The following is a 72,089-nucleotide window of genomic DNA, read 5'->3' as shown; positions in this document are numbered from 1 at the left end:
CCCTTATAGCCAAAGAACCATGGTGAAAATATCAAATACGAGTGCGTCAAAATCCAAATCCATCTAAAACTCTTCAGAACCTCACCAAACTAGTAGACAAGTCCAAAATCATCATACAAACTTGTTAGAACTTTCAAAATGTTGACACAGGGTCATCTTAGCCCGATGTTGACCATGGTCAGCTCTATCTCTTTAACTTAACTAGTTCCTCCACCAATGACTCACATCACACTCTAACCTTTCAGAAACGAAACCAATGACTTCACTAATCACAAATCATACTAACTGGACTTGAGGAAGGGTCAACAAGGTTAAATGGGTCAAAAACACTAAAACGACCAGACGGGTAGTTACATCAGATACCAATTTACCAATCGTTTGTCCTCGAATGAAGAAGGGGAGTATGAAGGCTGACAGTAACCAAAGAATCTTAATATAACAACACGGAAGCCTCTACGGCACGAAGTATGCAAAAAGCGCTGCTCGTCCACCTTATCACTCAAACTTCTTTTATTCAGCTCAAGGATCCAATTTCCCATATTCCCCACACATCGAATTTTCTCACAACTGATCTCCGAATAGAAGAATTATTTCTACTAGAATTCTCTGATTCGATATAACCATACCTCTGATACTGCTAACCCTTCTTTCACCCCTAGAGTCGTTCTTCACACCACGATTTCTTAGAAACACATAAACACGCACCACAAGCCCTAACCATGACTTACTCTTGCCAGAAAAGAATCCTTGCTCTATTTGAGAGCTCTACGCAATTCAATCAAAACTGATCCTACTCATAGCCAACTTGGCTAGTTCCAAGTCTTCTTAAACATTCAAATCACAATACAGGAAAATACCACTAAATTCCTCGCCGAGCCAAGGATGTAGGAACCCATCTGATCACTCTAAATACCTGTCGTGACAATAGAACCTCCCCAAATCATTACCAAGTACCGACGTAACCCATTACATCTGTCCAAGTAGCTACTCTCGGTGAAATGTCATCAAGTCCACTCGAAAACCAGATAAAACTCGGTAACCCTGTCATATCTCAAATCTAAACTTTAACCCATTGAATTCGTGAAGGTGATTTGCTGGGAACCCATAAGTACATTCGAAAAATCTATACATAGTCTAACAGGCTTAATTCGAAAAATTCTAACCCTGAATGAATACACAACCATTGAATACTACCAATAATCACTCGGACCGACTCCAAACTTTCCGAAACCAATCATAGTCCTATCACCCATTCGGGGCGACTAATTCTATCCTTTAATATGCTGAAAATGCTCACTCAAGCCATCCGATTTAGTAATACCCACAACATAACATACTACCTGGAATACTATCTCATCTCAAAGATACAACTGTAACCTTCACGTTATAGGGATTTCCAGAAACTCTCTCCTTTAACCCACACTAACTCATCCACTGTAGAGTGTTACGAAAATCTCCAACTGCGAACCACACAAGCCACTTTCCATAAGCCTTAACATGTTGGTTACATGAGTTTTGCTCCTCGCTAGTTGCTGATCACGAAACCTCACGAAACCTTATCATATCACTTATACAGTCCTACTAATGCTCTGACTTATATCAACCAAGATGCCTTTGCTCAAATTCTCTTAATTCAAATTCTGAAACATTCTCCATAACTGTAATTTATTCAGACCTTAGTGTTTATTTATCACTTCGAACGTCCCAATTGTTGAACCAGAACACCTCTAACTATTCACGTGATTATTCATTTCATTCGATTAAATCAACTGAGTAGTAACACCAGTCGTAGGTAGTCAAACTTACACAATAGGTACAAGGCTCTCAGAATCTCCCAAGTATGCTTAGAGAATAATGAAGGGAAGTGACAAAGTTTTAAGGGTTTTAGCTTAGAAAGTACGAAGAAAACTGCCCGCTGTCCGTTGCAGCGGTCAGACCTCTGCCACTGCTGGTCCGCTACCGCGGTCCTGGTGCCGCTGTGGCGGGCACCAAATATAAGACACCATAATGTTTCCTGGTTTTTGACATGCCTTAACCCGAAATCCAAATATCACTCAATAGTTCCTTGAGTACTAAAAACTTTATACTTGACCATCACTAAGTCATTTAATTAATCAATCACCGGCTCACAACATAAAGCTACCCTGGATGACCTTAACATAAATCTTAAATCAACTAGCTATCGATATAATGATACCATTATCATTCCTCCAAACACAAAGAGACGATGAACATACCCTTTATTGAGGGACTAGTACCACAGCTGCCCAACATCTTTAGTCTCCATTCGTCCATTCGTCACCACCTTCCTGAAAGAACCTACAAACCACTACAATATAGTCATGTCGAGACCCAACTTAACTTTTTTCACAACCTAATACACAATCCACTCTCGTACAACTTGGAGCCTTAATCTAACGAACATATCAGATACCAATTGTTGCCTTCCTAATAGCAGAGATTAATCTATCAAAATCCTCTTTCTTACGCCTCCGCCCCATTAACACGAAAGTACTCATACCAAAATACCTTAGGAGATCTTACTTTGTGTTACATCTTGTACTTTTGTACGTTGAGTTTCATCGTGAGTTAGTTGTTATAGATTTGGAGAGTGGGATTCTCTTCGAGGTTTTATGGGATTAGACACGTTCATCTTGCACGTACGATGACTTAAGTTCATGTTTAGTATGTGTTGAAAGGATTAGAACTAAAACGAATTGAAGAGAATTAGTTTTGTCGAAGTTTGACCTTTTTGGAATGAAATACGGGCCAAGCTATAATAGTTCTTATTTTTGGATCAGGAATTGGACAATCCAACATGAACAAATTATGCGAACCCACAAGAATAAGAACATACACAGGTATGTAGATCAAGAGCTAAATGTATAAAAGGATGAAGTCCCAAAACAATATGTTGTGTATGCCAATGGAGGCTACGGACTAGTCATATATCACATGATTGTGATAATTAGTATATGAAGTGTGTTAAAAAGGATTAATATTTAAATGAATTGAGATCAAGAATTAATTATGGGCATATTTGGATAATGTGTAGTCGAGTGGACATAGGAAATTATTTTTCAGACAGTAGAAAATTGTTGGTTAAGCATTTACGTGGACATTGTAGGGAAGACAAATTAGTGACTACTCATTCTTATATGGTTGGTGGAAAATTGAAAATTAACTACATAAAGTAATGGAAAGGCAAGTGGACCCCACAGTCCACTAAGTAAGTACTACATATGAAGAAGTCTTATTTTGCTCATTTATTTCCCATAACAAAAACGTATTCAACATCTTTGAGAGCTTGACTTGACTTAGGAATTTTGTTATGAAATTATGAAGTTACAATAGCTTACCTTATGGGAATTCATTTTGAAAGAAGTAAATGAACGTTTCAGCCATACCTTTGAAGAGTAACGTAACCAGCAACATAAAACTTCAACTTGCTTTCTATGTACAAAAAAGTTTGGTTGACATATTAAGAAGGAATTTTAGCTATTCTTCAAGGATTTAAAAAAAAGAGCAAAGATTGTTCTTGGCAAGTGCAAGTGAAATGGGTGGTTGATAGATTCATCAGTTAAGGTATGGTCTATTTCTCTATAGTTGTAAGATGAAATCGTATAAGCAACGTTAATATGTTTCCCAATTAGAAGTTACGAGACGGTGATCGGAAGCCGTGAATCCGGTTGTTGGGGTTATTATAGGTTGAATATGGGTTGTTCTTGATGTGTTAGTGTTATATCCTGTATATTCGAACGTCGAATTATTTGTAAGTTGAGGTGGGGCCCACATGTCAAGATTTTGTTTTTGGGACATGTGACAAGTTATATGAATCGCATATGTAAAGTTAAACACAACTCGTGAAGGGCCCTGGGCCAAATCAAAGTGAAAGCCCTCCAAACGGATATTTTTAAGAAGACGTTTTCGGATGACCTGACTTAGAGGGGAAAATTCGGCATTATAAGTTTGGAATTTGGGAAAACGCCCAAAAATAAAAGTTGTATATAATTGAAATAGCTTTCCAACGGTAGGTCGTGGGCCTATAGGTGACATCGGTACAAGGAGATATGAACGTTTTAAGGTCGAAAGGTCAGTGGGCTAGGCCAAACTCGTGACCAACCGGGTTGGCCCAAAAAAAAAGGAAAGAAAACAAATGAGGCCCAAATTTTTTTTGAGGGGTGGCCGGCCATGTAGAGCCAAGAGCCCAAGCCCATGTTTAATTAAAAATCATGGGATATTAAATAAAGGGGCCAACTTGTTCATTTCTAGAGAATTCAAGAAACAAAAAAAAAAAAAAAAAAAAAGAGAATTGAGAGCAAGGCAAGGGTTTCGGCCAAGAACAAAAAAGGGGAGAAAAAAAATTAGTTCATCAATCTTTGGTCCAAAAATCTTGTTCTTCTTGTATTTATAGTAAGCGCAAGATGCTCTCTGACGTGATATAATTGGTTTAGCGAGAGAGCGACGTTTGTGGAAGATTGAAGTTGGAAGAAAGGTAAGAAATCTACTCTTTTATGTTATAGAATAAGTATGTATGTTGTAATGATTGGAATTTGATGAGAATTGTGGAGTTGTGATATGTGTGTGAAGCCATGTGTGTGTGTGTGGTGGTGGTGCAGGGCCGTGTGCCATGGTGGTGGTAGAAAGTGCTGGATAAAATTTCATTTAGTTGGTTAGTTATGTCGTTGTGGCCTTTGTGATGTAAATAAAGGTTTAATAAGCTAGGTTGGTGTTAAAAATGGTTGTATGTTATTATGGGAAATTATGTGATTTTTGTATGATTTTTATGTAATTATGGAAGTAAGATTTTAGATATGGATAATGGTTGTCGTTAATGAATTTGGAAGAAAACAATGTAAGTTGGTAATGTTGTTGCATTTGTTGAAGTTCGGATGGAATATGGAATTAGTGGAAATACTTGAATTCGTGAATATTGTTCGGAATGTTATTGGAATACGTTTGAATAATCTCGAGTTAGTGAATGAATATGAGAATAATGATATTAGCTTGATATGATGATGTTGGAATGGAAAGTGTTGTTTTATGTAAAGAGAGGACTATTTGTGATAAAGTGCGTTTTATGATAATTGTTGATGTTGTTGGATTGTTGGGTTGTTGTTGTTGTTATATTAGGCCGAGCTAAGTCTCGGGGACGTTATATGTTTATGGGAAATGCTGCCGAAATTTCGGTAGATAAATATGCCCTTAAGTTGAACTCTTAGAAACTATAACTTACAATTGGTAAAAATGACCATTTGTAGATTTTGGGCGAAACGGGAATTAAATTTGAGCGAGCATAAGGCGCAGCCAAGGTATGTAAAGTCTTCCCGTTCATTCTTTGGCATGTTCTAAGTATGATAGGCTCGAACGGGAGTCTTAAATACGACTCTGTCCTTCGAAATCCGAGATTGAAATTGGCTCCATTTCGTTCAGTAAGATTAAACTAGTTTCTTGCAATTTGTCGTTAAAGTAACTAATATGTATGCAACTTTCACAAACGAAGTCGGAATGCCCTAAAACTCTCATGGGTGACTCCATAAGACCTATAATCCATAATTTACGTACGCCACCTCAGTTCGGCCAAGGTGGGCCCACAAAAATTCTGACACTCTCTGTACGACTCAAAATAGCTCATTTCTGTCCGGAAATCTCAGGCAATTTTTGATTGTTAGTCTGTCTGCCATATGACTAGTGTTATGCCTATAGTTATGAGTCTTATAATATATTTTGACGTCTGGAGCAGTTCTGGACATTTTATTCCGATATAGTCTGTCGTGCCATCCCAAATGACATATATGCGTATTTTATGAACATTGTCCGATTACTCTGATTTGACCTACCGTTTGGTTCACTTCCGTTTCATTGAGTCTGTATAACGATCTGTATGTATATGGTTTCTCATTAATATGTTCGTGGATATCTCAATGCTTCCTTCACTGCGTCCGGGCCAGGTTCTGTTATTCGTGCATATTCCACTGCATTGTTCATCGCGTCCCTCGGTGTGCGGGCCGGGTTCTGTTTACATCTGTATATGATTTGAGGATGTGATAGTATGGGGATGGCGGCCAGGATGGCATATGATCTGATCTGTCTGTCCACCACGTCCCGTACTAAGAGGGCCGGGTTCTGTTACCGCGTCCCTCGTTAGAGGGCCGGGATCTAATATATATGCTATTTGTATCTGTATATTCTTATGACTCTGCATGCATGATTCTGTCTGGTACACATCTGTATATCTGATCTGGACTATGACTCTGTCTGTTGCACTTCTGAAAGTCTGATTCAGATACTGATTCTGTCTGCTTTACTATTGTACGTCTGCTTCGGGTTATGACTTAGTCAGTCACGCTTTGTTCTTCTGACTCAGATTACGACCTTGTCAGCCATACTCTGTACTCCTAATCCGTGTTACGATCCGGTCAGCCATACTCTGTACCTCTGATTCAGATTACGGCTCTGTCTGTTATACCCGGTACTCTGTATATATTTATACTCTGTATTTCTGATTCGGATTCGGGTTCGACTCTATCCACTATATTTTGTATCTCGGGTTTGGATTATGATTACATTTGTTACATTTCCGCTTTACATACTCGGTACATTTTTCGTACTGACCCCCTGTTCTTCGGGGGCTGCACTACATGCCCGCAGGTACAGACGCACCTTTTGATACGCCGCCAGCTTAGGATACCTGTTCCGCTACTTGGGAATTGCTCCCCTTGATCCGGAGCTTATACTTTTGGTATATATCTTTTGCTGTTGTATATTCTGTACATATGTTTATCTGGGGTACGGCGGGGCCCTGTCCCGTCATATGATTCTGTCGGTCTGTTTAGAGGTCTGTGGACATGTTTGTGGGTTGGGGTCTTTCTGTATGAATATGTGTATATGTTGTGTGTGGGCGATCCCATTCGCCGCGGCGGCCGGTCCGCATTTGTTTAAATGTTGCCTTGTTGGCCCTGTGTGGCCCCTGTTGGTATTTTCTGTGTGCAGGGTTATATTGAATAGTCCGTAAAACAAAGGAAACTCTGCCGAAATCTTTCTGGAAATTATCAAAAATTGAAATATAGCCTTGTCGGCTTCTGCTACATACTTGAATGCGTTTAATAAAAATTTGAGATAACATTTGATAGGTGTGCTTGGGTGCCCAGATCGGGCACTAGTCACGGCCTACGGGGTTGGGTCGTGACAGAAGTGGTATCAGAGCGGTCCGTCCTCGGAGTGTCCACAGACCGTGTCTAGTAGAGTCTTGTTTATCGGTGTGTTGTGCACCACATCTATAAACAGGAGGCTACAGGGCATTTAGGATGTTAACCTTTCTTTGGATCTTAGATCGTGCGATAGAGCTGTGCTATTAGGATAACTCTTTTCTGATCGGTTGTTGTATTTTTCAGCGATGCCTCCAAAGAAGGAAACGGCCGCCCAGAAGGGCAAGTCTACAGTGGCAGGTGAGACCAGCCGAGCTCAGGTGTTTACTAGGGCTCGTGCCCAGATTGAGCCAAATGTTGTGCCTTCGACGGCCAGTTCTGTTATGCCACCAGTATCGGAGGGATTTGGAGCAGCCACGGCTGTAGCACAAGGGGCGGCTCCACCGCCAGCTCCAGCAGCACCAGTACCTGTACCTCCAGCCCCCCAGCCAGGGGCGGATGATGGGACCCTGCGAGAGGCAGTCCAGTTATTGACTCAATTGGTAGCAGGGCAGGTTTACAGACAGGGAGCAGGGGATGATCGCGTAGACAGGCGCGATAGCCAGAGGGCCCGTGATTTTCTGCTTTGTCGCCCACCAGAGTTTTCCGGGTCAAAGCCCGCAGAAGACCCTCAGGAGTTCATCCGACAAGTGCAGCGTACCCTGCGATTGATTAGTGCCTCCGAGACAGAGTCGGTTGAGTTGGCGTCATACCGGTTGCACGATGTAGCAGCAAATTGGTACGAGTCTTGGATGTTGTCCAGAGGCGAAGGTGCCCCTCCAGCCGTATGGGGAGAGTTTACAGAGGCCTTCCTGGCCCACTTTTTGCCTCCGGAGGTGAGGCAGGCCAGAGTAGACAGATTTCTGCTATTGAGACAAAGGGGCAGGAGCGTCAGAGAGTATAGCCTGGAGTTTGATTCGCTGGCCAGATATGCGCCCGCTTATGTCGCTGATATGACTGATCGGGTGCACTGGTATGTGATAGGGCTAGATGATTATTTGGTTGACAGCTGCACGGTGATGGCGGCCCAGACAGGGATGGACATTGCCCGTATACAGGCCCCCGCCCAGAGCATGGAGGACCGGCGCAGAGGACGCCAGCCGGATAGTGATCATGATAGGAGACGGCCCAAAAGGGCCAGATTCGCGGGATATTCCGGAGATTCCCGAGGCGGATGGCCTCAGCAGCAGCAGTCCGGTAGATCCCTCCCTCCGTCAGGCCGTGGTACGCAATCCTCCGGTAGACGTTTCGATGGCGCAGGTCCGTCTGGGGCCGGCCAGACTTCTAGAGTGCCAGGCTCGCAGATGAGTAGGGGTTCTGAGCAGTCTAGGCCACCTATGCCCCGATGTACTTATTGTGGGAGGTCTCATCCGGGAGAGTGTTATCGCGCTACGGGCGCCTGCTATCATTGTGGCAGTCAAGATCATATGGTGAGAGAGTGCCCGTATAAGGGTGGTTCAGGTTCAGCCCAGCCTACTGGGTCAGTTGCTGGCTCATCTTCTCCTTCAGTAGCCATGCCCCACGGGGCGAGATATGCAGGCACCAGTGAGTCGTGGCAGAGGTTGCGGCGGAGCTTCCAGTTCTGGCGGTCCCTTGAACCGTGTATATGCTTTGACCAGCCGGCAGGACCCTGGAGCGTCACCAAGTGCAGACCCATGTATATTATTACTCTTTCCTTGAGATATATGTATATGGATAAATCTATACTCTGTTATATTACGTGATCTCCTTCTTTTGGGTATTAGTAAAAATAAGGTGATTTTCAACCAAATAGAACCATTTGAGACAGCTATAAACATACAGATGGGAATGGACATTGAGGATTCAGAAGGGCAAAATGATAATTGTATGGTTTAAACCAGGGTGGGACCCGCTACGAAATCTTTTCGAAAATTTACTAAGACCCCGATCGGCCATAAATTACGTGACAAAGGTCGTGTGGGGCGATCGACACAATTATATTAGCATTAACGCATCAAAACGCATGAAAGTTTCGAGGTTAAGCGTGCTGGGGCCAGAGCAATTCTGGGATGGGTGACCCCCTGGGAAGGATACAAAAATTTTCACAAGTGTAAGTATAAGATATAAATGGAAATATAGGGTAACCCCAAGGAAATTAGAATACGTAGAAGGGGTCTGATCCTAGTCATAATTCTATCTATTATGCGTTTGCGCCTCTAACTTTGATGAGGCTCTGTCTATTATGCCTCTGTACTTCTGAATCTGATTACGTTTCTGTCTGATATGTCTCTGTACGTTCGACTCTGATTACGAATCTATACGTCTAACTCTGACTACGGATCTGTCCGACATAGTTCAGTACATCTGACTCTGATTACGGATTTGTCTGATATGCTTCTGTGCGTCTAGCTCTAGTTATGGATATGTTTGATATGATGTGGGAGTATGATAACGTTGTAAGGAACCGAGAAGTGTGACAAGAAGTGAAAGGTGTGATGGCTAGACCGAAAAAGAAAGGACAATAGCATTGTTGAATATAGAAGCGAAAGATATGTTAGAAAAGAAAAAGCAGGAGTCGGGAAATGAATACCCCCATAAGTGAACTGTTTAAATACAAGTACATAGTTGGTAAGAGGACCTCCCCGAAATATGATGAAACTTCATAAGGACAGTCGAACATTCGAGGACGAATGTTTTAAAGGGGGGGAGGATGTTATATCCTGTATTTTCGAACGTCGGATTATTTGTAAGTTGAGGTGGGGCCCACACGTCAAGATTTTTTTTTGGGACATGTGACAAGTTATATGAATCGCATATGTAAAGTTAAACACAACTCGTGAAGGGCCCTGGGGCCAAATCAAAGTGAAAGCCCTCCAAACGGATATTTTTAAGAAGACGTTTTCGGATGACCTGACTTGGAGGGGACAAATCGGCATTATAAGTTTGGAATTTAGGAAAACGCCCAGAAACAAAAGTTGTAGATAATTGAAATATCTTTCCAACGGTAGGTCGTGGGCCTATAGGTGACATCGGTACAAGGAGATATGAATGTCGTAAGGTCGAAAGGTCAGTGGGCTAGGCCAAACTCGTGACCAACCGGGTTGGCCCAAACAAAAAATGGAAAGAAAACAAATGAGGCCCAAATTTTTTTTGAGGGGTGGCCGGCCATGTAGAGCCAAGAGCCCAAGCCCATGTTTAATTAAAAATCATGGGATATTAAATAAAGGGGCCAACTTGTTCATTTCTAGAGAATTCAAGAAACAAAAAAAAAAAAAAAAAAAGAATTGAGAGCAAGGCAAGGGTTTCGGCCAAGAACAAAAAAGGGGAGAAAACAAATTAGTTCATCAATCTTTGGTCCAAAAATCTTGTTCTTCTTGTATTTATAGTAAGCTCAAGACGCTCTCCGACGTGATATAATTGGTTTAGCGAGAGAGCGACGTTTGTGGAAGATTGAAGTTGGAAGAAAGGTAAGAAATCTACTCTTTTATGTTATAGAATAAGTATGTATGTTGTAATGATTGGAATTTGATGAGAATTGTGGAGTTGTGATATTTGTGTGAAGCCGTGTGTGTGTGTGTGGTGGTGGTGCAGGGCCGTGTGCCATGGTGGTGGTAGAAAGTGCTGGATAAAATTTCATTTAGTTGGTTAGTTATGTCGTTGTGGCCTTTGTGATGTAAATAAAGGTTTAATAAGCTAGGTTGGTGTTAGAAATGGTTGTATGTTATTATGGGAAATTATGTGATTTTTGTATGATTTTTATGTAATTATGGAAGTAAGATATTATGAGGCAATGTGACAGGCGGAGACGTAATGATGAAATGATAAAAGGTATAGGTCGTAGGACGAAAGAGGGGCGGAAAGTCCCTAGGTAGCAGTTTGGAAAATAAGGTAGATTGCGGAACAGAGTTGAAGGATAGGAATATGATAGAAGAGAGGTATTAATCTCAACATGATGATAGATGTGGTATAGGGAAGGTTACCTATATAAGTGTTAACTCGGGATGTGGTACAAGTATTTACCTCAGAGGATGCTCTCAAGAGATTCATTAGGGGACATGATTAACATACGATTTAAAACCCCTTTAAGATGACAGATCATGTGATTATTGTGGCTTTTGTTCAAGCATACGATAAGTAAGAATAGGCACCCGAAGAGGATTCTGAGGATAAGAAGAAGTTCCTTAACTATTACATACCTTCAAAAGGCTAAATGATGAAACGATATTGATACGTAACAAAAGATTTACATGGGTGATTTGGTAAGCGGGTACAGAGGCGATTACTATAAGATTATGGGAAGAAGTAATTGATGAGGATAAAAGGTATCTAGAGTAAGTTAGCGTGGAAAACGACCGACGAGTTCAAATGTCAAGAAGAATTATACCAGGATGGTGATTCAGTTTTACTTCTTGAAACAATTCTCAAGAGATGCCAAGGGAGTGACTAACGAAAGTAATTAATATACTGTAGACTTCCACAGATTCAGAGTAGATATGGATTTCAAATAATGACTCATGAGAAACGCGTGTTACTAAATAAATTCTATGAAGAGTGTAAAAGAAATATATTGCGCAGGTAGGAAAAAGGGAAGGAAGTGGACAATGAATGAGTAACTAAGGAGAATCAGGGATCGTGAGAATGGAATTAAGCCGAGAAGGGGAAGTTAGCCAAGTTACACCAGTTGACTACTTAGGAGTCCGATTGTTGAAATCAGAATATGGCAAGTGTTGTTGTTTAGAAATACGACACTATCATTTGTAAAAGAGGGGGGCAACTGTCATTAGTCAAGTGTTCTCTTGATTTGTGAGTTAAAGAAAGAAGTATGATGGAATGAGGCAACTGTCACGACAAAACCCCGTAGGCCGCGACTAGTGTCCGAGCTGGGCACCCGTACGCACCCAATAACCCAAACCAGCATATAAACGAATTATACGGATATAAGGGGCAAGTGGCGTTTCAAACTATCGCACATAAATGGATGTGGCGCAAGGCTTTCACGGATTATACCATACCCAAAATACATACACTACCCACATGTATGTCTACAGACCTCTACGAGTAGCAACAGAATCAAAAGACGGGACAGGGCCCCGTCGTACCCCAGAATAAACATGTACATATACAACAGAATATTCTGTACCAAAATGTACGCTCCGGACAAAGGAGCACTCCAAGACAGCAGAGTAGATGTCCTAAGCGGGCGGATCAACTAAAACGAGCGTCTGTACCTGCGGGCATGAAACGCAGCCCCCGAAGAAAGGGGTTCAGTACGGAATATGTACTAAATATGTAAAGCATGTAATACAGTAAACAAATCATAACCGGAACAAAAGGGTACAGAAAGTGAGTGCAATATCCAGGATATTAAATACTTATTTATAAAACATAAATAATGCATGCTAAAACATATGCCAAATCCGGCCCCAATATGGGACTCGATGAACAGAACATGGTCGTCACCCCGTCACTGGCGCCATAACACATCATACTCCAGAGTAGAGAATAACTCCATAATATATCATAGCATATCAGATGGCCATATCATATCATAACATCATATATCAGAATGTATGTACATAGCATATCATACTCCAGAACCTATGTACATGTCATACCGACCCCCTCACATCTAGACACGGTGAACAATGCAGTGAAATACGCGTGATAACATATCCTGGCCCGGGCTCAGTGAAGGAAGTATTGAGGCATCCACGAGTAGAGTAGTGAGAAACTAAATGCAATGTAAAATATAAAACATTTAAAAAGACTCGATCGAACAATCCAAACGACAGATCATTTAGAAGGAATCGAATGATAATCTTAGTACATACCTTTCAGATGTCGCGGTGGATTATACTAATACGGAACTTCTGGGATCGTTTTTACATAACAAAATGTGACATAGGCTTCAAGGGAGTAATCGAAACAATTGTCATTTAGGAGTCGGAACAATAACCAACCTAGATTTCCTTCGAATGCCGCTCGGAAACGAGTTACACAAAATGATATAAAAAGGTCTCGGGATTTGTGGGCCCACCTCTGATCAACCGAGGGGGGGGGGGCGTACGAGAAATATGAACTTTAGTCCTTATGAAGTCATCTACGAACGTTTCGAAGCAAACGGGTTCTGTTTGCAAAAGTCACGGACGTTTTACGGTGCAAGACTCTTTTAGGAGTAAAAACTGTTTAAGCTGTTTTTCTATCATAGCATATCAAGGCATAAGGTCCATAATTCAATTACATTGAAATGAATAAGGGTCCTAACCATGCTCGGATTTTTTTAGGAATGGAGTTTTCCCCGAGGCTCGTATCATAGCCTATTATAACTAGGACATGCCAAAAGAAAGAAAGGTAGAGCTTTACATACCTCGTTCGCTTCTTAAGCTAATCCAAACTCAAGTTCCGGACTTCCCAAGATCTACAATATGTCAATGAATACCAAACATTAACTATAGGCATTTAGGAATTCAACCTCAAGTTATCACTTGTCTACAAAAATTTGGGCAGCATCTCCTCTATAAATTCAACATCCCCGAGGATTTAACGCGGCCAAAACATCAACAACCATACCAACAACTGTACTAACAACATCAACAATCAATCCAAATTGTATTCTAACATTAGTAACCTTCTTCTCTACATAGTTTATCAACATTCAATTCAACTAAGTACATTCAAGCCGATATCAACGCTCACATATTCGTTACTAATCCAAGATCATTCAAACACAATTCAAGAACATTTCAAACAATCTACACAATATTCAAACAATTCCACCAACTCACCATGCTCCACCCGAAAATTCCAATTCCAACAAGGACAATAACAACAAATTTCTATCTTTCAAATTCATGAACTACACTTAACAATTCACATGTTAGCAATGTTATTCCCGCAAATACAAGAACTACCTTAATGACCACGGTGGCTTCCAAAACAGCCCACAATCATCACAACTTCAACTTGAATCATCAAATTCTCATTTTCATCATAGAATGCATATCAACAACAACCAAATTACTACATAAAAATTTGTTCATTTTTCCTACACCACACACACATACACGGCCAACCCTCCAACATGCATAGCTTCATAATTTTTATCCATTTCTACATACTACAACATATATAAACCATTTATAACATATAAAAGTGGATTAAATCTTACCTTTTCTTCTCAACTTCTCAACTTGGCTAGGGTTGTGATTTTGCAACAAAGAGCGGTTTTCTTGTTTCAACAATTATACCACGTTGAAGAGGACCCTTGAATTAGTAGGAATACTAGAAGAAATAAATTTTTTGAACAAGATTTCAAGGAGCAAATTTTTTTCCTCCATGGCCGAACCCCTCCCCTCTTTCTCCTTCTTCTTTCTTTTTCTTGAAAGTTCTAAATGATGACAAATAATAGGCCCTCTCTTTTATATACTTGTATTTAATTTTACATAGGCCTTGGGCCAATTCTCTATGGCCGGCCACCTCTTGGGCTTTTTCTCTTTTTTTTCCAAGCCCAATTACTTCATGTCTATTTCTTGTAATTCATGGAACTATTTTTTCCAAATTTCCAATCTTGCTCTCAACCTCCAGCAATGGTCTTGAATTATCCGAATGCACAAAATGCGGGATATAACATCCTCCCCCCTTTAAAACATTCGTCCTCGAATGTTGAACCGGTCTTCTGGTGTATTATAGTACTTCGGGGAGGTCTCCTCTATACTTGTCACATATGATCATTTAACATTTCCGTTTTAGAAGCTTAGATTGCTTGTGGCGCAGAAACGATTAGGGACACTTCCTCTTCATTTTTCCTTTCGGCCTCCCAAATCGTCTTTTCTTTATTATTGTTTGGCTACAATACTTTAACCCAAACTACGTCTTTGACATATAACTTCCTCGCCTGACCGTCCGTTATAGACACAGACTATTCCTTATATGGTAGCTTCTCTGTCACTTAGATATCATTTTTATGAAACACTTGGGCAAGGGCCACCAACACATTTGCGAAGCATAAGCACGTGGAAGACTGGATGTACCGCTTCTAATTTGGTGATAACTCTGATTCATGGGTGACTTTACTAACACTATGGATAGTTTGATAAAGTCTACTATATCTCAAATTGGGCTTTCCCTTCCTGCCGAGTCTTATTATACCTCCCATAGGTGACGTCCTCGGGAATAGCCTTTCGCCAATTTGGAACTTTAGGTGTCGACGTCGATTTCTGACGTATGATTCCCGTCGACTCAGGGCTGCCAGCAACCGTCTCTAAATGGATCCTTCTTCATCGACTGCCTGCTAGATTATATCCGGGTCGATTAACTTAGTTCCGTCGACATCAAACTAACTGATCAGAAATTTGCACTTCTTGCCATACCAAATCTCACGTGGTGTTATTTCGGGTTGTCCCTTTTTATATTTGTTGACCTCTCCAGGTGCCTTCCAGATTCTCTCCCTATATCTATCTCATGGCACACTTTATTGTTAATTCATTTTCACATCTTTTCGTAATCTCCACGATATGCCAACATATCCTGAACTGTGGCCCTGAGCTAATAAGTTTCCTTTCCTGGGGCTTGATTTGTCATAGTTCATTTTAGGTCTAGTATGTTCTCCCCCCCCCCCCCCCCCCTTTATTAAGAGGGTCTGTATACGTCTATGCCCTTTAAGCCACCATCTCTTTCCGCGATCTTCTTACAATTGTAGCTCCTCCCTTGCGGAGTCTATCATGCCTATTTCCTTACTAATTACATTCTTGTATTTAGTTTAATCGATGTACTTATAAGGACATCAATTTCCTACGCTTATTCATTTTGACATACCTCGGTCCTTTACGTTTAATAATGTCATTAGCCCTTCGGTGCATAACCATTTCCAGTTACTTCCTTCTCTTGTTGTTGCAGCATCAGCTCTGAAGTTTGCAGGATATCCTTTTATACGCGCATATCGGTTCCACTCTCAAGTCACCCTCCAAAAGGCTTCTCTATGTTCAAAACAACTATACCAACACGGCTGCGGAATTATCCTTTTGTGATTATATCCTCCCACAATAGTGGAGTCGGCCAAGCTGTCTTTTCCTTCAAGCCCGTTTCTTACCCTTCGTCCTGCTTTCTTTGTATAATTGAACCTCTCGACCTTCACATGAATTCTCATTCCATGTCATGGGTTTCCTTATCAACTGCGTCAACCCATTATCCTAGTCCTTCCTTGGCAAGTAATCGGCTTACTATCACCACTTATCTAAGTATCCTCTGTACTCCCATACGTTTGTCTTATTTCCGTTAACCTTCCTCAGGTTTGTTGCTCTTTTGTCTTATACCATCACATTCTCGCTCGTTTATAGACTTGTTCTTCAAATTTCTATGCAAATAGTTTCATCCTTCGCCTGTCGGCTCTTTTGAAGGCTTTGCTTAATCATGTTTCTTACTTTTCACCCTTTCCGACATTTTGATCTCCTTGCCTCCCATTTACTCACTCACTTCCCTTTCCAAATATCGTCATGTTAGAATCTTCCGACCTTAACTTGTAGTAAAATCAGTGTTCGTTTATTTCATAACATTTGTACCCTACCTTTCGCTTTGTCTCTTGAATTTTGTTTAGTTAATGTCATCCGTCTATCGCAATACTAGTTGCTGGAACTCACCTCTCGATCAGTACAGTCACCAGTGGAAGGTCATACACATACATATACATTTACTACCATTTCGCTTACAAACATTTCCAACCGCTATTCAAATTTACCCTGATTCCCGAGCTATGTTGCGCTTTCTTCTTTTTCACCAATCTAGTCCGCCTCAGCCTACGCGACCTCTATAAGTGTTTCTAGCCACTCCACATATTCTAATTTCCTTTAGGTTACCCCAAATTCCCATTTGTCTCTTATACCTACAGTTGTGGAAAATTTAGTATACTTCCCAGGGGGTCACCCATCCCAGAATTGCTCTGGCCCTAGCACGCTTAACCTCGAAAATTTAGTGCATTTCAACACGTTAGTTATGATATAATTGCACCCACTTCCCCACATGACCTTTTTCACACAGTCTAGGGCAAGCCGGGGTCTTAACAATTTCCGGAAAGTTCTCGTAGCGGGTCCCACTCCGATCTAGAGAGGGTCTTTCATTTTTCTGATTATGCATTTACCGTATTAGCCTTCTAAATCTTCAATATTCACCTTTCATTATATGTATAGCTACCTCAACGGTTTCATCAATTCTGTTATGTCCCGTATTTTCATACGTCGGGACGTTTTAAAATAAGCGCGACGAGTTAAAGGCAAGACTATCTTAAGATATGAAGTAGAGATTTTAACTTCCGGTTTCGTGTCGAGTCACAATTTATCCACAACTTTCGTGTGGCATTAAACGAGTAATGGAAAATTGGGATTAAACTAACCATAATTGGATTAAAAAGTGGGATTGGAAAGACAAAAAAAAATCAGTCCACTTTATGCCTTGTTTGGCCGTGCCATGTAAGGCTTTGGTCAAAGAATCTTGACCCAATTTAGTGTAATCCACATGGCCAACTCAATGAGGGGAACATATTGACACAAAGTCTGATCACTCCACACCTTCACAACATAACTTTCATCACCACAAGTCAAGAAACATTTAGAGATAGAAAGAGTAGAGAGAGGTGCTCTCGGCTAAGAGCTAGCCGAGAGGGTGGGGTGATATTGTGCCCAGAAATTCCAGTTTTTCTCCATCAAAACTATCCCTCATCTAGTGTGTAAGAAAGTGTATTAGTTGTTGAAGAGAAACAAGAAAGTGAAGCACTCAATAGAGTTGAAAATTCGGCCAAGTGAAGCACAAGATTGAAAGGTAAGAATGTTTGTTGTTTCTTGTGTTGCATGATGATTTGAATGTATAGTTCATGCATGTTGTTGTTGGATTGTGGTTGTAGTTGAAGTAGAGAGTGAGCCGTGTGTGAGGTGAGTTTATGACTGATTTCATTGTGCATGTATTGTTAGTGAATTGAATATGTATCAACATATGTAAATGAACAAAGATTGTGGGAGTTTGGTTGTGATGTTGCATGTTGGCTATTGGACTGTTTTTGCTCGAATTTAAAATGAATCATGTGTTGAAGATTCTGATGAAGTCATGCTTAATCTTGTTGAACATGTATTGGAAATGAATTGAATGCATTGTAGTTGGATAAACGAATCAAAATCATGAAGTTGGAGTAGTTGTGATGAAACCGGGTAGGGGGCTGTTTTGGACGAATTCATGGACTGTTTTGGGCTATAATTTGATTGTTGTTGTTGTGGACATTGTAGTGTATTGTATGCATGTTGAATATGTAAATTAAGGTGTTCAAGAAACTAATTATGTTGAGGGGTAGGGGCAGTCCAAAAACCGTGGACAGTTTTAGGGATTAGAAGTGAAATTGTGTGTGTTGAATGTTGGTTTTTGTTGCAAACGTGTAGTGAATGTAAAATGCCACGATTCAAGTTAAAACTGAACTGATTGTGGGATGTTGTAAGAGTGAAGATGATGCTAAAACAGTTCCAAGATTTCATGAAAGTAAAGTCATGAAAAGTGTTGTGTTGTTGCAAGTTAAAACTGGAAAATTGCTAAGTAAGAATGGAAATGATGTGTGTGTTGGGTTGCCGTGTGTATGAGACTATTTTGGGTGGTGTAGGGACTGCCCAAGTTCCCTAAGTCATGCTTAAACAAGTTTTGATCAATATATGAAAGAACGACTAGCCATGTTAGCTTGTAACGCTAGTTGGGTTAAATGCGAACGAAACGTCGTTTAATTGTTAGAAAGGAGTTGTGAATGTCACAATACGTGTTGAATACCCTTGTAGACTAATTGTAGTTCTTCACATCTTGATATAGGATAAGTATTGTTGAGCAGCAAGTACAAGTTAGAATACAACTAAACGCAAAAGGTATGTAAAGCCTATTCCTTCTTTCTTTTGGCATGTCCTAGACGTAAGAATGAAACGATATGAATTTTGGGGTAATCTCTAGTTCATGTATGGCTTATGAATCTATATTTCACTAATGTTATTGTCATGTACCTACAGTATGAGTGACTAATTAACGATGCATGAAAGTTCCTATACTTAAAGAATTGCACAACTAAAGACATACTTGACTTCCAAAAGCTATACCATATTAAAGTGACATATGTACATGAAGTCTAAAACGTTTCTTGTAATAGTTTGTTATGAGACTTGAAATGAACTGAAGGTGAACATTATTTTGACACTTAGAGCGGGTTAGTTGCTTATCCCTTGAGTCTAAAAAGATGATTTGCATATATGTGGTTGCTTATTATTCTGCTCGTGCTTACCGCTATATCCTTCACTGAGTCCCGGGCCAGGGTACGTTTTCGTGCGCACATTTATTATATTAATCACCGAGCCCCTCAGTAGAGGGCCGGGACACGTTATGTATATATATATGATGATGATATGATGATATGATGATGTGATGATGTGATGATATGATGATATGATGATATGGAGATGATGGTGGCCAGGAGGGCATATTCCTTATTACCGAGTCCCTCAGGAAAGGGCCGGGACACGTCTATGTTTATGTTATGATGCTATGATTTTAAATTACCGAGTCCCTCATAAAATGGGCAGGGACACGTCATGTATGTTTTATACAGAATTATTATGCAGCTTTGACTACAAAACTCTATAATAGCAATGATATGAGAATGATACAGATGAAATATGTTCAAAGGCAAGTTTTATGAAATTCTGTTGTTGCAATGCATCCTATGTACCGTGTCTCAATATAAGTCTATACTATGTTTCAAGCTTTACATATTCAGTACATATTCCGTACTGACCCCCTTCCTTCGGGGGGCTGCGTTCATGCCCGCAGGTACAGACGCTCGCTTTGGAGATCCGCCAGCTTAGATCATCCTTCAGCTATTTTGGACTGCTCTTTTGTTCCGGAGCTAGCTTGTGGTATAACCTCCTTATGTTGTGTCCGTATGTGTTTATTTGGGTACGGCGGGGCCCTGTCCCGCCACATAATACGGTCGTTACTCTTAGAAGTCTGTGGACATCGGTGTGGGTCTGTTTACAGTTGTTGATGCCTTTTATGTTTTGACTTAAGTTTGGGGTGTACCCAGTCGTAATGGCAGCCTTGTCGGCTTGCATATGTGTGTATGTTTGGTATTTTGTATATCGTGGCAGCCTTGTCGGCTTGCTTAGGAATATATATAAATGTTGTTGTTTGATAAGTGCAACTCCTTGGGAGATGGATGACTAAGGCATACAGAACTTGACAAATCTAAATAACTCACTATCTTCTTACATACAAATGAGATCATGACATGCTAATTATAAATTATTAGAGTTAACAGATAAATATGAGTGTCCAATTCGGGCACAAGTCACGGCCTACGGGGTTGGGTCGTGACAAATTCGGGTTTTGTCCCAATTCTATTAGTAACTAGGAGGGGAAAATATACCACAAAACATAGCCTAGACCTGTCAATGCACATACATTTCGGGAAAAGAACAATAATATACCTGTATCCGCGTTTGGTGGCGCCTCCGGGTCCTGTTGACTAGTTAAGGTATAGATGCGGTTCGAAGGACCGCTAGAACTGGAAACTCCGCCGCGGCCTCTACTGCGGCCTGCTTGTGCTGGCACGCCCTGCCCCGTAGGGCGCATAGCTACGGAAGGAGACGATGAACCAACAACTGACCTAGTAGGCTGAGCTGCACCACCTGAACTGCCCCTGTATGGACACTCTCTCACAGTATGGCCTTGACGGCCGCAAGAAAAACAGGCACCTGTAGCACAATAGCACTCTCCAGGGTGGTGCCTCCCACAATAAGAACACTGAGGTCTGGGTGGCCTCGTCTGACCGCAACCTCTGTCCGCCTGTGAACCCGAAACCCTGGAGCTCTGGCCTACTCTTGAATACCCTGCATTATCTGGTCTCCGGCCCGAGAACTGTGGGGTCATGCTCCGTGCTGGCTGGGAAGAATACGTGCTATCCTGCTGCTGAGACGGCCTACTCCGAAACTCCCTAGAATACCCAACTGATCTGGCCTTCTTAGGCTGGCTCCTGTCATGATCTCCGTCGGGCAGACGCCCCCTATGTCGGTCCTCCATACCCTGGGCGTATGCCTGTACCCGGGCAATATCCATCCCTGGCTGGGAAGCCATCGCCAGGCAGCTATCAATCAAATAACGATCTAGCCCCATCACATACCGGTGTACCCTGTCATCCATATCAGCTACTATAACGGGTGCATATCTGGCCAGTGAGTCGAACTCTAGGCTATACTCTCGGACGCTCCTGCCCCTCTGCCTCAGCTGTAAGAATCTGTCAACCCTAGCTCGCCGCAGCTCCGGAGGCAGAAAGTGGCCAACAAAGGCCTCAGTAAACTCGTCCCACACTGCTGGGGGAGCGTCGTCACCCCTGGACAACTCCCAGGACTCATACCAGTTAGGGGCTACCTCGTGCAACCGATATGAAGCCAACTCGACGGACTCGGTCGCAGAAGCCTTAATCAACCGTAACGTGCGCTGCATCTGTCTGATAAACTCCTGGGGATCCTCCTCAGGTTTTGTTCCGAAGAACTCTGGAGGATTATACGTCAAGAACTCACGGGCCCTCGAACTATCATGTCTGTGCGCTTGATCACCCCCTAATCCGTACCTTTGCCCCTGCTCCGCCACCAGTCTGGTCAGCAACTAGACCGCATGTCGCATAGCCCTATCCTCTGCTCCTAGATGTGGAGCTGGAGGCTCGGGTACCAGAGCTCTGGGGGCTGGCGGTGAAGCCGCCCTCTGGTCTTTAGCTGGTGCTGCTCTAATCCCCTCTGATGCTGGCGGCTGTAGCAGAACTAGCTTGTAACTCTCTGGGCCTGGCTAGCCTCTCCTGCCACTGCTTTGCCCTTCTGGGCAGCCGTCGCCTTCTTCGGAGGCATCGCTGTAAACATAACAATCGGTCAGAAAGAAGTCATCCTAATAGCACAGCTCTATCGCACGATCTAAGATAAGAAGGAAAGGTAACATCCTAAATGTCCTGTAGCCTCCTGTTTATAGATGTGGTGCACAACATACCGATAAACAAGACTCTACTAGACACGGTCTGTAGACACTCCGAGGACGAACAACTCTGATACCACTTTTTTCACGACCCAACCCCGTAGGCCGCGACTAGTGTCCGAGCTGGGCACCCGTATGCACCCAATAACCCAAACCAGCATATAAACGAATTATACGGATATAAGGAGCAAATGGCGTTTCAAACTATCACACATAAATGGATGTGGCGCACGGAAGCCGATAAGGCTGTCACGGATTATACCATACCCAAAATACATACACAACCCACATGTATGTCTACAGACCTCTACGAGTAGCAACAGAATCATAAGACGGGATAGGGCCCCATCGTACCCCTGAATAAACATGTACATATACAACAGAAAAGTCGGTACCAAAATGTAGGCTCCGGACAAAGGAGCACTCCAAGACAGCAAAGTAGATGTCCTAAGTGGGCGGATCAGCAAAACGAGCGTCTGTACCTCCGGGCATGAAACGCATCCCCCGAAGAAAGGGTGTCAGTACGGAATATGTACTGAATATGTAAAGCATGGAATACAGTAAACAAATCATAACCGGAACAAAAGGGTACAGAAACTGAGTGCAATATCCAGGATATCAAATACTTATTTATAAAACATAAATAATGCATGCTAAAACAAATGCCAAATATGACCCCAATGTGGGACTCGGTGAACAGAACATGGTCGCCACCCCGTCAGTGGCACCATAACACATCATACTCCAGAGTAGAGAATAACTCCATAACATATCATAGCATATCAGATGGCCATATCATATCATAACATCATATATCAGAATGTATGTACATAGCACATCATACTCCAGAACCTATGTATGTGTCATACCGGCCCCCTCACATCGAGACACGGCGAACAATGCAGTGAAATACGCGTGATAACATATCCTGGTCCGGGCTCAGTGAAGGAAGTATTGAGGCATCCACGAGTAGAGTAGTGAGAAACTAAATGCAATGTAAAATATAAAACATTTAAAAATACTCGATCGAACAATCCAAACGACAGATCATTTAGAAGGAATGAGACGATAATCTTAGTACATACCTTTCAGATTTCGCGGTGGATTATACTAACACGGAACTTCTGGGATCGTTTTTACATAACAAAATGTGACATAGGCTTCAAGGGAGTAATTGAAACAATTGTCATTTAGGAGTCGGAACAATAACCAACCTAGATTTCCTTCGAATGCCGCTCGGAAACGAGTTACACAAAACGATATAAAAAGGTCTCGGGATTTGTAGGCCCACCTCGGATCAACCGAAGGGGGGGGGGGGGGGGCGTACGAGAAATATGAACTTTAGTCCTTATGAAGTCATCTACGAACGTTTCGAAGCAATCGGGTTCTGTTTGCAAAAGTCACAGACGTTTTACGGTGCAAGACTCTTTTAGGAGTAAAAACTGTTAAAGCTGTTTTTCTATCAAAGCATATCAAGGCATAAAGTCCATAATTCAATTACATTGAAATGAATAAGGGTCCTAACCATGCTCGGATTTCTTTAGGAATGGAGTTTTCCCCGAGGCTCGTATCATAGCCTATTATAACTAGGACATGCCAAAAGAAAGAAAGGTAGAGCTTTACATACCGCGTTCGCTTCTTAAGCTAATCCAAACTCATGTTCCGGACTTCCCAATATCTACAATATGTCAATGAATAGCAAACATTAACTATAGGCATTTAGGAATTCAACCTCAAGTTAACACTTGTCTACAAAAATTTGGGCAGCATCTCCCCTATAAATTCAACATCCCCGAGGATTTAACTCGGCCAAAACATCAACAACCATACCAACAACCGTACTAACAACATCAACAATCAATCCAAATGGCATTCTAACATTAGTAACCTTCTTCTCTACATAGTTTATCAACATTCAATTCAACTACGTACATTCAAGCCGATATCAACGCTCACATATTCGTTACTAATCTAAGATCATTCAAACACAATTCAAGAACATTTCAAACAATCTACACAATATTCAAACAATTCCACCAACTCACCATGCTCCACCCGAAAATTCCAATTCCAACAAGGACAATAACAACACATTTCTATCTTTCAAATTCATGAACTACACTTAACAATTCACATGTTAGCAATGTTATTCCCGCAAATACAAGAACTACCTTAATGACCACGGTGGCTTCCAAAACAGCCCACAATTATCCCAACTTCAACTTGAATCATCAAATTCTCATTTTCATCATAGAATACATATCAACAACAACCAAATTACTACATAAAAATTTGTTCATTTTTCCTACACCACACACACATACACGGCCAACCCTCCAACATGCATAGCTTCATAATTTTTATCCATTTCTACATACTACAACATATATAAACCATTTATAACATATAAAAGAGGATTAAATCTTACCTTTTCTTCTCAACTTCTCAACTTGGCTAGGGTTGTGATTTTGCAACAAAGAGCGGTTTTCTTGTTTCAACAATTATACCACGTTGAAGAGGACCCTTGAATTAGTAGGAATACTAGAAGAAATAATTTTTTTGAACAAGATTTCAAGGAGCTAATTGTTTTCCTCCATGGCCGAACCCCTCCCCTCTTTCTCCTTCTTTTTCTTTTTCTTGAAAGTTCTAAATGATGACAAATAATAGGTCCTCTCTTTTATATACTTGGATTTAATTTTACATGGGCCTTGGGCGAATTCTCTATGGCCGGCCACCTCTTGGGCTTTTTCTCTTTTTTTTCCCAAGCCCAATTACTTCATGTCTATTTCTTGTAATTCATGGAACTACTTTTTCCAAATTTCCAATTTTGCCCTTAGCCTTCCTCAATATTTCCGCATCCATAACTCTTATAAACAACTTGTGTGCTAAACAAGATTAAAAATATAGGCTTGCTCTCAACCTCCTGCAATTGTCTTGAATTATCCGAATGCACAAAATGCAGGATATAACAGCAACGCCATGTGAGATGGAGAAAAAAAGATGAGGTTCTGAGATGCCAAGCCAATTATAAGATATAGATGTAGTGGGACGACGACATTAAATCATGGTAGGGATACACTACTGTCATTATCCTAGTCACCCAGGGTCAACTGTGGTATACTATGATGTTAAGAGAATAAATCATATGGATGGTCTTCGGATGGGAAAATAACCCCTCCTTAAGATGAATTATATAGATGGTATTATTGTTAATGAAAAATTAGAATATAAGAAAAACCAATCATATGGTTAGATTCGATTGCGGCCTGGTTTAACGGATACGTTCCAGAGTCTTGTTGCTGAATTGGAGATCGTTACTTAAGGTAAATCATAATGACAACATTAGGCAATCATTATGGATCTATAGTTCTCAACTTACAGTGAAACATGTTGGTGGAATTCAAATTATCATTAATGGGTTGTAGAATGTCCGTAAATACGAATCTTATCGACATAGACGAACATAGTCTTCCTATAGAGTAGACGAATGTCAGATAAATAGAGTACAAGTTGGAAAGTACCAAATGAAGATCCTAGAATAGTATGTGCAAACATCTCCATGTGTGAAAATTGACAGGCCACAAAGTGAGGCCAAAGAGGTTATATGTCCTTTCTTAAGTGATCACATTTAGTACAACTTTCATCCATGGACAGATGTTCTAACGGAAGGTCTTGCGATGTTTACATTTGATGTATGCTGACTGTTACCAGTTACTATTGTGGGTCGTGTAAAGCCATCGTTATTATCGAGTGTTGTAGCCCTGTGTAGCATTGTATTGTGTTATTGGGCTGTGTGGCAGGTTGGTAGTAGTGTGATTACAGAGGAGACTCGGCCGAAATTCCTATAGACTTCTGAGAGTTTAACATTTGAGGATGAATGTTTTTTAGGGAGGAAGGATGTTACTGTTACACCTTGGAAAAAATTCCAGTTAATGTACAATGAATAGACTAACGAAAAACATGAGTGTACAATATTTTAATAAGAAAGGAATGACGTATGACGACCCTAATTAAGATTTCAAGGACATTTAAGTTATGGGAAAAAGCTGTTGAGGAATGTAGGATATATGTTGTGTGTGTTGGGAAAGAATGTCGAGTATCGAATTAGTGAGAGTTTAAAGACGTTTTGGAGAAGAGTTATAACGACCCTTAGATTGTTAATGAAGTGCTAAACAAGTGTTAAGAAGGTTCCCTACGGATTGAAGATCAAACGAAGTGACAAGAAAATGATCAGTTAAAAGATGGGTTATACGGTCGATTATACGGACCGTATAATGTTATACGACCCGTATAATGGACTGTAGAAGTGTCACAGAAGGAAGTTGTTGAGAGGTTGATTTCACGGTCACTTATACGGACCGTATAAAATTATACGGCCCGTATAATGTGCCGTCCAATTGACACAGAAAAGGGTGGCCACTGGAGCAGTTTTACGGTAGATTATATGGACCGTATAAATTTATACGGAACGTATAATGGACCGTATAATGGCGTCGGGACAGATTTCAAGTTTTAAATAAGAGACCCAAGTTCATTTATTTCATTTCCATTTTCCATTCTCCACAACTCAAGACTTCTCTAGAAGCTTCCACACATTTCATATACAAGAACTCATGTAAAATTGATGATCAACTTCATCAAATCAACAAAACTAAGTGTGTGAAACACATCAAAGTTCATCCAAGTCAAGAAATTCCATGGAAAAGGAAACTAGGGTTTTGTTCAAGTATAGTATTTTCACCCAAAGCTTATTCCTACACCATTCTAGGTAAGTTTTATGGTATTTACATGTTATTTGAGGTACTTGAAAGGTTGGAACACATGGATTGTAGAAGATAGAGGAAATGGGTCACGAATGAGTGAATAGTGACAATTGTGAATAGTGGGTTAATATGAATCATGAATCTTGACATGTTGCGATTGTAAGGAGATTACAAATGACATTTAGAACACGGAATGAGTGTTATACGTGAAAGAACGTAATAGTGAATTATGACCATGATTGTGGGGAAATTGAAGTGAAATTATGAAATGTGGATAATGTAGATAAATGACTATTGTTGTCTACTATATTGTAAACGTTGTTATGAATGTTTGGGAGTTGATATAGAATATGGGAAAAGTTTTATAAACGAAGGAAATGTCGTCCAATTTTCTCTAGCTTTAGCAAGCACGTTCTTGTAACCGTTTAGCTAATGTCGATACGAATTCTCTTGAAGGTAGAACGAGTGCATTAAAGGAGAATGAGCAAGCAATAAAATATTTAAGCGACAAAGGTATGTGAGGCTAGTCCTTTCTTTCTATGGCATGAATCCAATGGTATGATTCTCCTTTCTCTCCATAAATTCTATGTATATATATATCCCGGAAAGTGAAGAGTCTATGATCATGAATAGCTATATGAGATAAGAGGTATGTTATGAGTCCAATGATGTTGATAATAAGCTTGAGTCTAAAGATTCTAGAGTTTATGATATGACGTCCCTATAACGCTAACGATGTCGTATACACTCACCTCCTACATTATTCCCTTCGAGGTGAGGCAGAATACCGTTAAGTTAAATATGCCATGTATTGTATACACTCACCTTATGTATTGTCCCTTCAAGGTGAGGCAGAGTACCATTAAGGCGATGATGTTATGCATTGTACACACTCACCTTATATACTACTTCCTTCAAGGTGAGGCAGAATGCTTGCGAATGTTCCATAATGAAATCGGGGGATCACGACCTTACGTCACCCCGATAAAGTATAGTTGTCCTTGAATCTTCATGCATGTATTATGATGAGCATACTATGATGAGCATACTATGATAAGCATACTATGATGATCATATTATGATGATGATATTACACCGTACCTATATGGTCGGGAAGATATACACACTACTATAGTGGGTAGCTTATAACCCGGACGCGGGAGGCCTGGACGCAGGCTAATGCTATTGATTATCACACCGATCCGATATGGATGGGTAGCTTATACATTTATGCATATATGATATGATGATGAGTATGAGTAAGTCAGCATATGTTATTTCTCTTATGAGTCGTAGTCAGTTACAGATTGCCTTTCATTTGATGCCTCCTTATTTCATTGATGTTTCATTATTGTTTATGCCTCTCATACTCAGTACAATGTTCGTACTGACGTCCGTTTTCTTTGGACGCTGTGTTCATGCCCACAGGTAGACAGGGAGGTGAGCTTGATCCGGACTCGTTGGAGCCAGTAGCTGATTAGAGAGCACTCCTTTGTTCTGGAGGTGCTTATGATTATTCTTTTGTGTATATTCATATATATGTATTTTGGGCATGACGGGGTCTTGTCCCGTCCTTATGTCTAGCACTCCAATAGAGGCTCGTAGATACGCAGTGTGGGTTATATGGTCTCACGAGATTACTATCATGTATATATATTATTTTAATGGCCGAAAGGCTTATGTATATGAAAGTATTTATGTTTTCAAACGAAAGATGATTTTCTTATGAATTGAGTATAAATTTGGTAAAAGAGCATTTAATGAGTATGATGAGTAGTAGAACGAGCGGTGCTCGGTAGGTAGCCCCGAGTACCCGTCGCGGCCCCTAGTCGGGTCGTGACAGTTACATCTTGTACTTTCATATGTTGAGTTTCATCATGAGTTAGTCATTATAGATTTGGAGAGTGGGATTATCTTCGAGGTTTAATGGGATTAGACATGTTCATCTTGCGCATACGACGGCTTAAGTTCATGTTTAGTATGTGTTGAAAGGATTAGAACTTAAACGAATTGAAAAGAATTAGTTTTGTCGAAGTTTGATCTTTTTGGCATGAAATACGGTCCAAGCTATAATACCTCTTATTTTTGGATTAGGAATTGGACCATCCAAAATGAGCAAATTACGCGAACCCACAAGAATAAGAACATACACAGGTATGTAGATCAAGAGTTAAATGTATAAAAGGATGAAGTCCCAAAACAGTATATTGTGTATCCAAAGGAGACTACGGACTAGTCATATATCACATGATTGTGATAATTAGTATATGAAGTGTGTTAAAAAGGATTAATATTTAAGTGAATTGAGATCAAGAATTAATTATGGGTATATTTGGTTAATGTGCAGTGGAGTGGAGATAGGAAATTATTTTTAAGACGATGGATAATTTTTGGTTAAGAATTTACATGTAGATATTGTAGGGAAGTCAAATTAGTAACTACTCATTCTTATATGGTTGGTGGCACTTTGAAAATTAACTACTTAAAGTAATGGAAAGGCAAGTGGATGCCACGGTCCACTAAGTAAGTTGTCACGACCCAACCCCGTGGGCCGCGACTGGTACCCTAACTGGGTACCCGTATATACCTACCTGACCGAATTTCGTATCATACAGATTTTTTTTTTTTTTAAAACAGATGTTACAGAAGTAGGCCGATACAGATACGGCACGCGCGCAAACATATATATGTATATACCTGAACATGCAGACATTTACAGATAAGCCGATAAGGCTAACAGACAGACGAAACCCGTAACCCACACATCTATCTACAGGCCTCTACAGACATACAGAATCATATGACGGGACAGGGCCCCGCCGTACCCCAAAATACCATACATACAGAGTCTACAGATAACAGAAGATATATACCAAAAGTATTTGCTCCGGATCGAAGGAGCTCTTCAGAATAGCAGAATCCGAGCCCTAGACTGGCGGCGTATCACCAAGTGCGCCTGTACCTGCGGGCATGTAACGCAGCCCCCGAAGAACCGGGGGTCAGTACGAAAAATGTACCGAGTATGCAAAGCAGAAATATATCAAACATAATCATGATCTGGACCGAAAGCACAGAAATATACTAGACAGGCTTATAAGCCGGACGGACAGAGTCATAGTCCCGACAAACGGACAGAATCATAGTCCAGACAGACAGAATCAGAATTCATACGGACGTACAGAATCGGAACCCGTCGGCCAGATAATCCAGACGGACAGACGGAATCGAAACCGGTTGGACAGATAATCTGGACGGACATACAGAAGCATAACCAGTCGGACAGATAATCCGGACGGACATACAAAATCATAACCAGTCGGACAGATAATCCAGACGGACATACAGAAGCATAAGTCATACAGACAGAAAGAATCACACGTAGGGTGCAGGAACGTGGTCGCCACTCCTGCCATTGGCACCACAACACGTCAGATAACAGAAATTCTTCTCCGATCTCCATCACACATCATAACATAACCACGACACCCGGGGGCGGACAGATAACACAGCACCCCGAGCCCGGACTCATCATACTTCGTAATATATCCTCGGTAACCGGGGACGGACATATAACACGGTACCCCGAAACCGGACACATCATACTTCAGAATTCACATATGGGGCTCGGCGGCCCACCGCACGATATACGTACCGGCCCGGGATCCGGTGAAAGGAATCATAGCATGTGCACGAACTGATTAATGAGGAACCACATACATACAGATCGTCATACAGACTCAACAGAACAGAAGTAGGCCAACTGGCCGATCGAACCAAGTATTCGGATAGTTTTCAAGGTACGTGCCTACACATCACTTGGGGAGGCACGACAGATTATAACCAGAACCAGATATCCAAATGTCAAAAACTATTTTGTAAGATTTGTATAAAAACAGTCGTATCGTGATCAGAATAGTAGTCCAGGTGTTTTCTGAGAAAATCGGGCAAAACTAAAGTAATTAAGGTCATACAGAAGGTATCGGGCCTCGTGGGCCTGCCTCGGATCAACTCGAGGCAACATAGGTAAATTACCGATAGTAGACCTTATAAGGTCATCCAAAATCATCTGGAAGTGTTCTGACTCCGTTTAGGGAAGTTTTGTACAAAAATTCACTTTAAAGGCAATTTGTAAGAAAATAGCTTCAATTGGATTGAAGGAATTGGAGCGGTTTTCCGTCTCGAATTCCGGGGGACGGAGTCGTACTTAAGGCTCGCGGCCGAGCCTATCACATCCAGAACATGCCTAGGAACAAAGGGAAATGCTTCACATACCTCGATAGCGCCTTACGCTCGCTTGGCGTCAATCCAAATTTCGTCCAAAATCTGGAAATGGTGAAGTTTACCATTTGTTAGTTTCAAACTTTCAATATTCCAACTTAACACATACTTGCCTACCGAAATTTCGGCAGCATTTCCTCTGTATATACGACATCCCCGAGACTTAGCTCGGCTCAATTCATCAACACAACAACCCAGAATAACATCAAAACAACAATAGACATTAAAACATACACTATGGCATCACTAGCCATCTTTCGACATAACGAAACATCTTTCGTTTCAAACTTACATTTCCAAACCAAACTTATCATTTTCATATTCATCAACCATCAAAATCATTACAACATACGTCGAAGGCATATCATACCATTTTCACACAATATACATAAGATATGCAAACATTCAAACTCTCCATTAAGCCACTACTTTTCCAATATTTCCTAACCTTCAACATACAAGTTCATTATACATTTCCATCTTCCAAATACATCAACAATAATCATAATTTGCCTTTTGATACATTCATTTCCATTTTTACATAAATCATAACAAAGTTACATACTTTCCTACAACAACTTGATAACCATTTTTCCAAGACAATAAAGATTGTTGTCTTTCCATTCACTTCACCATAACATACTTAACATACAAACAAGATCAAATTCATGCTCCATCAACACATAACAATACCACACGGCCACCTCCTACATTCTTCAATTTTCACTAATTCATTCCACTTCCATTTCTAATACAATTTCCACCATACTACAACTAAATTACAACATGAATTCAAATCATCCAAGACATGTAATACATGTACATGTATTCGGCCAACAAGCATATTTTTCAACACACAAAATTTCCATGTTTTTCATTCATTCACACATACTACAACATACATATACCTTCCATAACATATCAAAAGCATAAAATCCTTACCTTTCTTCAAGTTCTTCACTTGGCACTAAACTTGTCCTCTTGCCAAACTAATTGTACCAAGTTGTAGAGGACTTTGCACTTAGTAGTATTCCCACAAGAATTGAATTTTAAACTCAAGGATTAGGCTCCAAAATTTTTCTTTCTTTTCTTTCTTTTTCTCCTCTCAAACCCGAAATGGTCTTGTTCCTTTTTCTTGATTTTTTTCTTGCTTTCTTGAACCTTCTATGGATATGTATAACCATATATAATATTACCTAATTAAATCATGGACTTGGGCCCTTCTTTTTACATAGCATGAGTGGTTGGGCCTCCCCTTTTGGGCCTTGTTTTATTATTTTTTTTTAAGTCCAACTTGTTGGCTACACATTGCAATCCATAAGGCAAATTTCCAAAATTCCAAATTTTGCCCTTGGCCACCTTTCGTAATTCCACACCATTGTATTCATTACCTACACATTCATGCCAAGTAAGGTCCAATTGTGGCCTTATTCATTGCAAGTCAATTTACCTTGAATTTTCGAATAAGCAAAAATGTCGGATGTAACATCCTCCCCCCCTTTAAAAACATTCGTCCTCGAATGTTAAATCGACCTTATGGGGCGTCATACTACTTCGGGAGGATTCTCTTTATAGTTGTCCTTTGTTGACCTTCCGACATGGCTTCTTCACCAATATTATGGGGTAAGTTTTCACATCACTGATTCAAATGCCTTCATAATATATTTTCTCATACCCCACATAATCATCGAACTATAAGCTATATTCTTGTAATAGACGAACGCTTTCCAGACATCATAGTCAATATCATTTCTTGTTACACTGCTGAGTTCCCTACCACATTATCGTAATCCCTCTTCATACCAGACACTTCATACCAGTAGATTCAGAATTAGGACCGGACGCGTAGAAGAATATCAGACAGATTCGTAATCGGAGGCAGACGTACTAAACCATGGCAGACAGATTCGTAGTCGAAGTTAGATGTACAGAAGTATGTCAAACCAATCTGAGATCGGAGTCAGACGTACAGAGAGGCATCAGACAGATTCAAAATCAGAATCAGACGTACAGAGGCATATCAGACGGATTCATATCCAGAGTCAGACATACAGAGGCGTGTCAGACAGATTCGCAATCAGAGTTAATCATACAAAGGTATGTCAAACAGAAATGTATTCAGAATCAGACGGACAGAGGTATGACAAACGAAATTTTGATCAGAATCGGACCACTCTTGTTGAGGCTCCTGTGGTTTATGAAAATTTCCTCTATCGATATCTCGTCATTAATCCCGACGATTATACCACAGGTTTTTTTTTTTTTTTTTTTTTTTTTTTCTGCATCCTTCCCAGGGGGGTCACCCATCCCAGAATTACTCTAGCCTTAGCACGCTTAACCTCGAAATTTTCATGCGTTTTGATACGTTACGGCTAGTATAATTTCGTCGACCGCCCCGCACGACCTTGTCACGTGATTTAGGGCAAATCGGGATCTTGGTACATTTTCGGAAAATTCTCGTAGTGGGTCCCACCCCGGGCTAAACCGTACAATTATCATATCGCCCTTCCGAACTCTCGGTGTCTATCGAGTTAGACATTACCTTAACCCTACTAGTACCCAGAAGAAGGAAGTCATATGACGTAATGAGATACATGCTTGTTCATACACACATCCCTCAAAAGAGATTAGTAGCATACCTGGGTGTGCACTGGAAGACGCTCCTGGGTCCTGCCAGCCGGTCAAAGCAAATACGCGGTTCGAAGGACCGCTGTAACCCGAAACTGCACCGCGACCCCTGCCACGACTCGCCGGCGCTGGTGCTGGTGCTGGGGCCTCTCGCCCCGTGGGGCGTATGGCTGCCAAAGGAGGGGATGAGCCAGCAACTGACCCGGTAAGCTGGGTTGAACCACCTGGACCACCTCTATATGGACACTCTCTCATCGTATGGGCTTGTTGGCCACAAGAATAGGAGGCACCAGTGGCACGATAACACTCGCCGGGGTGGCGCCTCCTGCAATGAGGACATCGAGGTATGGATGGCCCCATCTGACTGAAATTCCCATCTACTCGCGAACTCGAAGCCAGGGAGTTTTGTCCCGAAAACTGTGGGGGCGTACTGTGTGCTGGCTGGGACGGATACCTGTTACCCTGCCACTGAACAAACTCACCTTGGAATCCCCCTGAATATCCGGTCGATCTGGCTCTCTTAAGCCGGCCCCTATCGGGACCCCTATCAGGCCGACGCTCCCTACGCCGGTCCTCCATGCCCTGGGCATATGCCTGTACTCGGGCAACATGCATTCCTGGCTGGGAAGCCATCGCCAGGCAACCATCAATCAAATAGGGGTCTAGCCCCATCACATACCGGTGCACCCTGTCGGCCATCTCTGCTACAATAGCGGGTGCATACCTAGCCAATGAGTCGAACTCCAGGCTATACTCTCGAACACTCCTACTGTTCTGCTTTAGATGCAAGAATCGATCAACCCTGGCTCTCCGTAGCTCTGGAGGCAGAAAATGCTCAAGGAAGGCCTTAGTAAACTCGGCCCATACTGCTGGGGGAGCTCCGTCACCCCTGGAGAGCTGCCAAGACTCATACCAATTTGCCGCCACCTCATATAGTCGATACGAAGCCAACTCCACAGACTCAATCGGCGAGGCCTTAATCAATCGTATTGTGCTCTCCATCTTTCTAATGAACTCCTGGGGGTCCTCCTCAGGTTTTGTCCCGGAGAAATCTGGAGGATTACACGTCAAAAACTCACGAGCCCTGGAGCTCTCATACCTGTCCGTACGACCACCCCAAAATCCATGCCTGCGAACCTGCTCCGCCATCAGTGTCGTCAATAGCTGAACCGCATCTCGCATGGCCCTACCCTCCGCCCCTGCCTGTGGAGCTGGAGGCTCGGGCACTGGAACCTCAGGAGCTTGCGGTGGAGCCGTCTCCCGATTAGCAGCTGCTGCTGCTCTGATATCCTCCGGCAAGGGGGGTGTAACAGATCCAGACGACGGGGGCACATCCCCAAGTGCAGGCTGCACACTGGCCCTGGTAACCCTCGGGGCCCGGCTGGTCTCTCCTGCCTCAATCCTCGCCTTGCCCTTCTGGGCAGCTGTTGCCTTCTTCGGAGGCATCACTGAAACATAGCAGATCATTAGGAGAGGATCATTCTACTAATACAGTTCCATCGCACGATCTAAGAATCCAAAGAAGGGTAACATCCTAAATGCCCTGTAGCTTCCTGTTTATAGATGTGGTGCACAACACATCGATAAACAAGTCTCTACTAGACACGACCTGTAGACATTCCGAGGACTAACCGCTTTGATACCACTTCTGTCACGACCCAACCCCGTGGGCCGCGACTGGTACCCTAACTGGGTACCCGTACATACTTACCTGACCGAATTTCGTATCATACAGATTTTTTTTTTAAACAGATGTTACAGAAGTAGGCCGATACAGATACGGCACGCGCGCAAACATATATATGTATATACCTGAACATGCAGACATTTACAGTTAAGCCGATAAGGCTAACAGACAGACGAAACCCGTAACCCACACATCTATCTACAGGCCTCTACAGACATACAGAATCATATGACGGGACAGGGCCCCGCCGTACCCCAAAATACCATACATACAGAGTCTACAGATAACAGAAGATATATACCAAAAGTATTTGCTCCGGATCGAAGGAGCTCTTCAGAATAGCAGAATCCGAGCCCTAGACTGGCGGCGTATCACCAAGTGCGCCTGTACCTGCGGGCATGTAACGCAGCCCCCGAAGAACCGGGGGTCAGTACGAAAAATGTACCGAGTATGCAAAGCAGAAATATATCAAACATAATCATGATCTGGACCGGAAGCACAGAAATATACTAGACAGGCTCATAAGCCGGACGGACAGAGTCATAGTCCCGACAAACGGACAGAATCATAGTCCAGACAGACAGAATCAGAATTCATACGGACGTACAGAATCGGAACCCGTCGGCCAGATAATCCAGACGGACAGACGGAATCGTAACCGGTTGGACAGATAATCTGGACGGACATACAGAAGCATAACCAGTCGGACAGATAATCCGGACGGACATACAGAATCATAACCAGTCGGACAGATAATCCAGACGGACATACAGAAGCATAAGTCATACAGACAGAAAGAATCACACGTAGGGTGCAGGAACGTGGTCGCCACTCCTGCCATTGGCACCACAACACGTCAGATAACAGAAATTCTTCTCCGATCTCCATCACACATCATAACATAACCACGACACCCGGGGGCGGACAGATAACACAGCACCCCGAGCCCGGACTCATCATACTTCATAATATATCCTCGGTAACCGGGGACGGACATATAACACGGTACCCCGAAACCGGACACATCATACTTCAGAATTCACATATGGGGCTCGGCGGCCCACCGCACGATATACGTACCGGCCCGGGATCCGGTGAAAGGAATCATAGCATGTGCACGAACTGATTAATGAGGAACCACATACATACAGATCGTCATACAGACTCAACAGAACAGAAGTAGGCCAACTGGCCGATCGAACCAAGTATTCGGATAGTTTTCAAGGTACGTGCCTACACATCACTTGGGGAGGCACGACAGATTATAACCAGAACCAGATATCCAAATGTCAAAAACTATTTTGTAAGATTTGTATAAAAACAGTCGTATCGTGATCAGAATAGTAGTCCAGGTGTTTTCTGAGAAAATCGGGCAAAACTAAAGTAATTAAGGTCATACAGAAGGTATCGGGCCTCGTGGGCCTGCCTCGGATCAACTCGAGGCAACATAGGTAAATTACCGATAGTAGACCTTATAAGGTCATCCAAAATCATCTGGAAGTGTTCTGACTCCGTTTAGGGAAGTTTTGTACAAAAATTCACTTTAAAGGCAATTTGTAAGAAAATAGCTTCAATTGGATTGAAGGAATTGGAGCGGTTTTCCGTCTCAAATTCCGGGGGACGGAGTCGTACTTAAGGCTCGCGGCCGAGCCTATCACATCCAGAACATGCCTAGGAACAAAGGGAAATGCTTCACATACCTCGATAGCGCCTTACGCTCGCTTGGCGTCAATCCAAATTTCGTCCAAAATCTGGAAATGGTCAAGTTTACCATTTGTTAGTTTCAAACTTTCAATATTCCAACTTAACACATACTTGCCTACCGAAATTTCGGCAGCATTTCCTCTGTATATACGACATCCCCGAGACTTAGCTCAGCTCAATTCATCAACACAACAACCCAGAATAACATCAAAACAACAATAGACATTAAAACATACACTATGGCATCACTAGCCATCTTTCGACATAACGAAACATCTTTCGTTTCAAACTTACATTTCCAAACCAAACTTATCATTTTCATATTCATCAACCATCAAAATCATTACAACATACGTCGAAGGCATATCATACCATTTTCACACAATATACATAAGATATGCAAACATTCAAACTCTCCATTAAGCCACTACTTTTCCAATATTTCCTAACCTTCAACATACAAGTTCATTATACATTTCCATCTTCCAAATACATCAACAATAATCATAATTTGCCTTTTGATACATTCATTTCCATTTTTACATAAATCATAACAAAGTTACATACTTTCCTACAACAACTTGATAACCATTTTTCCAAGACAATAAAGATTGTTGTCTTTCCATTCACTTCACCATAACATACTTAACATACAAACAAGATCAAATTCATGCTCCATCAACACATAACAATACCACACGGCCACCTCCTACATTCTTCAATTTTCACTAATTCATTCCACTTCCATTTCTAATACAATTTCCACCATACTACAACTAAATTACAACATGAATTCAAATCATCCAAGACATGTAATACATGTACATGTATTCGGCCAACAAGCATATTTTTCAACACACAAAATTTCCATGTTTTTCATTCATTCACACATACTACAACATACATATACCTTCCATAACATATCAAAAGCATAAAATCCTTACCTTTCTTCAAGTTCTTCACTTGGCACTAAACTTGTCCTCTTGCCAAACTAATTATACCAAGTTGTAGAGGACTTTGCACTTAGTAGTATTCCCACAAGAATTGAATTTTAAACTCAAGGATTAGGCTCTAAAATTTTTCTTTCTTTTCTTTCTTTTTCTCCTCTCAAACCCGAAATGGTCTTGTTCCTTTTTCTTGATTTTTTTCTTGCTTTCTTGAACCTTCTATGGATATGTATAACCATATATAATATTACCTAATTAAATCATGGACTTGGGCCCTTCTTTTTACATAGCATGAGTGGTTGGGCCTCCCCTTTTGGGCCTTGTTTCATTATTTTTTTTAAGTCCAACTTGTTGGCTACATATTGCAATCCATAAGGCAAATTTCCAAAATTCCAAATTTTGCCCTTGGCCACCTTTCGTAATTCCACACCATTGTATTCATTACCTACACATTCATGCCAAGTAAGGTCCAATTGTGGCCTTATTCATTGCAAGTCAATTTACCTTGAATTTTCGAATAAGCAAAAATGTCGGATGTAACATAAGTACTACATATGAATAAGTCTTATTTTGCTCATTCATTTCCCTTAACAAAAACGTATTCAACATCTTTGAGAGTTTGACTTGGCCTAGGAATTTTGTTATGAAATTGTGAAGTTACAATAGCTTACCTTATGGTAATTCATTTTGAAAGAAGTAAATGAAAATTTCAGCCATACCTTTGAAGAGCAACGTAACCAGCAACATAAAACTTAAACTTGCTTTCTATGTACAACAAAGTTTGGTTGACATATTAAGAAGGAATTTTAGCTCTTCTTCAAGGATTTAAAAAAAAGCAAAAATTGTTCTTGGCAAGTTCAAGTGAAAAGGGTGGTTGATAGATTCATCCGTTAAGGTATGGTGTCTTTCCCTGTAGTTGTAAGATGAAATCGTATAAGCGACGTTCATATGTTTCCCAATTAGAAGTTACGAGATGGTGATCGGAAGCCGTGAATCCGGTTGTTGGAGTTATTATAGGTTGAATATAGGTTGTTCTTGATGTGTTAGAATTTTGGACACGTTAGTAAAATTATGGTTATGTTAATGTTGTTGTTATGGATTTGAGGAGGTGAAGAATACTAGGGAGATGCTGCCGATTTGTTATAAAACGAGCTTGCCTCTCTATACGCCGTTATAGTAAGTTGTCTTAGTTAACATTTGTAATCTTACTATTATTGTATATTGACGAGTTGGGAAGATTGAGTTCATTATTATCGTCGCTTAAATTGACACGAACGGTATGTTAAGGCTATCCCTTTCTTTCTTTTTAGCATGACCCATATGATATGAACGAAACAAGTGAACGAACGATATCCATAATAAATTCATTCTTAGAACTGCTAGGGAGCTTATGTTATTGATCTCCTTATGATATTATTGATCTTTTCTTATGAATATTGATCTGATCCTATGGTCATTGATCCATTAAGGTAAGATATGTGGATGATATTAGCTCCATAAGTGGTAATCGGAGGTATACGACCTTATGTCACTCCGATGGAGTCGTAATGTTTCCTTGTACTCTCATTCATGCATTATATATATATATATATATATGTAACTATTTATGACACCGAGCCACGCTATAGTCGGTCGGTATGGCACCTATTGTGCACACCACCGCAGTTGGCTGCGGATAACAACGAGCCTATCATGGCCGGGTATGGATAACACCGAGCCTATACCATATGGACGGGTACGGTATTATGATATATGTATATGATTTTTAAAAGAGATCATGCATATCATACACCCTCAGAGGCACTTTTAGTTATACAGACACTTTCAGGCCTACAGGCATACAGATACATTTAGATGCACATATTGATTATCACGTCTCACGTTCCTTTTATGATTCTTATGTATATACTACTTCCATGCCTTACATACTCAGTACATTATTCGTACTGACACCTTATTGCTTGGGGGGCTGCGTTTCATGCCCGCAGGTCCTGGGATACAGGTTGGTGATCCATCTATTAGGATGTCAGCTCAGGAGATGAGGTTGATGCACTCCATTTGTACCGGAGATGCCAGGAGTCAGCATGGTCTTATCTATATTTAAGTATGCATATTTGTATGGGTATGGAGGGGACCTATCCCAGCCACGTTATAGTAGTAGAGGCTTGTAGACAATTATGTACAGTCAGATGATGTCCAGACATGAGAGTTCCTATGTTGTCACAAGTGGTTATGATAGCCATATCGGCTCATAATGTATGTCCAGCATATTGATACAGATGAGTCTTTTAGATTATTCGATGCAGGCATGCTTTCCTTATGAGTCTATTGAGAGTTGTATGATGGCCCTATCGGCCTACCTATGTTTATGTTCATATCACAGATGTATGTTGGATGGTACATGACTTGTACGGTCAGGTGCCTATCATGGCCCTCCAGTTTGGGTCGTGACACTTTGCTACATGTTTCCCACAAAAGTCGTCCTTCATTTTCTTATTCTCGACTTCTCCTCTTTATTACACGCGGTCACTATACCTTTGTCAAAACCAGCAATCTTTTTTGAGAATTTGTTTCCATATAGTGACATCTATACTGCCATTGTCGAACCATCTACTTGCGGTAGATATGCTAGTGCCACACAAACCATCATAATGCACTTGATGATGCAAAAACTTTCCCAAACCAACGACACCTCGAGCAAATAATTCTTGTTAACAAATGAATGCACTTCTGCAACTTCCGAGTAACTAATCACCGAAAACATGGGGATCACGCGGTCCCCTACATTATCACTTCCATCTTTCCAAGAATATGGCAAAATATCCGAGTCTAAATCACGACCCACACAATTGAAACTTCAAGTCATAACTGGAAACTGAACTTAGTCACGCGTTTGAATCAAGAAGACACATCTCGTACCATACCAAGCCATGTCACAACACAAACCGCTCGCATAAGAGTTTAGGGAATGAGTTTCCACCATTCATGGAAAAATAAGTCAAGGAAGTGCAGATGCCAATTGGAGTCGACTAGATACTAATATGAATGAAGTAGCCCTAAATAATGAAAGAATTGCAAATTTTCTAAATATCCTATAGCCTCTCGCAGATAGATACGAAGCTCATCGTATTGATCCGCATGACTCTACTAGACATGCTTTTGTACAGGTAAGGCCGGTAACCTAGGGCTCTGATACCAACTTTTCACGACCCAGTTCGTGAATTGTGATGGCACCTACACTGTCCCCCTAGACAGACAAACCATTCCTAAATCATTTTAATCATTCATAAGAATTATGAGGAAATAAGCAGTGATTTAAACTAACAGATTCAAGTTATAAACTAACAAGTGCGGAAAATATTATAACCCCAAAATCTGGTATGGACTAGTACAAGAGCAACTACCAAAAAGATACAAAGTCTGATAAGAAATAGAATATCAAAATACAAATACTATCTCGAGAATACAAAGTAGACAGTTAAATATAGGAAGAATCTCCGAGTTGCGGATCTAGCCAAAGCTCCCCTATCGGATTACTCTCGACGACAGGAACTGGAACCAGTAACAGACCTTGCACTCAAAAGAAGAGTACAACAAGAGCAACATCAGTACAAACAACACGTACTGTGTAAGCATAATAGGCCGACTAAGATTAGTTCACGGATATAAGCATAAAATCAACAAGATAAGCAGATAGGCACATAATTCCCGAATCAAGGTCATCGAATATCCCATAACTGAATCACAGCCCATGATGAAGCTTCTAAACCCCAAGTCTGTCAAATCTCAATTCTATCTCCTGATAATAACCAATCCAAGTTCCGACCCCTGGTACTGGCTGGTGAGTCACTAATCTACAATTTAACTCCTTCAATAATAGTATCTATACCACACAACCGTTTCAGCAAACCACGCAAGTCTCAGAACTAAATGAGCTATATAATGATACAAAATAACATGTGCTGATGCGAAATGCAAAATATAAAGATCTGCAATGCAATACAATGCAATGCACTGGCCAAATATCTCAAAACCTGTACACACATGCTATATGATCATGGTTGCCCAATAGTCATGACCTGCAGGGGACCCATGGTGTCCATGTACCACTCACTCCGGAATTTTACCTCAGATCACGAGCCTTTAACTTTGCCACATTGTCACCCCCTGTCAAATGTGTCTTTGATATATATATATATATATATATATATATATATATATATATATGTATATAATTATTCTTTTCTCATCACAATGTACGTCTCAGTGTATTCCAGTTCATCAGTATGTATGGACTATGAACAGTTAACAATATCAATGTCAAACACAAGGCATCATGCCACAAGTTTTCATGAATCGTTTGGAAACCATTTCCATCATGTATGAGTGAATGAATGCAAAAATGCAAAATCAATGCCAATGAATATACTATGGAAGTCACAACACTATAACCCAATTAAGTAAGTGCATTTCGCAACTAAGTCATGTGTCATCAAGTGCTCTATTTCCTTATGTATCACCAACATTACCAATTCATAATTTAATATCAGCATACGTATGAAATGAGAATGTATGCCATGCATGTTATTATCATCAACAGTACATCAGGATCCACCATTTCATCTGTGTATTATCATAAGTACATATCACGATTCAGGTATACTATCATTAGCCTTCCTTTCTCCGATGATATATGACACCAAAAGGTAGAATTTAGTGCAGCACGTATCACAACACAACAATTCAGGAAACAAGTATAATCACAATAACAGGCTAACAAGCCACAATCAACAACAGGAGTATATATTAACTCCTTCCTTCCTATATTACACAAAGACACCTTCTATTCAATACATAAAGTAAGGAAGACAAGCCCACATAATTAGAAGTCATACCAACCTAGGTAATATCCAATCAGACACCATCTTCAAAGACCTAATCATGCTTTCTCCCGTCAATTCTACACAATATATATGTTTCGCTAACCTACCTAGAATGCAGAACAGGAGCCGCGAACTACTCCACACGAGCCTTCAGTTTCCGGAGAACCTTAGAACAGTCAAAGTCTAGCAATACAATGCTAAGTAAGCGATAGACAGTTATAACCCAAACTACAGGTCATGCGAGCACCTACCGTATTACTACCTAGTAGGAGAACCCTTACCAACTAACCCAATATTCAACACATTTTTACTACCTATAATAATCTTGATGATCAGAATTTAAAAGTAAATATTCATAATGACTCTGTTATCAATACAAGAAAGACTGAAAAATTCCAGGGATCTAGTCTAGACTGGTACAAGAGCTCCTATTACACAGGGATAAACAAAAATAAATGACACAACCTCTGCCTGGAATGAGTTGAGCAAGGCTATAGGAAGATGTCGGTAATCCACTAAGAGAAACTTCAAGTAATAACCTGCAACACATCTACACCCAAAAGGAAGTAGCAAGAGTAGTATCGGTACACCACATGTAGTTGTAAGCATCATAGGCATACTAAGATTAGTTCACGCAACAAAATATAAAATTAATAAGATAAACAGATAAGTCAACGTACGCCCCCAAGACTCCAATGTAGACAACTACACCGATACGAACTCACCTCTCTAACTCTTGGTTATTTCGGTACCATTATTACCAAAATAACACTAGCTACCTGACTAGTCCCGTATAGTCCTACTTCTTATGTTCTTTTAGGGCCAAATAATTAAGCTATATTTCCTTAATTCCGCTATTGTCTACTCTTTGATTATTAGACTTAGAGTTTTCCATCTGGTTCACGGAACGTACTCCTCACACTTTCATTAAACACTGTGACTCCCTAAGTCCACCAGATTTAACACATAAATTCTAGAAATTAGTAATTCATTCTTACACAATGCCTTCATGCATAATCAGAACTCCTCAGACCGTTCACTATAATTATAAGAGATGCATAATGCAATTATGGTAGAATAGCAACATGTAAGCATAATGATATGAATGTATGTAATGCAATGCAAGGGCCCAATACACAAACTGTACATACATGCTTCACCAATTGTCATGACCTGCAGGGGACCCATGGTGTCCATATACCACTCATTTCAGAACGAACCTCGGACCACGAGCACATAACTAGGCCACATCCTCACCCCCGGTCAAATGTGCCTTGTCGTATATATGAATGCATCTTTATTTGTCACATCACTTCCAATGATCCAATTTCAAGTACTATCTCATATTCAAACCAACTAGGCTATAAACCAGGTAGTACAACTGGTATTTACTCTGACTTTTCGTTACATGCTGTGTGCCATAATTACATGTAACATACGCAACAATGCTAATGAATGAGATGAATGTTATGAAATGTGCCCTTGGCGGGCGTAACACTATTATGCATTTGCTTCAACTCACCCAATGCAACCCTTTTTATTGACAAGAATGAACAGCTTTATCAACATTGCAAATAACTCAACAATTTAATGCGAACCTAAATATCCCTCGGAATAATTATGCTAACCTACGAGGTAACCTTTCTTAATAGCGACAAGTGACCTCTCCCAATTAGTAACACATGGACATCAACAATTTAAAGAACTTAGTATCTATTTATACACTCGTTGTTACCCTAGTTACTATACATATACAACTTCCCTTAAGCTATATGTATATCCATCCGAACTCTATGTCTGAAGACCTAATCATGCTTTCTCCTATCAATTCTATACGCGTATATTTACTAATCAAAGTACAACTTAAGTAAACCGTAACCTACCTTGATGACGAGCATCTATTCAAACTTCCATGAAGTATACACCTTCCTAGCCTGTAGCCGAAATACGCAGGAGATGAAAATTGATGGAGAAGACATGAAGAATGCTGGAGGAGCCTCTTTCTTGGTGTGAAGGATTTATTTCTTAATGTAAAACCTAACAGCAACCTTGAAGGATCTTTTATTAAAAAAGTGGGTGAAATATAAAACTAAGTGTGGGAAAACGCGTCCACTGGTCCGTGATGTCCACTGTGGCAGACATCATGCTCACTATAGCTAGATCGCTGTGGCGGTGCCCTGTTCACTATGGCTGACCAAATAAATCTAGAGGATGTCCGCTATAGTGGAAACCTGCTCGCTACGGTGAGCCCGCTATAGTGGCTAACGCGTCACCATAGAGGAACTTCGTCCGCTGTGGCATTTCCTTTGCTGCTATGGCGGCTTCACCGCAGCAAAGCTCCCAGAGGCAGAATCTTGTACAAAAAAATAGTGGGTTCTAACTTAATTAACGCATGTCTTATCACTCTCTAATCTTGGTGCCACATTATTCTAACTCAATCCTCTCTTTACAGGCTAACTATCTCATTTTGCTATGGAAAATCCACAATAACAACAACAACAAGCACCAGTTCTCCCCACCATGCTAGGTTGGCTTTGAATGCGTGCTAGAGATGCTGCATGGAGCAATAGACCAAGAGTAACACTACTGATTTTACCTACCCCCGGGCTTTTGTGGTTGCTTACATTCTGGATGGTGTGCCGTCAAATTGACACCGAAAGGGGTGGCCACTGGAGCAATTTTACGGTCACTTATACGGACCGTATAAAGTTATACGAACCGTATAAGTGTCCGTATAGTGATGTCGGGACAACTTTTCCATTTATAAAAGAATATCCCAAGTTCATATAATTCATTTTATTTTCTCTCTCCATTACCTAATAGCTCTCTAGAACTTTCTAAACTCTTCATATACAAGAATCCAAGTGAAATTAATGATCAACTTCATCAAATCAAGGGAAACAAGTGTAAGAAACACATCAAAGTTCATCCAAGTCAAGAAATTCCATGGGGAGTGAAACTAGGGTTTTGCTCAAGTGAAGTATTTCCACCCAAAGCTTATTCCTACACCATCTAAGGTAAGATTTATGGTATTTCCATGTTGTTTAAGGTGTTTAAAGTTAAACACACATGGATGGTAGAAAGATATAGAAAGTGGGTCCTAAATGTGGGAATAGTGACATTGTTGGGTGAAGGTTTGGATTGAATTATGGATATTGATACGTTGTGGTTGTGAGTATGTTGTGAATGAAATTTGGACCATAGAATAAGTATTATATATGAGGAAACGCGATAGTGAGCTATAACCACAATTATGGAGAAATTGAAGAGGAATTGTGAAATGCGGATAATGTAGATGAATGATGATTGTTGTCTATTATATTGTGAATGTTGTTATGAATGTTTGGGAGTGGATATAGAATATGGGAAAAGTTGTAGAAACAAAGGAAATGCTGCCCAATTTTCTTTAGCTTTCGTAGGCATGTCTAAGTAATCGATTAGCTAATGTTAATGCGAATTATCTTGAAGGTAGAAACGTGGGAATTGAAGGAGAACAAGCAAACAATAGATTAGTTGAACGAACAAGGTATGTGAGACTAGTCTTTTCTTTCTATGGCATGAATCCGATGGCATGATTTCTCCTTCTTCTCCATGAATCCTCTATATCCCGGAAAGCTAAGAGTCTATGTTCGCGAATAGCTACATGAGATAAGAAATACGATACGAGCATGACAATGATGATGATGAATATAAGTATGAGGAATCCTAGTGTGTTATAAGATGTCTATGAAGCTAAGCATCGATGCTTCTCTTTGCGTACACTCACCTTAAATTGTTAGTTCCTTCAAGGTGAGATATGATGTTGATGATTTCTCCATAATATAATCGGGGGTTCACGACCTTATGTCACCCCGACATAGCCATAGTTGTGTTCAAGTTCTAATGTATGTCTTAACGATAAACGTATGATGATGCTAAGTCATGATATGTCTATGAGATGTTCAATAATGTAAGTTTATGATATACTTATGCTATGTATGAAAAGTTTGAGTTACGATGGGTATATGATGATATGTATACACCGTGCCTAGATGGCTGGGTATGTCACCGCTAATGCGGGCTGCTTATGACTACACCGTACCTAAATGGCCGGGCATGTCACCGTTAAGACGGGCTGCGATGTATACACCGTGCCTAGAAGGCCGGACATGGTCACCACTAGTGGGCGGCATATGATGGTTACTCGGACGCGGGTTAACGATGAGGATTATGATGTGATGATATAGGCGCTTTGATGACATTTGTACTATGACTATATAAATATACGATATATGTATGAATGTATGCACCTATGAAACTCATGCAGATTATACTTTCCTCTCATGGCTCATGACTCTTCTATTATGTTTATTTCGTTCTTGTCTTAACTCAGTACAATGTTCGTACTGACGTCCGTTTTCTTTGGACGATGTGTTCATGCCTACAGGTAGACAAGGAGGTGAGCTTGATCCAGACTCGTAGGAGCCAGTAACTGATTTGAGAGCACTCCATTATTCCGGAGGTGCCTTTGACTATTCTTTTGTGTATATATGTATATTTTTGGCACGACGGGGTCCTGTCCCGTCCATATGTCTAGTACTCTAGTAGAGGCTCGTAGATACGCATGTGTGGGTAGTATGGTCTCACGATGCTACGATTGTATATATATATATATTATTTTGATAGCCGAAAGGCTTACGTATATAAAAATAAAAATTTATTTTGCTTTCGAATGAAAAATGGTTGTCTTATGATTATGAGTATATAAATGGGAAATAAGTGTATAATGATTATGATGAGTACGGAAATGAGTGGTGCTCGGTGGTTAGCCCCGGGTACCCATCACGGCCCCTAGTCGGGTCGTGACAGAAGTGGGCATAGTGGTGTTGAAGGACACTATGATGGGGTTTTCACGGCCTTTCATGGAGGTCGGGTCGTCTAGTGCTGCTGTTAGTTCTGGTTATTTCACCCCGGATGAGATAAAGGACTACATGGACACCCAGACTAAGATGGGGGATGCTGTGAGTCACGACCCGACTAGGGGCCATGACGGGTACCCGGAGCTGGCTACCGAGCACCACTCATTATGCTAATCATCGTACTCATCCTGGACACATATAATCTCGAAGGCAACACATGCATATATATAAGCCCTCACGGTTGCAAAAATGATATACAAAAGTACAATGTAGTCATCATGGTACATCTACCACCCACACATACGCATCTACGAGCCTCTACTAGAGTACTTAGACATAAGGACAGGATAAGACCCCGCCGTGCCTAAATATATACATAAAATAATATCTCGAAAATGGCACCTCTGAAAGAGTGGGGTGCTCCTGTAAATCTACTGAGTAGCTCCTCAGAGTATGGGCCACCTCCCTGTCTACCCGTGGGCATGAACACAGTGTCCCAAAAGAAAGGACGTCAGTATTAATATTATACTGAGTATGTAAGGCATGAACAATAATAACATATCGAAGGGATAAGGAAACATCAAGTAAGGAAACAACCTGTAGCTGAATGTCACTTAAGACAGAATAATGCATGCTGACTTACATCATAAATAACATCATATCAGGTGTGTACACAAATAAGCTGCCCAACTATATAGGTAAGGTGTGATCATCATTAGCCCGCGTCCAGGCCTCTCGCGTCCGGAGTAAACATCTCATGCCGCCCACTAGTGGTGTCTGCCCATGCCATCTAGACATGGTGTATATGCCGTCCGCCTTAGCGGTGTCTGCCCGGCCATATAGGCATGGTGTAACCTCATTATCCTATACTTATCATAAGTATGCATTAGAACTCAAGTACAAATTATAACTCTATCGGGGTGATGTAAGGTCGAGAACCACCGATTCCAATATGGATTAATCATAATCATCATGCCTCACCTTGAAGGAATTAGCATTTTAAGGTGAGTCTAGCAACAATGGATAATATCAAAGAATCATATAAGGATCATTAGTTTCATAAGAATTTCATATCATGAGCTTTAGAATCTCTAGACTTATACTTATCATCGTCATTACCATGTTCGTAACATATCTCTTATCTTTATCTCATGAGAAGCTCTCCATAAACATTGACTCATAGTTTTCGGAATGTTAGAAGGTCATAGAAAGACAAAGGAAGTCATGTTATAGGAATCATGCCTTAGGAAAAGAAGGGACTAGCCTCACATACCTTTTCGCCTTTCTAACTTGCCGACTAAACGCTTCCTTCCAAGTTCGTGATTCTACATTCAAGAGAATTCGTAATAGAATTAGATAATCGGAAGTATACTTAACCTTAAGCTAAAGCTAACGAAAATTGGGCAGCATTTCCTTTGTTTTTACAACTTCCTCCATATAATATAATAGCTCCCAACCATCAATAACAACATTCATAATATCATAATCCATAATTTGACAAGTTCGACATTATTCAATTTCCAAAATTCCCTTTCAAAGTCATTCATAACCATAGCCATAAAACAAAACCACATTCATCTTCATATAATGCTTCTCCAATAATCTTAATACCATTTATAGCAAGATTAAATGTTACACCTCGGAAAAGTCCCCGTACATGTACAATGAATAGACCAACGAAGGGTATGAGTGTGCGACGTTTTACTAAGTAGGGAATGGCGATTCATGATTTTTTTTTGGAAATAAGAAAGTTGTAGAATTTCAATTCAGCCAGTGGTCGTAAAACAAAATACGGCCCGTAAAGTGATTTACGGACCGTATACTACCATCGTCCTCCAACGTTCCAAAAAATTTCAACTTTCTGTCCAAAGTTTAAATGGTAAAATACGACCCATATTACGGACCGTAAACTGAAATACGGCCCGTAAACTGTGGCCGTAAACCATCATGACCTCCAGCAAACCTTTCTATTTTGATATGATTAATACGACCACATTATACGGCTCGTAAACTAGTATACGGTCCGTAAACTATGGTTTACGACCACTGTACACCCTGACGACTGTTCATTAAAAATCAGATTTTGTGATTATTATAAGTGACTTTCTCATTCATTTTCATTCATACTTCATCTATAATCTTCAAGAAATCTCTAGAACACTCTAAACACTTCAACCACAAGAATACCAAGGAAATCAATGATCATCAACACCAAATCTATGAAACAAAGTGTATGAAACCTAATTGGAAGTCATCTCCTTCAAGAAATTCCAAAAGAGGTGAAGAAGGGTTTTGGTGCTAAAGAAGTGATTCCGCTCTAGGCTTGTTCCACCATCATCTAAGGTATGTTTCATGACTTTATCATGTTATTCAAGGTATTGGAAAGCTAAGATGCTTGAAATGTAGAAGAACATAGAAAATGGGCCATTACTGAGTGAATAGTGTCACAATTGAATGATAGTTGAATGGAATCATGAACGTTGATGTGTTGTGATGATGAATACGTTATAAATGGCGTATAGACCATGGAATAGGTGTGAAGTAAGCAAAATTATGATGATGAGCTAAAACCATTAAATGTGGAGAAATTGGAGAAAAATAGCGGATTTTGCTAAATATAGATAAGTGATGAATGTTGATACGATACTGTGAGTGTTGTTGTAAATGTTTGGGAGTTGAAAAGTAGTAGAAACAAAGGAAACGCTGCCCAATTTTCTCTAGAAATAACGATGCATTCTTATGGTCGATTGACTAACTATAATGCGTATTCTCTCGTGAAGGTAACAACGTGATATTGAAGGTGAACAAGTGAACGATAGCTTAGCTAAACGACAAATGTATGTGAGGCTAGTCCTTTCCTTTCTATGGCATGAATCCCATGACATGATTCTTCTCCCTTTTCATGATTCTCCTATATCCCGGAAAGCCAAGAGCCTAAGATCATGCATAGCTACATGAGTCAAGATATATGATGTGACGTTCTTATAAAGTAAATGATGTTGTTCCTTGTATACTGTCACGACCCAACTAGGGGCCGTGACGAGTACCCGATACTTGTACCGAGCACCCCTTATCTATCATTTTACCTCTATTCCCGAGTGGGCCGTATGAACTATACCATATCTTTTTTTTTCTGCTTAACATTAACATTAGTAGCATAATTATAAACATAGGCTAGCAAACTTTACTAGCACATTACACAGCGACGAGGACCATCAAAAGTAAAAAACATCTAACTGTACATATCTGTCTACGAGCCTCTAAACATAGTACACATATACATAGGAAGGGCCGAGTACTGCCGTGCCCGAACATATATACACAAAATAGTACCAAGGAACTGCGGCTCCGGAACAACTGGAGCGCTGCTACAATACTGCTGATGAAGCTCCTAGGAGTCAAGTCTGTCTACCTGCTGACCTGCGCGGCATGGAACGCAGCGTCCACAAGAAGGGACGTCAGTACGAATAGTGTACCGAGTATGTAAAGCATGGAAGATAATACAAACAGAAACATAAGGTATGATTAACAATATCATGGGATCATAGGACATATAGTCATACAAGAAAGTAACCTGTACATAGGAATACCCTTTTAGGCCGGATACCATGCATGCTTGTCTTTCCCTTTAAAAAAATATTTCTTTTTCATAGCCATAGAAAATAGAACTTATATCATGTCATGCCTTATCATATCATATCATATCGTATCATATCATATGAGATCATGTCATATCAAATCATGTCATATCATATCAGGTTATAGCGTATCAGGTCATAGCATAGCACCGAACAATGTCGGCTCGCCCACATAGCACCGAAATACATCGACTCGCCCATATATCCCGCGTCCGGGTATCCCGCGTCCGGGATGATAAGCCAGCTGACCAGGTGGCAATGAAACATGTTTCCCTTCCCATCCCCCATGTATCCCTTCCCCCACCCCATGTACATTTTCATATCTCATATACCTGTGTCATATAAGAATGCAGGAGAGCCCAAAGAAAATCATGTAGCCATCGGAGTGACGTAAGGTCGGTGACCTCCGATTAAATTATGGAACACTCGTGATCGCCTTGTCTCACCCTGAAGGAACGAGTATTTTGAGGCGAGACTACCAACGGGGAATGACGTTGAAAGGAACATAGAAGGAAATCATGGATGTCATAGAAGTCAATTCATCTACTTTGAAATCGTTAGAGGATGTTATCATAATCAAGGAATAGAATTAAAAATCAAGAACTAGTTTGATGCTTTCATATTCATATTGGGTCCTTAGCTTAAGACTCTTAGTCATGGAATCATTCTTGTCATACTTATCATAGACGTATTCTCTTCCTTAGCATCATCGTTATCATGGTAATCATAGACATATTTCCATTAGAATGGTACAGTACTTATCGTTTGATAATCGGAACAAGGATCAAAAGTTTCCTTTGGATTCTCCTTCAAAATAAGTCAAGCGGAACAATAAGGAAAATCCGGGAACAATGGGCCCACCTCGGGCCGAATGTGGTAGCGTAGACAATTTGCATATGTTACATGTCATGGCGTTACTTGTGGGGGTTTAAGGTAGTCGGGTCCTATTTATGCAAGTTCTAGAGGTTTAGGAAGTTTTTCCAACATTTCACACAATTTTTAATTCAATTCTTCTGAATGAAAAAGGGGTAACTTTAGGTGCGGATTCCGGAAAATAGAGTTGTCCCCGGGGTTCATATCCAACATATTATGTCTAAGACATGCCATAGAAGGAAGGGTGAAGCCTTACATACCTCTTTCCGCTCCTTATACTATTCCAAATTCAAGTTGCAAATCCGCCACAATCTACAAATTGGTCATATTTACCAAACTTTGGTTAGAGCATTTAGAATTGGAATCTTAAGATAATACTTGGCTACCGAAATTCCGGCAGCATTTCCCCTGTAAATACTCCATCCCACCAAGTTCAACTTGGCCAATTTCAATCAACAACAATCCCGGGAATTCAACCCGGCCAAACTATCAACATAATGTCAACAACCATACTAAAAATTTCCATATTCAATACAAGATACATTATAATAACTCAATCAATATACTACTTCTTTCAAAACCTTCCAACTCCAATAAAAACAATAACAACCTTATAATATATGTTCCAACAATACCATACTAATATCATTGTCTTCCATACATGTAAGAACATAGTATTCAATTTACATAAACTTCAACCACAAGTCTCCAATTTCCATAATTTCTCTAAGATCATTAAGCTTTTTATTAGCAATATAGAATCCACATAACAACAACCAATACACTAAATAAAATTAACTCATTTTCCTCCACACCACACCACAACTACACGGCCAACATCATGCATACACAACTACAACCTCTCCAAAATCATTCAACTTCCATTATCAACATAGCATCCACAACAATAACAACCAAACACTAGATAGAATAATTAAAACATGATTCATACACACACACAGGCATGCACGGCCACACACCTATATTCTTGTTCTTCATGAATTTCACTCATTTTTGTACACTACAACATGCAAAAATATCCATAACATATAAGAAAAGGATGAATCCTTACCTTCTTCTTTGATTCTCCAACTTGCTTGAATTTCCAACTTATGAATTTGTGTTTTTCTTGCTTCAATAACAACTCTACTTTGTTAAGGACCCTCCACTTGGTAGAAAATGATTTTTGAAGGAATTTTTGTCAATTTTCTTGTTGATTTTTGCACTTGGCCGAAATGGCCCTTGAAGATGTTTCTCCTTCTTCTCTTTTGTTCTTTTGTTTTCTTGAAATGTCTAGAATGTTTTTGAAATAAGATGACTAAGTCATCTTTTTATTTATCCATTAGGCTTTTAATTGGGCCTAAGCCAACCAACTTGGATGGCCAACATGGTCCAATGGCCCAAGCCCATTTTTTTGTTTTATTCTTCATGACAAATATTTTTTTTCCGAATTCCAAATTTACCCTTCGTCTTCCTCCATATTTCCACGAGTCATATTGCCATTTTACCTTTTTTTCCCGAGCCTTTCTTAATATTTACGCTTCTAAATTCTTCATAAGCAACTCATATGCCAACCAAAACAAAAATAAAGCCTTGCTTGTTGTCTTCCCGCGATTGTCTTGAATTTTCCGATTGCACAAAAATGCGGGATATAACATCCTCCCCTCCTTTAGAACATTCGTCCTCGAATGTTAAACTGGCCTCATAGTGTATCATAATACTTCGGGGAGGTCTCCTTCGTAGACATCTCACATGTCGCTTAACATATCCATTTTAGAAGCTTAGGTTACCTTTATGTCGTAGGTCACTTGAGTTACCTCCGAACGCTGGCCCTGCGTTAATAAGCCTCCTTTATTAGAACTTGAATCATCATAGTTCATTTTAGGCCTAACATGTTCTCCCCCCCTTTATTAAGAGGGTCTACACACACCTATGCCATTTAAATAATTGTCGCCTTCCGCGATCTTTTACAATTGTAATCCCTTTTTCGCGGAGTCTGCCACGTCTATTCCCTCGCTAGATATGTTCCCGTATATCACCGCATTAGGGCCTTCTAGCCTTAACTAGTGTGGGTTCGGCATCGGTCTTACCCGGTGACATCCGTACTTATCCTTCATCACGTCTTTTGAATTTCATTCAGCTAGCATATTCTATGTATCGCGACACTGTTTGTTAGTGTTCTACAGTCACAGATAAGATGTCATGTACATATATACATTTCCACCACTACTTTACTTACAAACACTTTCAAACACTAATCAAACCTTCTCTGATACCACTTCTGTCACGCTTTCTCCCCTTCTGCTAGTCTAGTCCGTCTCAGCCTACACGACTTCTACAGGGTTCTTACCACTTCAGACACTCTAATTTACTTTAGGCTACCTCATTTCACATTCGTCTCTTGTTCCAACATTTATGAAATTTTCAGCATATTTCCTAGGGGGTCACCCATCCTCCCACCGTAGCACGCTTAACCTCTAAACTTTGGTGCATTTAAATGCGTGAATGCTGGTATAATTATATCGACTGCCCCGCACGACCTTTGTCACATAATTTAAGGTAAGTCGGGGTTCTAACAACTTCCAAAACGTCCTCACAGTGGGTCCCACTCCTATCTTCACTTTCTTGACCATACAATTACCATGTTGCCTCTGTTTAAATCTTCACTATTTACTCCCATTCATACATATGATTATCCTTTATCCGGGGTTTCTAAATTCACACTGGTGGCGGAGACATCTCAGTCGCCATTACTCATAACCGCTAGGTCTTTGGCCCCTTTTGAATTTCTGTCTGCCGTCATTAATTAGTACTTTGCAGAGATTACACATATATAGAAAGTTTCAAAGAAAACTCATATACCTGTAGCCGAACAATCTCGGGCCTAGTCCAGGGAGCTGCCATGTGAAGTGTGCTCCTCATCCTCATCTGTCTGCTCTCCACTAGTTAGACTCCCGTCATTTCCCGCATACGAATCGGAGGAGTATAAATAACCAGGCGATTCCTGGTTCACTGATGACCAGGATAAAGGACAGGAGTAATCCGTAGCACTTTCCGGGGAGGCCTGTCTGACATAGTGCTCCATCACAGGAGCAGCCGGCATATCCCCAGAAGTCTCCTCCTCCGGTTTCCCAGAAGAATGCTCCGATGGGTCTGTGTCATAACTATGCTCCTCCCTGGAGGTAAGAAACTCTGGAGGAATCGTCGCCGGATCCTCCGAGGTATCCGTATCATAGCTACCCTCCGTGGGATCCTCTACTCTAGGGGTCAGAAACTCTGGTGGAATTGTTGCTGGGTCCTCCGACGGATCTGTATCATAGCTGTCCTCCGTGGGATCCTCTGCTCTGGGGGTCAGGAACTTTGGAGGAATTGTTGCTGGGTCCTCCGATGGATCAGTCTCAATCGAATAGCCGAGGCTCCCCTTACTCGGCTCTGGAGATACTCTAAGGGCCTTCTTGGTGCCCCCACTATCTGAAGCTGCTCTCTTCATCGACATTACTGAAACCATAACATAGGATTAGGAAGAGAATATGGAAACCTGATAGCATAGCTCTATCGCACGATCTAGAATACAAAGAAGGTCATATTTCCTAAATGCCCTGCAGCCTCCTGTCTATAAGTGTGGCGCGCTACACACCCATAAACAGGACTCTACTGGACACGGCTCGTAGACAAACCCCTAGGACCGAACTGCTCTGATACCACTTCTGTCACGACCCAACTAGGGGCCGTGACGAGTACCCGATACTTGTACCGAGCACCCCTTATCTATCATTTTACCTCTATTCCCGAGTGGGCCGTATGAACTATACCATATCTATTTTTTCTGCTTAACATTAACATTAGTAGCATAATTATAAACATAGGCTAGCAAAATTTACTAGCACATTACACAGCGACGAGGACCATCAAAAGTACAAAACATCTAACTGTACATATCTGTCTACGAGCCTCTAAACATAGTACACATATACATAGGAAGGGCCGAGTACTGCCGTGCCCGAACATATATACACAAAATAGTTCCAAGGAACTGAGGCTCCGGAACAACTGGAGCGCTGCTACAATACTGCTGATGAAGCTCCTAGGAGTCAAGTCTGTCTACCTGCTGACCTGCGCGGCATGGAACGCAGCGTCCACAAGAAGGGACGTCAGTACGAATAGTGTACCGAGTATGTAAAGCATGGAAGATAATACAAACAGAAACATAAGGTATGATTAACAATATCATGGGATCATAGGACATAGAGTGATACAAGAAAGTAACCTGTACATAGGAATACCCTTTCAGGCCGGATACTATGCATGCTTGTCTTTCCCTTTAAAAAAATATTTCTTTTTCATAGGCATAGAAAATAGAACTTATATCATGTCATGTCTTATCATATCATATCATATCGTATCATATCATATGAGATCATGTCATATCATATCATGTCATATCATATTAGGTCATAGCGTATCAGGTCATAGCGTATCAGGTCATAGCACAGCACCGAACAATGTCGGCTCACCCACATAGCACCGAAATACATCGGCTCGCCCATATATCCCGCGTCCGGGCATCCCGCGTCCGTGATGATAAGCCAGCTGACCAGGTGGCAATGAAACATGTTTCCCTTCCCATCCCCCATGTATCCCTTCCCCCACCCCATGTACATATTCATATCTCATATACCTGTGTCATATAAGCATGTAGGAGAGCCCAAAGAAAATCATGTAGCCATCGGAGTGACGTAAGGTCGATGACCTCCGATTAAATTATGGAACACTCGTGATCGCCGTGTCTCACCCTGAAGGAACGAGTATGTTGAGGCGAGACTACCAACGGAGAATAGCGTTGAAAGGAACATCTAAGGAAATCATGGATGTCATAGAAGTCAATTCATCTACTTTGAAATCTTTAGAGGATGGTATCATAATCAAGGAACAGAATTAAAAATCAAGAACTAGTTTGATGCTTTCATATTCATATTGGGTCCTTAGCTTAAGACTCTTAGTCATGGAATCATTCTTGTCATACTTATCATAGACGTATTCTGTTCCTTAGCATCATCGTTATCATGGTAATCATAGACATATTTCCATTAGAATGGTACAGTACTTATCGTTTGATAATCGGAACAAGGATCAAAAGTTTCCTTTGGATTCTGCTTCAAAATAAGTCAAGCGGAACAATAAGGAAAATCCGGGAACAATGGGCCCACCTCGGGCCGAATGTGGTAGCGTAGACAATTTGCATATGTTACATGTCATGGCGTTACTTGTGGGGGTTTAAGGTAGTCGGGTCCTATTTATGCAAGTTCTAGAGGTTTAGGAAGTTTTTCCAACATTTCACACAATTTTTAATTCAATTCTTCTGAATGAAAAAGGGGTAACTTTAGGTGCGCATTCCGGAAAATAGAGTTGTCCCCGAGGTTCATATCCAACATATTACGTCTAAGACATGCCATAGAAGGAAGGGTGAAGCCTTACATACCTCTTTCCGCTCCTTATGCTATTCCAAATTCAAGTTGCAAATCCGCCACAATCTACAAATTGGTCATATTTACCAAACTTTGGTTAGAGCATTTAGAATTGGAATCTTAAGATAATACTTGGCTACCGAAATTCCGGTAGCATTTCCCCTGTAAATACTCCATCCCACCAAGTTCAACTTGGCCAATTTCAATCAACAACAATCCCGGGAATTCAACCCGGCCAAACTATCAACATAATGTCAACAACCATACTAAAAATTTCCATATTCAATCCAAGATACATTATAATAACTCTATCAATATACTACTTCCTTCAAAACCTTCCAACTCCAATAAAAACAATAACAACCTTATAATATATGTTCCAACAATACCATACTAATATCATTGTCTTCCATACATGTAAGAACATAGTATTCAATTTACATAAACTTCAACCACAAGTCTCCAATTTCTATAATTTCTCTAAGATCATTAAGATTTTTATTAGCAATATAGAATCCACATAACAACAACCAATACACTAAATAAAATTAACTCATTTTCCTCCACACCACACCACAACTACACGGCCAACATCATGCATACACAACTACAACCTCTCCAAAATCATTCAACTTCCATTATCAACATAGCATCCACAACAATAACAACCAAACACTAGATAGAATAATTAAAACATGATTCATACACACACATAGGCATGCACGGCCACACACCTATATTCTTGTTCTTCATGAATTTCACTCATTTTTGTACACTACAACATGCAAAAATATCCATAACATATAAGAAAAGGATGAATCCTTACCTTCTTCTTTGATTCTCCAACTTGCTTGAATTTCCAACTTATGAATTTGTGTTTTTCTTGCTTCAATAACAACTCTACTTTGTTAAGGACCCTCCACTTGGTAGAAAATGATTTTTGAAGGAATTTTTGTCAATTTTCTTGTTGATTTTTGCACTTGGCCGAAATGGCCCTTGAAGATGTTTCTCCTTCTTCTCTTTTGTTCTTTTGTTTTCTTGAAATGTCTAGAATGTTTTTGAAATAAGATGACTAAGTCATCTTTTTATTTATCCATTAGGCTTTTAATTGGGCCTAAGCCCACCTACTTGGATGGACAACATGGTCCAATGGCCCAAGCCCATTTTTTTGTTTTATTCTTCATGGCAAATAATTTTTTTCCGAATTCCAAATTTACCCTTCGTCTTCCTCCATATTTCCACGAGTCATATTGCCATTTTACCTTTTTGCCCCTAGTCTTTCTTAATATTTCCGCTTCTAAATTCTTCATAAGCAACTCATATGCCAACCAAAACAAAAATAAAGCCTTGCTTGTTGTCTTCCCGCGATTGTCTTGAATTTTTCGATTGCACAAAAATGCGGGATATAACATATACACTCACCTTATATCCTAATCCCTTCAAGGTGAGGTAGAATGTTCATAAATGATCATAATGGAATCGACGGTTCACGACCTTACGTCACCTCGATAGAATGCAGTTGTTCTAGACTCCTTGTGCATGTATGATAATAAGTATATTTTGATAAGCATATCATTATAAATATTTTATGATGAGCATGTCATGATTGCATCACACTGGGCCTAGTTGGCCGGGCAGTCACCGCGAAAGCGGGCAGCTATACGATACACCATGGCCAGTTGGCATGGGCAGACACCACTAGTGGGCGGCATGAGATGGTACCCCAGACGCGGGAAGCCTGGACGGGGGCTAATGTTACTGATTATCACACCGCACCTATATGGTCGGGCAGTTTAGATATATATACATATGATATGCATACATGAGATGATGATAAGCATAAAAATAAGTCAGCATGCATTACTTCTCATATGATTTCCAGTCAGGTACAGTTGCTCCATACTTGATGCCTCTTTTACTTTCTTAATGTGCTGTTTTGATCATGCCTCTCATACTCAGTATAACATTCGTACTAACGTCCGTTTTGTTTGGACGCTGTGTTCATGCCTACAGGTAGACTGGGAGGAAGGCTCGATCCGGATTCTTAGGAGCTGTCAGCTGATTGAAAGCACTCCATTGTCCGGAGGTGCTTATGATTATCCTTTTGGTACATACGTATATTTTGGGCATGACGGAGACTTGTTCCGTCTACATGTATAGTATGTCAGTAGAGGCTCGTAGATGTGTAGTGTGGGTTAGATGGTCTCACAAGTTTATTACAGCGTGCATGTATGTATTATATATGTTATTTTGATGGCCTAATGAGGCATTTGTATATATATATATATATATAGACTAATTGTGTTTTTCACCCAAAAATGATTTTTGCACAATTATGAATGATAAAAAAGCTTAAATGACTATGACAAGTGAGGAAATAAGGAGTGCTCAGTGGTCAGCCTCGGGTACCTGTCGCGGCCCCTAGCTGGGTCGTGACAGAAGTGGTATCAGAGCGGTTCAGTGCTAGGAAGTGTCTACGAGCCGTGTCTGGTAGAGTCTTGTTTATGGTGTGTTGCGTGCCACGCTAATAAACAAGAGGCTACAGGGCATTTAGGAAAACGACCGTCTTTCTTCTTATGAGATCGTGCGATAGAGCCATGCCTAAGATTATATCCCTCCTAAAAGTGTGTTATGATTTCAGAATGCCGCCAAAGGGAAAGGCCACAGCCGCACAGAAGGGTAAAACTACGATGAAAAGACGGGCAGAAAGAGAGCCTCTGACGAATGTAGAGGAGGGAGAATAATAAAATGATGCCTCGCCCAATGAAGAAGAGCAAGGAGGAGCCTGAGTCCTAGCTCCTCCACCAGTTGCTTCGGGTCAACAAGTGACCGAAGCTATTCATCTATTGACGCAATTGGTTGCCGCCCAGGCACAGCGGCAGAGTGCGGGCCCGAGTGATCGTTCCGCCAGTACGAGAGCCCGTGATTTCCTGACTCTAAATCCTCCGGAATTTTCGGGTCAAAGCCGGATGAGGACCCACAAGGCTTCATTGAAGAGATGATGAGGACGTTGAAACTTATGCATGCTTCTGAGACCGAATCGGTAGAGTTGGCTTCTTATAGACTCCGCGATGTGGCGGTATTATGGTACAACAACTGGATAGCATCGAGGACAGAAAATACACCTCCCCCCATTTGGCAAGAGTTTGTTGATGCTTTCATTTGCCATTATTTGCCGCCCGAGGTCCGCCGAGCTAGAGCAGACAGGTTCTTGAATCTGAAGCAAGGAAGCATGAGTGCTCGGGAGTATAGCATGCAGTTTAATTCTCTTGCCAGGTATGCCCCGACCATGGTGGCCGATATGGGCGATCGTGTACACAGATTTGTGAGTGGTTTGGGGCCACATTTGTTTAGAGATTGTCTGACGGCCTCTTTGCAAGACGGGCTGGATATTTCCCGAATACAGGCACATGCTCAGAATCTTGAGGAATGACAACAGCTGCAGAGAAGTGATCGTGATAATGACAGAAGGCAAGGTAAGAGAGCTAGATCTGTGGGAGCGAGCAGTGATTATAGAGGGGGATCGCGACAGATGCATTCTAGGCACTCAGGTCAGTCAGCGACTAGTGCGCCTCCCAGATTCTCAGATAGGAGGTTTGATCGTTCTTTTCAGACAGGACAGGGCCAGAGTTCGAGGGCCTCAGATTCTCAGTTTAGGGGAGATTCTAGTCAGAGGAGACCCTCAGTACCGCGGTGCAGCCAGTGCGGTAGACTACATTCCGGACAGTGCCGTCAAGGTTCGGATGCTTGCTACGCCTGCGGGCAGGTTGGTCATATGATGAGAGATTGCCCTTCAGCAAGGGGTAGAGTTGGGACTCAGCCTACGGGATCAGCAGTTGGGTCTTCTTCAGTACGCCCAACAGCACAGACTCCTCAGACTATAGCAGGTAGAGGTAGAGGCAGAGGGGGAGCATCTGCCTCAGGTGCCGTTCAGCCATGCGTATATGCTTTAGCTGGGCGACAGGATCTTGAGTCTTCCCTAGATGTTGTCACAAGTACATTGACTATATTTTCCCGTGATGTATATGCTTTGATCGATCCGGTTTCTACTTTCTCTTACATTACTTCGTATGTCGCGGATTGTATTGGGGTTAAATCCGAGCCCATTAAACCTTTTGAGGTATTCACTCCGGTTGGTGATCCGGTAATAGCGAGGAAAGTATACAAAAATTGTGTCATTGTGATATGTGATCGCCAGACTAAAGCCGATTTGATTAAGTTTGAAATGATAGATTTCGATGTAATTATGGGTATGGATTAGTTAGCCTCATGTTATGCTAATATCGATTGCCGAACGAAAATGGTTCGATTTCAATTTCTGGGAGAGCCCGTACTTGAATGGAAGGGTAATACGGCATCCCCAAAGGGTAGGTTTATTTCCTACCTTAAGACAAGAAAGATGATAGCTAAAGGCTATATTTACCATCTAGTTCGGGTTAATGACACCGAGGCAAAGTCGCCAGCTTTCCAATCTGTTCCGGTAGTGAATGAATTCCCAGATGTATTTCCAGACGAACTACCAGCTCTTCCTCCTGAGAGGGAAATTGACTTCACTATTGATGTATTGCCAGACACTGAGCCCATTTCTATTCCTCCTTATCGAATGGCTCCGGCAGAATTGAAAGAGCTGAAGGCACAGTTGAAGGACTTGCTCGAAAAGGGGTTTATAAGGCCCAGTTCATCGCCGAGGGGAGTACCAGTCTTGTTCGTGAGAAAGAAAGACGGATCTCTACGTATTTCCATCGATTATAGACAGTTGAACAAGGTAACAATAAAGAACAAGTATCCCCTCCCCAGAATTGACGATTTGTTTGACCAATTACAGGGTGCTAAGTGGTTCTCCAAGATAGATCTGAGATCTGGTTATCGTCAAGTGAGAATTAGAGAAGAAGATATTCCCAAAATAGCCTTCAGAACGAGGTATGGCCACTATGTGTTCCGAGTGATGTCATTTGGGTTGACAAATGCCCCGGTAGTGTTCATGAATCTAATGAATAATGTGTTCAGGCCATTTTTGGATCTCTTCATGATAGTATTCATTGATGATATTCTAGTGTATTCTCGCACAGAAACAGAACATGCAGATCATCTAAGAATTGTTCTTGGCATTCTTTGAGCTCGGGAATTATATGCAAAATTCTCAAAGTGCGAGTTTTGGCTAAATTATTTGGCATTCCTAGGTCATGTTATTTCAGATGATGGCATCCGAGTTGACACTCAGAAAATAGAAGCTGTGAAGACTTGGCCAAGGCCTACAGAAGTTCGTAATTTTCTAGGTTTGACAGGTTATTATAGAAGGTTTGTAGAGGGGTTTTCATCAATTTTAGCTCCATTGACGAAGCTAACCCAGAAGTCGGTGAACTTTCAGTGGAACGATACATGCGAGCGTAGTTTCCAAGAGTTGAAAGACAGGTTGACCTCAACTCCAGTACTAACACTTCCAGAAGGGCCAAATGGCTATGTTGTGTTTTGTGATGCTTCTGGTGTGGGACTAGGATGTGTATTGATGCAGCATGTGAAGGTGATTGCATACGCTTCGAGACAGTTACGGAAGAATGAGAAGAATTATCCAACTCATGATCTCGAATTGGCCGCAGTTATTCATGCCTTAAAGATATGGAGGACTTATTTGTATGGTGTGCACGTCGATCTCTGTACAGATCACAAGAGTGTCCAGCATATCTTCAAACAGAAGGAGTTGAACCTGCGGCAGAGGCGGTGGTTAGAATTGTTGAAATACTATGATGTGGACATTTTGTACCACCCGGAAAAAGCTAACGTAGTAGCCGATGCGCTTAGCCGTCGATCAATGGGTAGCTTATGTGAAGTTCCTTCAGAAAATAAGGAGATGGTTCGGGAGCTCCGTCGATTAACAAGTCTTGGAATACATGCAATTGATTCGGGTAGTACATGCACTAGCATTAATGACCCCACAGTTTCATCCTTGAATATAGAAGTGAAGGAACGGCACTATGAAGATCCTCAATTAAGCCGATACCAAGATCTATCTCGTGAAAAGAAAAAGTCTCCATTTGAAGTTTCCATAGATGGGATACTTAGATATCAAGGCAGGCTATGTGTACCGGATGTGGCAGAATTGCGCCAACGGATTTTAGAGGAAGCACAATGTTCTCAGTATTCTATTCATCCCGGTGCAACTAAAATGCATCATGACCTCAAATTGATATACTGGTGGGATGGCATGAAAAGGGACATAGCATATTTTGTAGCACAATGTCCAAATTGCCAACAGGTAAAAGCCGAACATCAGAAGCCAGGGGGCTTGTTGCAAGCAATAGAAATCCCTACTTGGAAATGGGAAGTGATAAACTTGGATTTCGTCGTGGGATTACCCCGTTCCCGTGGCAGGTATGACTCTATATGGGTGATCGTGGATAGGCTGACGAATGCAGCCCTTTTTCTTCCAGTCAAGACCACGTACTCGGCAGAAGACTATGCAAGGTTGTATCTCAAAGAAATTGTGCGACTCCATGGAATCCCATTATCTATCATCACAGACAGAGGGGCACAGTTTACAGCCAAATTCTGGAAATCCTTTCAAGAAGGTCTAGGCACTCAAGTAAAGCTTAGCACGGCATTTAATCCACAGACTGACGGACAAGCCGAGCGTACTGTTTAGACCTTGGAGGATATGTTACGAGCATGTGTGCTGGATTTTGGTGGAAGATGGGACGATCATTTGCCACTAATTGAATTTGCATATAATAACAGCTATCATTCCAGTATACAAATGGCTCCATATGAAGCTTTATATGGAAGGAAATTTAGATCTCCAATCGGATGGTTCGAAATAGGAGAAGCACAACTAATAAGCCCTGAATTGATCCAACAAGCAATAGAAAAAGTCAAGGTGATCCAAGATCGGTTGTTGACAGCCCAAAGTCGCCAAACGCCTTATGCGGACAATCGCCGACGAAACTTGGAATTTTAGGTTGATGATTGGGTATTTTTAAAAGTGTCGCCCATGAAAGGGGTGATGAGATTTGGTAAGAAAGGGAAATTGAGTCCCCGATACATTGGACCCTACAAAATCATCCGCAAGGTGGATCAGGTAGCCTATGAATTGGATTTGCCTTCGGTGCTTGAAGAAGTTCACCTAGTCTTTCATGTTTCGATGCTCCGCAAATGTATTGGAGACTCAACAATAATAGTCCCGGTTGATGATGTGCAGGTGACAGAGAAGCTGACCTATGAAGAAGTACCTATTGCTATTTTAGATAGACAGGTGCGGAGGCTTCGAAATAAAGAGGTAGCTTCGGTTAAAGTCTTATGGCGGAGTAGAAATCGGGAAGAAATGACTTGGGAAGCAGAAGAGAGCATGAGGTCCAAGTACCCACACTTATTCCAACCTCCGGGAGAGATCCAAAACGAAACGCCGACGATATGAGGTATGTACGCTTCATTTTTATGCTTTTGGTCGTGTGTGTCCATGGATATGTTGATATTGTGATGTAGCCCTGTGAGGCGATGATACTATGGGTTGTTATGATAGGCTGGTAGTGTCAAATTACAGGGGAACCTCTGGCGAAATTTTCGTAGAATTTCGAGTGTTTAATATTCGAGGACGAATGTTCCAAAAAGGGGGGAAGAATGTTACACCTCAGAAAAGTCCCCGTACATGTACAATGAATAGACCAACGAAGGGTATGAGTGTGCGACGTTTTACTATGTAGGGAATGGCGATTCATGAATTTTTTTGGAAATAAAAAAGTTGTAGAATTTCAATCCAGCCAATGGTCGTAAAACAGAATACGGCCCGTAAAGTGATTTACTGACCGTATACTGCCATCGTCCTCCAACGTTCCAAAAAATTTCAACTTTCTGTCCAAAGTTTAAATGGTAAAATACGACCCAGTTTACGGACCGTAAACTGAAATACGGCTCGTAAACTATGGTCGTAAACCATCATGACCTCCAGCAAATCTTTCTGTTTTGATATGCTTAAATACAACCACGTTATACGGCCCGTAAACTAGTATACGGTCCGTAAACTGTGGTTTACGACCACTGTACACCCCGACCACTGTTCATTAAAAATCAGATTTTGTGATTATTATAAGTGACTTTCTCATTCATTTTCCTTCATACTTCATCTATAACCTTCAAGAAATCTCTAGAACACTCCAAACACTTCAACCACAAGAATACCAAGGAAATCAATGATCATCACCACCAAATCTATGAAACAAAGTGTATGAAACCTAATTGGAAGTCATCTCCTTCAAGAAATTCCAAAAGAGGTGAAGAAGGGTTTTGGTGCTAAAGAAGTGATTCCACTCTAGGATTGTTCCACCATAATCTAAGCTATGTTTCATGTCTTTATCATGTTATTTAAGGTATTGGAAAGCTAAGATGCTTGAAATGTAGAAGAACATAGAAAATGGGCCATTACTGAGTGAATAGTGTCACAATTGAATGATAGTTGAATGGAATCATGAACGTTGATGTGTTGTGATGATGAATATGTTATAAATGGCGTATATACCATGGAATAGGTGTGAAGTAAGCAAAATTATGATGATGAGCTAAAACCATTAAATGTGGAGAAATTGGAGAAAAATGGCGGATTTTGCTAAATATAGATAAGTGATGAATGTTGATACGATACTGTGAGTTTTGTTGTAAATGTTTTGGGGTTGAAATAGAACATGAGAAAAGTAGTAGAAACAAAGGAAACGCTGCCCAATTTTCTCTAGAAATAACGATACGTTCTTATGGTCGATTGACTAACTATAATGCGTATTCTCTCGTGAAGGTAACAACATGATATTGAAGAAGAACAAGTGAATGATAGCTTAGCTAAACGACAAAGGTATGTGAGGCTAGTCCTTTCCTTTCTATGGCATGAATCCCATGACATGATTCTTCTCCCTTTTCATGATTCTCCTATATCCCGGAAAGCCAAGAGCCTAAGATCATGCATAGCTACATGAGTCAAGATATATGATGTGACGTTCTTATAAAGTAAATGATGGTGTTCCTTATATACACTCACCTTATATCCTAATCCCTTCAAGGTGAGGCAGAATGTTCATAAATGCTCATAATGATATCGAGGGTTCACGACCTTACGTCACCTCGATAGAATGCAGTTGTTCTAGAATCCTTGTGCATGTATGATGATAAGTATATTTTGATAAGCATATCATTATAAATATTTTATGATGAGCATGTCATGATTGCATCACACCGGGCCTAGTTGGCCGGGCAGTTACCGCGAAAGCGGGCAGCTATACGATACACCATGGCCAGTTGGCATAGGTAGACACCACTAGTGGGCGGCATGAGATGGTACCCCGGACGCTGGAAGCCTGGACGCGGGCTAATGTTACTGATTATCACACTGCACCTATATGGTCGGGCAATTTAGATATATATATACATATGATATGCATACATGACATGATGATAAGCATAAAAGTAAGTCAGTATGCATTACTTCTAATATGATTTCCAGTCAGGTACAGTTGCTCCATACTTGATGCCTCCTTTACTTTCTTGATGTGTTGTTTTTGTTTATGCCTCTCATACACAGTACAACATTCGTACTGACGTCCATTTTCTTTGGACGCTGTGTTCATGCCCACAGGTAGACAGGGAGGCGAGCTCGATCCGGATTCTTAGGAGCTGCCAGCTGATTGAAAGCACTCCATTGTCCGAAGGTGCTTATGATTATCCTTTTGGTACATACGTATATTTTGGGCATGACGGAGTCTTGTTCCGTCTACATGTATAGTATGTCAGTAGAGGCTCGTAGATGCGTAGTGTGGGTTAGATGGTCTCATAAGTTTATTACAGCGTTCATGTATTTATTATATATATTATTTTGATGGCCTAATGAGGCATTTGTATATATATAGACTAATTGTGTTTTCCACCCAAAAATGATTTTCGCACAATCATGAATGATAAAGAAGCGTAAATGACTATGACAAGTGAGGAAATAAGGAGTGCTCGGTGGTCAGCCTCGGGTACCCGTTGCGGCCCCTAGCTGGGTCGTGACATTAAACTCATAATATCTCAAGAGTCATGATTCATGCTAAACTATTATTCAAGAACACCTTTCTTTCATAATTGGCTCCATATTCTACCTCCTTCCATAATCTAAGTCTTTCAACCATTCAATATTCTAAATAACATGGAATGATCATAAAAATCACCTTTGATGGTGGAGGAATGAGCTTTGGATAGAGATACCTCACTTGGAGAAAACCCTAACTTCAATTCCCTAGAGTTTTCTTGCTTCCATCAACCCTAGCTAGCATTCTTGCACTTGATCATACTACTTCTTGGTGTTTGATCTTTGATTTTCCCTTGGATATGTGTAAGTGAAGTGTGGAGAAAATTCTAGAGGTTTTGAGAGTGTTGGAGAGAAGTGGGAAATGAAAAGAATGATTTTGGGGCCTCCTTATATAAAATTAAAAATCTGCCCATCGGGAGTTATACGGACCATTGTACGGTCCGTATAATTTTATACTGTCCATATAATTGACCGTATAACTCCATCAGGGATGGAACATCACTGTAACGGTTATACGTACCATTATACGGACTGTATAAATGGTCGTATAATCCACTTTTCTCCGATCTTGTTCTCGTCGCTTCGTTTGATCTCCAATCCTTATGGAACCTTCTTGGCACTTGTTTAACACTTCATTAGCAATCTTAGGGGAATCATACCCCTTCCTCAAGACATTACTAAGTTGACATTAGCTCAATACTTTGCAAAATCTTTCCGAAACACAACGTATACTTCTCCTTTCTTAACGAACTTTATTCTTTTGCTTCAAAAGTCTTTGGACTCTTATTTAAAACGGTCAAGTGCTGCCTCTTACTTGTGGAAACATCATCTACTGCTCACACTATGTTAGTATATCTACCACACATGTACATGAACTTTTTCGAGGTGAAACACGCCCCCCCCCCTACCCCCAAAAAAAACATTCCTCCTCGAATTTTAATTTCTCGGGAATCCTATAGAAATTTCGTTAGAGTTTCCTCGGTAATGTGGCGCTACCACCCTGTAACAACAACCCACAATAACAATTCCTCATAGGGCTACAACCCAATAGCAAGAAATTATGGCCATACATGACCAAAAGCTTTAAAAAGAAAAGCATTACATACCTTATAATACTGATGTGTCATCTTGAATATCATCCGAGGGTGGAAACAATTGCGGGTACTTGGACATCATGTTTTCTTCCACTTCCCAAGTCATTTCCTCTCGATTATTGTTTTGCCATTTTGACCGAAGCCACCTCTTTATTTCTAAGTTTCCGCACTTGCCTATCTAGTATGACAATGGGTACCTCTTCATAAATCAACTTTTCCGTCACTTGAACATCATCTACCGGCACGATTCTAGTGGGATCTCCAACATATTTGCGGAGCATTGACACATGAAAAACTGGATGGACTGATTCAAGTTCTGGGGTTAAGTCCAGCTCATAATCTACTTGGCCTATCTTGCAGACAAACTTATAAAGTCCAATGTGTCGAGGACTTAATTTTCCCTTCTTGCAAAATCTCATCACGCCCTTCATCGGTGATACCTTCAAGAATAACCAATCATCAACTTGGAATTCTAAGTCTCCCCGACGGTTGTCCGTATAAGATTTCTGGCGACTTTGGGCTGTCAACAATCGATCTCGGGTAATGTTGATCTTTTCCACCACTTGTTGAATCAACCCCGGACCTATTAGCTGTATATGTCCTACTTCAAACCACCCAATTGGGGATCTACACTTCCTTCCATATAGAGCTTCATACGGAGCCATCTGAATACTGGAATGATAGCTGTTGTTCAATGCGAACTCAATAAGAGGTAAGTGGTCATCCCAACTACCACCGAAATCTAGCACACATGCCCGTAACATATCTTCCAAGGTCTGAATAGTGCGTTCAGCTTTTCCATCAGTTTGTGGATGAAACGTTGTGGTAAGCCTGACCTGAGTACCCAAACTTTCTTGAAAGGACTTCCAGAATTTAGCAGTAAATTGTGCTCCTTTGTTTGTGATAATAGATATCAAGACACCATGAAGTCGCACTATCTCTTTAAGATATAACCTTGCATAATCTTCTGCTGAATATGTGGTTTTGACTGGAAGAAAATAAGCTGATTTCATGAGTTTGTCTACGATCACCCATATGGAGTCATACTTGCATCGGGAACGAGGCAAGCCTACAATAAAATCCATGTTGATTACTTCCCATTTCCAGGCTGGAATTTCCATGGCTTGTAACAATCCTCCTGGCTTTTGATGCTCAATTTTCACTTGTTGGTAATTTGGACATTGAGCTACAAATTCTGCTATGTCTTTCTTCATTCCATCTCACCAATACATTAACTTGAGATCGTGATACATTTTTTTTGCTCCTGGGTGAATGGAATACCGAGAGTAATGAGCTTCTTCTAGAATCCGATGACGTAGTCCTGCAACATTTGGAACACATAGTCTGTCTCGGTATCTAAGAACTCTATCCGTAGAAACTTCAAATGGCGACTTCTTATTTTCATAAAATCTATCTCTATAGTGGCTCAACTGGGGATCTTCGTATTGACGCTCCCTTACCTCCATATGTAAGGATGAACTAGCTGGGTTGTGAATACCAACTCTTGCATTACTCGAATCAATTAGACGAACTCCGAGATTAGCTAGCTGGTGAAGCTCACAGATTAATTCTTTCTTCTTCGGAGGGATGTCACATAGACTACCCATTGATTTGCGGCTAAGTGCATCAGCTACTACATTCACCTTTCCAAGATGATATAAAATACTCACATCATAATCCTTTAATAATTCTAACCACCGCCTCTGCCGAAGATTTAACTCCTTCTGTTTGAAAATATATTAGAGACTCTTGCGATCTGTATAAATGTCAACATGTACACCGTACAAGTAATGTCTTCATATTTTTAGCGCATGAATAACCGCAGCCAATTCAAGGTCATGAGTTGGATAATTCTTCTCATGTTTCAGCAACTGCTTTGAAGCATAGGCAATGACTTTACCGTGTTGCATCAGCACACAGCCTAACCCTACACTAGAGGCATCACAATACACAACATAACCATCTGGTCCTTCAAGGAGTGTCCAGACTGGGGCTGAGGTTAATCTATCCTTCAATTCCTGGAAACTCCGTTCACAAGCATCAGTCCATTGAAATTTTGCTAATTTCTAGTTAACTTCGTCAATGGTGCTGAAATAGAGGAAAACCCTTCCACAAATCTTTTATAGTAACCTGCCAATCCCAGAAAGCTACGGACTTCTGTAGGCGTTGTAGGCCTTGGCCAAGTCTTTACTGCCTTAATTTGTTGAACATCTACTCGAATGTCGTCTACTGAAATAATGTGGCCCAGGAAAGTCACAGAATTTAACCATAACTCGCATTTCGAAAACTTAGCATACAATTCACGAGTCTAAAGAATCCCAAGGACAATGCGCAAATGGTCTGCAATATCCGATTCTGACCGAGAATATACTAAAATATCGTCGATAAACACGATCACAAATAGGTCTAGAAAAGGTCTGAATACATTGTTCATCAGGTTCATAAACACTGCCGGAGCATTAGTCAACCAAAATGAAATCACCCGAAATTCATAGTGGCCAAATCCCGTTCTGAAAGCTGTCTTAGGAATATCTTCTTCTCTAACTCTCACTTGGTGATACCCCGATCTTAGATCAATTCTGGAAAATCATTTGGCACCCTGTAATTGGTCAAACAGATCATTGATTCTTGGAAGCGGATATTTATTCTTTATTGTCACCTTTTTCGTGTCACGACCCGGCTAGGGGCCGTGATGGGTACCCGGGGCTAACCGCCGAGCACCGCTCGTACTAGTACTCCTTAGGCTTATTTAGTAATCATTTATCAGACTCATGCTTGATTTATAAGTAAACCTGTTTTCCTTTAGAAACATAATGTTTTTATACACATGAGCCCTTAGGCTAGCAAAATAATATATATGTATATATTTACACAATGACGACGCCGTGAAACCACATGACCCATATTGAGTATCCACGAGCCTCTATGAGATGACATCTACAATTGTACACAAAAGAATCATCGTAGGCACCTCCAAGACAATGGGGTGCTTTCAGTCAGCTATCAGCCTCTAA

This window comes from Lycium barbarum, chromosome 8 (assembly GCF_019175385.1).
Source record: "Lycium barbarum isolate Lr01 chromosome 8, ASM1917538v2, whole genome shotgun sequence".
Lineage (NCBI taxonomy): Eukaryota > Viridiplantae > Streptophyta > Magnoliopsida > Solanales > Solanaceae > Lycium > Lycium barbarum.
The sequence above is the reverse complement of the archived record's forward strand: the minus strand, read 5'-3'. Positions refer to the sequence as shown.